The following is a 72,089-nucleotide window of genomic DNA, read 5'->3' on the forward strand; positions in this document are numbered from 1 at the left end:
ATAAGGGAGGAATGAAGGGCATGTTGTTTACACATATAGGTGCAGTTACTGTACATCTGCAAATAATCTCAAAATGAAATAATCCAAATACTGTCAAACAAAATACAGGCATTCACCACAGGAAATGCACAAAGGAGAGTATTGCATGCAAATATCATTTTAGTGCAACCACAATCACTTAAGACCATTCTCTTTTTGAGGAATATTCTTGACTTTATGTAGGAGTCAAAGATTTTTACCTGCATTTTAGATGATGTTAATGTATTCAGTCTTACTGCGCTCACTAAAAGTCTAGGGGAAACAATATTTTATTTTGTCATAGATGGATTGGCAGGCTTCCAAAACTGCCCATATGTCTGCATGGTGAGTGAGTGAGTGAGTGAGTGAGTGAGTGAGTGAGTGAGTGAGTGAGTGAGTGAGTGAGTGAGTGAGTGAGTGAGTGAGTGAGTGACCTAAGTAAAAAGAGAAAATATTTGTAAGTCACTGATGAACTATTCACAAAAATGAAGCTTTACTCAGAAGAGGATCCTTGGTGCCACTGGTGTGTTTCCAATAAGTCTGTTACAGAAGTGGGGGTGGGGGTGGTTAGATGAAGCTATTCAGAAGAGAATTAGATTTCAAGCCTGTCTTAGTTCTAGTGGTTATTTCCTGTAAACCATTACATGAGAGGACTGGCTGAATCAGTATGTTGATGGGGGAGGGTGAGCAAAAGTGTACGGAGATTTGCTGTCCCAAGAGTCTGAGAGCTGCAAAGGCTTTACGTTTTTTTTAAAGTGAAGTTGGGGGATGTGAGTGGCACTAAATAATAGGCATCAATGTTTTCACTTAGTGAAATTCAAGAGACAATTTTATGGAATGGTACTTGGTTCTGCTGCAGATTGTATTTGGTAAAAGACAGTAGTAAGTACCATTTGTGAAGCAATGAATTTTCCAGCATTTTTTCTAAAAGGTAGTGCATGTAGACTCTAATTAGAATGGGACAAATAAATGTCCTGCAAATTATTTAAATGAAATGAATCCTAGAGGAGACTGCAGTTATAGTAGTCCAAACATCGGCATGTAATTGAAAGGCCCTTCTTTCAGTAAAAGCTATAACACAGAGCATTATGGGTATTGGGATACGTGAGATGTAATCATTTATACAATAACTTCATTCAGGTATCATGGCCATAAACTAACATGAGTGAGTGCACCTGAAAATAAACTAAAAGAAATTACAAAATATGTTCATTGTTGATGTTTCACTTATAAAGAATAAAACAGCACAGCAGTGGTAAAGAAGGAGAGAGAGAAATAAATAAGAAGAGAGTCCTTGGGATAGCACAGGGATATGTAGGAACAATAAGAGCTGAGATCTCACAAAAGAGCTTGTTTCCAGAAGCTTTTTTCTTATTCTGTTGGAGCTTGTTACCTTCTGTCCCCTCCCAATACAAACACATAACACACACAGAACAGTGCTGTTCTAACACATTCAGGAATTACAGACTAAAAGTATGGACATAAGTAAAAGTCATCATTTGTTTTTCTCTAAGTGGGCAGCAAAGACATTTCTCATAATACTGATGTTCAGGTACACAGATCATACTTCTCAACCTTTTCAATCAAGAAATCTGGACAAAAACTAAAATAATGAGGGGCAGGGGAACAAAGGCCAACAAATGGGAACAGATTAAAAATACTGCTCTTATAAACTTAGAAAGTTGCTGGAATGACATAATTTGTGGTTGGCATGCATTTTTTGAAGGCTATGGAGTATGAAACTGAAATGTATTTCATTATTTGGTGACTTCAGTTTTCAGTGATTTGCAAGAAAATAGATTTTATGAGGAGCAGACTGAAAATATGAAACAAAAATCTGGACATTCTGTGAAAATCAGGACAGTTGAGAGGGTATGAGTCACAGACTCATACTCATGTAACTTCTGAAACAATTCAGCTATTTGTAGCAGTGTTTTAGGCACACAGCCACACACTGTGATAGTGCAGTACATTTATATATCATGTCACAGAACTGTAGATAGTGTACTGAATGAATTATATGTGATTTTCTGGGAAGAGGTGACTGCTTTATCCTTAGCCACCCTACACTGCTGCTTAGTATATATACTTAGTCAAAGGTCACAATATGTCGGAGTAAAGTCAGTGTTTAGCCATTAAATCTGAATTTGTCAATACCTCAAAGACAGTGCAATCCTGTCATTAATACCCTTTGTGTATGGAAATGATCCACACAGAACCAAGGGGTATTGTTAAAAAGTGGTTTATTAAATGCTATTTCAACCATAAGAAGGGGCAACAAAATGATGTTTCGCACATAATATGCAGGGAATGTTGATATCAATACTAATATTTTTGCTGTTTTCATACAGCGACTGTAGATCTCAGTGGGAGTCCCTACTCTCAAAATGCTCATTTTCTTCCACACACACACACGCACACATACACACGCACACACGCGCACACGCGCACGCGCACACACACACACACACACACACACACACACACACACACACACACACACACACACACACACACACACACACACACACATGCACCTCCTTTTCCCATAATCCACCAAACATCTTGGCTTTCAAAAAACAAACTTTCCTACAAGTCAGGTTTTAAAGCAGTTACACTACCTTTCCCTCCTACATGCTGAGGATTTAATGCATGCATGAAAAGTGTATGCAAGTTAAGGCTTAAAGCAGTGAAAATAGCTTACCGCTTAACCTTAACTAAGCTAGACCTCACCTGGACTCAAGGACCCTGTTTGGCTGCCTGAATAATCCACTGCTGAGCAACCTTTTGAGTGTGTGTGTGTGTGTGTGTGTGTGTGTGTGTGTGTGTGTGTGTGTGTGTGTGTGTGTGTGTGTGTGTGTGTGTGTGTGTGTGTGTGTGTGTGTGTGTGTGTGTGTGTGTGTGCACTGATGTGCATACATGCACGCATCTCTGCACATTTAAGTGTTTGTCATACAATGGTCTGGCATCCCATTAAAACTTTATTCCAATAGACCAAAGGTCAAGCAAAGTACTACTTCATCTGCTTTTAAGGCTAGTCTAAATGATTGAATAGGTAGATATATTTTCTCCACGATTGTCATATACAGCCATGCTTGACTTGGGAGATGGGCATTATTAAGTACTAGTAAAGGATGGCAAGAACTTTTCAGTATGTTTCCTGCAGGAATATACAGTTAGGCCTCTTATGGCCCCTGTAATCACTCACCTGGTATTATTCCCATGTTCCTATCTGTCTATATTACAGTGTCTTTATTTATTTATTTATATTTGTTTACTGGGGTAGTTCACTTAAGCAATAACCAACAATGTGGTGTGGTATATTGAAGATCTACCCATGGCTGGTGAGGTTTAATCACAAGGGCGAAGCCCGCATGATTAAATAAAGCCAACCGTGGATAAATTTCAATATACCACAACCATGGAGTCGATTATTGCTATTATACAATGACATTATTTAAGAAAAAAATACTTACTTTTCTTAAATAATGTCATTGTATAATGATGCATTACTGTTCTTCCGTGGCTGGTGGTATACTGCTGCCTTGTTTTGATGTACTGCGCATGCGTATGGGACTTGTGTTCCCATGCATACCCAGTACATCAATGCTTTGAAAAGGAAGCAACAGAGAAAAGAAAGTCTCCGTTGCTCCATTTTGGTTTTCTTTTTTTTTTATTATTATTAAAAAAAACGTTTGGGCTACTTTAGGGGTAGGCGATAGAGACAGAATGGAGGAAATGCAAAGAAAATCAGGTACGTGTCTTTAGTTTTAAATAAGGTACCTGATTTTCTTTGTATTTCCTCCATGCTGACTTTCAGGTATGTCCAGAGTACGGACTATAGGGTTTTTTTTAATTTTTGTATTTTTTGGAATATACAAACAGAAAGAAGTCCGGGTGACCGGATCTTTTTCCATTGGTATATTCTGGCATTTACAATGGGCACGCTGGTTGTGCTGGTTAATCAGCGTGCACGCTTTTGAATACTAATGGCTAGTCATTGTTTGTTTGTGTCTTTCAGCTTTTCCTGGTTAGGAAACTCCGGTCCGCTAATGATTGGTAGTTGATTTTTACGTGCCGAGTTACCAGCCCTGACGCACAACCTTCAACGAAGGTACACCCATTCATGCATATCTCCACGCAGAAGACGCTCTAGCTGAGAATCGAACCGGACAGCATCTTACTGTGAGGCAACAACGCTACCGCAGCATCACCATCGCGGGTAATGGCTAGTCATTGTATAATAATTAATACTGACCAATTTTAGGCTCACCCTGGGTGAATTGCAAAACATTTCACAAACAAAAAATAGTCCCTTAAATGCTGTGTGTCATTAATGACCTTGGTTTGGAATTAAGAGAGTTATCAGAGAATGAATGAAATAATGAATAAATGACCGATTGAGCATCTCTAATTATATAAAACTAAATGCATCTAAACAGTACTTTGTTCAGGTGACTGCCCACAACAGCCAAACTACCTACAGTAGCACTTGTGATGTGACTAAGGAAAACAATTGCTTGGTTGCTGTGCAACACTAACATGAAATATAGCATACTGTAGTACCATGACACCATAATGGGATTGCTAACGTTTTTCATCAGTAACTGGCAGACATGATTCATCATTTGTCATGTATGTGAAGTTCACAGTAGTTTATAGAGTTTTCTGTTTATAATAGCAGTCAGTATGACATGCATAGTAGAAAAGTACAGTAGTTTTAAAATCCATTTACCCTTGAATGCAGAACACATTAATGATGGCAGTCCATTCTGAGCATAAGCACACAAGTAGAATTATCAGCTGAATTTCTTTTGATGCATCATGGCATTCAGTCTGCATTGCCATAATCCTTAGGGAAATCCATTTGGTCTGCAAACTCCAAGTTGCTTTAACATTCACAGCCTCAGAGCAGTAACTTGCTCCTATCAACTCACCAGGCATGCCATGCTTTACTTACTTATTTCTGGTAATTACTCATACAAAAGACTTGATAAATAATTAATACTGTAGTCTCTGTTCAGTCATTTCAAATATAATTAGTTTTTTTCCCCAGAGTGAGTACTGGAGGCGCTTTAATTGATGAACAGTGTATGAATGCTTCTGAACTGCATTTACTCATTATGTGATGAAATCTTGATGTAAAGGTTATAAAAGACAAAATAAAGAAGCGTATCACTGACAATTAAGCATCTTGGTATCCAATCTTCTTACCTAATCCACCCACTTGACATTTTGTGTGTAGTGTTACTGGTTTGCCATCTGAAGCTTCAGACGCTATGCTCTGCTTGTTATTTGTTTTGGCCTACTCAATAACTATGATAATCCAACTGATGAAGAAGATTAGGATATATACTTCTGCTGCATTTATGAAACAGTTTTTTGCAGAGTTAAAGCTGCAGCGATACTAACACTTGCTGCAGTATTGATGCACTGAATGCATCTTATCACATTGTGTATTTCTAACACCAGTACCTAATGATTTATACTGTTAACTAATGATTTGTTATATGAACAGCTTAATTGTTTAAACTGTGCTAGAAACACTCCCAAACAAGGCCATGCATCTTATTATATTAGACCACAAATTATAATGCAGTGTATATCTTCAGTTTATAGTGCTTTCCATAGGCTAGCATTCACTGTAGGTTAGCGCAGTGGACAGCAAAAATTAGCATGAGGTGCGGCAATGCTCAATATGTGAGCGATTCAGAGCACAAATAAGCAAATGGGGCTCAAAAAAATGCAACATGCACTGCATGTGGAAATGAGAAACTCCATGCAGTGTACTCAAATGACAAAATCTATAATGTCAGACCATTTCAGTAACATAAAAAGGAGGTGAGATGCACTTAGGTGCTTTTTGCACTGAGAATTGTGCTGTAGGTGGTGAATGTGGGTAGGGGGGACAATGTTTACAGTAGCAGCAGCTACAGCTCAGAATTGTATGCTAGCACTGCCATCAGAGATAGCACTTGAACAAGTGCATGTAATAGGCCATCTGCACCAATGGAGGATATACAAACGGCACCTGATATACCACCACCTGAGTGACCAACAGATTGTCAACCATTTCCTTGTTAGCAGGGAGAATGTATGGGACCTTGTTGAGCTGTGTTACCCACAAGCAGTGTCAAGAAGGATACACAGCTTACTCGTTTTTGTGGTTGCTAAGGTATGTACATTAATCATCTTAGCTACAGGAACCTTTTAGCTACCTACTGGGGACAAAAAAAAGGGATATGACAGGCACTCATCAAGTTCTGAGCCAGTCCCTTGACATTATGAACCAGCATGTGGAAGAGCATATCTGGTTCTCCAGGTCTACAGATGACAAAACCACCATCATTTAGGCATTTTATGATATTGCCCATTTTCCTGATGTCTTAGGAGCCATTGTTTCCACATACATTGGCCTTCAAGTCCCCACCTGGACCAGAGAACTGAAGGGCTTTAACTCCCTTAACTGTCAGGTCATCTATAATGCTCGGGGCATTATTTATAGTGTGCCTATGTACCATGTGGGCAGTTCAAGTGATTTTTCACATCTGGTACACATCCAGTATATGCCAAAGGTCACTACAAGGGGATTTTCCACAGTGCCATCTAGACAGTAGGTATAGTTTATGCACACAAGTACAATTCAGGTAGAGAGCAGTCAGGTATAATACATGTTTTCTTGTATGTTACAGGTAATGCAAACATTGCATAGAATCCTGATTGATGACCCCCATCTGTAACCTCCCGGAGCATACAGTGAATGGTCTATAATGCAGCACATGCTGAAACACATATAGTGGAGCAGGTGTTTGGCTTACTTAAGGGATATTTCTATTGTCTAGATATGTCAGGAGGGGCTCACAGTCCTGAAAGTTACAGCAAGATTTTTGTTATGTGTGTGCAATACTCTACACCAGGAAATTGCGATGACAGTTGGAGCTGCAGCTTACCATTTATTTATTGCTTTTGTTTACTGGCAAAGTGCAACTGGACACAGGTCCCATTTTAAGTGGAGGCCAGGGTGAAATGCTGCATTTTACAGAATGAATAGAAGGAATTTACACAAGATTTATATAATAAATATACATACATACATAGACCAGTGATGATATGACAGTTAATAAAAAATAATAAATGCACATACATAGAATAGTAAATGTACATGCACAGAACAATAAAGAAGCATACACAGAATAGTAAATGAACATATATTCAATTGTAATGATATGACAGTTAATACAAAATAATAAATGTATATACATAGAGTAGTAAATGCAATGATATGACACTTGAAACCATGACTGTTAAAGCAAGAATACTACTAAAATGTTGGTTAATATCAAGTTTATAAGACTCTAGTTATTTCATATGGAATCAGCTGTAAAAAGATATTCAATAGGCAACAGCGAAGTAGTTATAGGATGAAGATGGTTACAAATTATGAAGGAGTGTTGAGGAGGTCCAGGTAAAAAGGAGATACAGATAGTAGAGGAGAGGGGTAGATGTTAGTTAGATAACTATAGATTGTGAAGAAGTAGCTGTATTATGGCCAGTTGCATAACACTGTTGTGACAGTTAGTAAGAGTTTGGAGATTATCCAGGAATATCACATGTCCAGAGCTGGTAAATGCGTAGGTAGTACCATCTTAGCAGGATCTTTTCATACCTCTCAACTGTCCAGATTTTTGCAGAAGATCCAGATTTTTGCCTCATACTTTTGGTCTATTCATAAGTTCATAGGTTCATAGGTGTGTACTAAGGTCTATATTATATTCTTGAAAGCCAACAATGTCAAATCTGCCATTGTCGGCATGAGAATATTGAATGCTCAGAATCTTGAGCGTGTAAACGGAAATCTCCGTAAGGGGAGATTTCCATTTACTGCAATGTAGTGCGGTCTCAGAGTTGGTGTATTTAAGTAGTGGGGGGTGTGGGGGGCACAGCCCCCCATGTGGGTGGTGCAGGGGGGCTTGCCACCCTGCTTAAACCCATTAGGGTACTTTTTCCTTTTTTTTTTTTTTTTTTTGTCTTTTTATAAGGTCGACGTTAGACGACATCAACCATATGGTATCAACCATATGTTGTTCGATGTTTTCAACAGTTGATCTTATAATATAGACCCGTGTACTAGGCTAATGGCTCTGGGGCCTTTACAAGCCTAGCCATAGGATTACCCTGGCATCATAACAGTCGAAATTAGTCCCCAGTGCCTCTGTCAAGTAGAGCCACTGGAGTTATCCCCGGGGTGAATTTTCTTTTTCCCATCCATTCATCAAGATTTCTCTTGAAGAGGGTCAGCGAGGTGCTCTGCTTGACATGTATGGGAAGTCTATTCCATATCATGGGCAGTCTCTAGGTTATGAACCTGTCCCTCCAGTATATTCTGTTGATTGTGGTAATGAGGTTGATGTTTCTGGAGCGTGTGGTGTGGAGGGATTGGGATTTCTTTAGATGTAGTATTTCTAACAGAGCTGGGTCAGACATAGTTTTGTAAGTCAAGCAGAGATTGCCTCTAAGTAGACGATATGAGACAGAGAATAGTTGGAGTTTTTTGAGTCTGTCCATATAGGCCAAGTTTTTAAGACCTAGGATCTTCTTTGTGAGGTACTTTTGTGGCCTCTCCAGTTGTTGCAGATGTCTAGTGAAGTACATACCAAATGGGGCATTGTACTCAATGACTGGCCTAATGAGAGAAGAGTAGAGGGAGACAATGACCTCTTTCTTCCTGGATGCAAAACCCTTAGTAATGAGATGTGCCACATAGAAGGACTTTCTGACCATAGTGGCAATGTGGTGATCAAAAGAGAGGTTGCTGTCAACTGTGTTCCCAGATCTCTTATAACGCCTTCTGTGCTCAGTGGACTACCATCAATGTGATAATTCATGGGAACCGGATTTTCCCAAAGGGGATGATGACACATTTTTTTGACATTGAGCTTAAGGCCATGGTTCTGACACCCATCAGTGGTCTCTGTGAGGCCATTCTGTAGGATGTTAACATCACTTGGGGAGTTAATAGCAGCCCCCAACTTGCAATCGTCTGTGAACTTTGTCAGCCAGAGTCCCTTTGTGTTGGCCTGGATTTCAGAGAAGTAGATACCAAACAGTAGTGGACCCAGGACCGAACCCTGTGGGACTCCACTCATGACTAGTCGGCAGTCTGACTTGGAGTCAGCTACTTTCACACTGTAGGTTCTATCTTTGAGCCAGTTTGCAACCCACCTAGTAATATAGGGGTTGATGCCTAGCTTAGTGAGTTTTTTCTATGATTTCTGAGTGGGGAATAGTATCAAAGGCCTTGTCCAGATCAAGGTAGGCTGTATTAACCACCTTGCCTTCATCCTCAGCTCTGGTGACTGACTCAAAGAAGTCAACCAAGTTGAGCAGGCATGATCTACCCTTCACAAAACCAAACTGTGTGAGATCCAGAGTTTGGAGATTCCCTACAGCCTTGTTTATTAGGTCCATGATGATGCATTCCATAGCTTTGCATATCAGACTCATCAGGCTAATGCTACAAAAGTTCCCAGGGTCTGTAGTCGCTTCTCTTTTGTGGAGAGGGATGACTGTAGAATTGCACCATTCAATAGGACAAATCCTCAGGTGAGGCTGTAATTGAACAGGACACAAGGGTGAGGTGCCAGTTCCCTCTGTAGTTCATGTAGAGCACAGCCAGGGAGATTGTCAAGTCCCACAGAAGCTGTATTTTTGGCCTTGGACAGTGCTGTTTTAACCTGTGCAGCAGTAATACTGGGTGCCTGGCAATCTACCGGTATTGTGATTGGTCCTTTGGGGGGGGTAAAGTTAGCACTGAATCTGTCGGCCAGTATATTGGCAATATCTGTTGGCTCAGTATAGGAGGTACCAATGTGCAGTAGCTCAGAGAAAATTTGGGTATTGCCAATTTAAGTGCAGTGCAAGTGGGCACACTTGCGTGTGTAGCAATATTAGAGCAAATACAGTTTAAATAAATGCAATTTATTCAAACTGAATTCTGAACTGAATTCAATTATTGTTTTATTCAACTCTGAATGTTAAAAAGTGACAAAAAAACTTATCAGCTGAGAAGCACACTCAGTCAGAACACAAGGAGATTATAGCAAAATTGTTTTTTTTTTTAGTAAAGTGGAAAGGGAGAAAGCAAGAGCAGAAGATAATTCAAGGTTAAAAACCTACGTGGGTTGGCCTTCTCAAATGTTCTCTCTGTATTAGGTACAATGAGCTAATGACACTAGACTGGGAGGAGTACCCCAGATCAAATTTACAGTATGGGTGGGCAACTGCAAAGCCACCAAGTATAACTGGGAACTATTACAGCCACTAGCTGTAGCCACTAAATGAAAGTTTTAAACAGATAAAGGAGCAAGCAGACTTTAGAGAATACCTGATTACATGATACCTGACTAGAACACAGAAACCTCACAAAAAATGTACAGAAAAGCACAGATAGAGCATTCACAAACAGAAAATATAACTCTCTTGTAAAAAAGCAGTTTACAGTTAAGTAATTCAGTAAAAATGCAATCAGAGTAATGAAACAGAATCTAGCAATGAAAATACAGTTAAAACAGTATAAAACAGTACATAAATGCAAGAAACAGTAAAAAAGCTTTATAACAGTGCAAAATGCAATAGATTAGCTGTATAGCACAATTATAACGTTAACGAAGTGCAATTCAATGAAATAAATGTAAAAACGTATTCTGCTCTTGGAATCTTAAGAAATGTCTGCTTTGTCTCAGTGATGAATCACCATTCCACAGCTTGGTAAATATTCTTCATAAAGTTTTGGTTTTCTGACAAATTATTTAGGATGGAAATAAGAAAATAATGACAGGTATTTGAGTTTCAGACTTCATATCCTTCAGAAAATTCATGCTAATGGAAAAATCTGTTATTCTATCACCTTTGTAAGTTTATAATAGCAATATTTAAAAATTGTCCCTATTTTTTTGGCCATTGCCCCCCATTATTTATGGCTTTGTTCAGATTTTTTGCTGTAAGAGGTTGAGAGATATGTCTTCCATACAGGTTGTTCCACCAGTGGAAGAGCAGTGTGGAGAGACAGGTGAGGAGCATGCAACACCAGTACCACAGCCACTGCAGAGTTGGGCACGTTGCATGGCAGCACTAGCCAAGAGATGACATTTGCTCCCCAGCTATGAGACATGACACAGTCAGGAAAGAATAAACTGATGTAGTCATAATCACTTTGCAGTGCAGTATGGTTCCTGGCCTAGCCATGCTCTTCATCAGACATTCTGTGTGCCCACAGGTGACAGGGAAGGGGTATAACTATATGAACATATGCACACTGTCTAATGAGGCCTCCCAAGTATTAAGTTAGATGACTGCCATCAGCCTTGACACAGCTAATGCTTACACCTGGAAATGGCATGTTGTGAGTCTACAACTGACAGTAAGGCTGTGTCTCCAACAGTCTTAACAGTCTGATTTGGGAGACTGCGTGTGTCCAATCTCTCTATTTCTAAACCTGCCCACATGCATGGAAGACATGGCATTTGGAGGCAAATTAGAGGGCAACTTCAATGTGTCTAATGAAGGCACTACATAGCTTTGCCACCAGTGACATCAGCATAATTGTTTGCTCCCTATCCCTATATTCTATGTCACAGTACCCTTGTTGCACATTGTTCCAGAACCCGTGGAGCACCATACCCATCCCTGGCTGATTGTGGATAGATCTCTAATCTGTATATCTACTGGATTTAATCTCAAGGGTCACAACCATATCAAGAAAAGATCTGGAGTCATTGTGGTGCCTCACTACCCCAGGTTTATAACGTTTTTTGTGAGCATGTGCACCTCAGAGGTGATGTTTATTTCAGATGTTGTGTGTACTGGTGCAGACTACGAAGATCTCTGTTGTAGAAGTTGGTCTTGCCCTGGTAAGACTGTGTATTCAGCCTGCCCATCTACAAAGGCCAATGTTATGGTGTACATAGGTTACCTCTACTCCAGCAGTGTTGCAGACAGTGCCAATGTACCATCAGACCATGCCATTTGCATGTTCCATCATTGTCAGCCACAGGTGCCCTGCTGATACCAGCCCATATATTGTCTTGCTGGGATGGACCCTACACCAGTGGAACATATGAAAGCATTAGCAGACATGACACCATTGTCTTCCTGCTCACATACCTCTCTATATCCCTTTTGCCTTGCATAGGATTACAAACTACGGTATAACACAATTCACATACATACCTTCACATGCAGGTTACTGACTTTGCAGACCAGATGTTCCTGGAAATAAATATATACAAGTGACCTTGGTCAATGATTTCTTTCAAGTGTATTGGAGTGCATGGTGTCTAGGTATGATGAATATGGGTTTTACTAACATGGTGCACCCCCAACTGACACACGAGTGTTTCTTGCTAGCCCATCTCCAACATCTAAGCCATCCTGTGTCTGTGAGGCAGTTCCCCTGGTCACCAAAAAGTCTTCAATCTCAGTGAAATGACTGTGTATTTGGTCTAGTATTGTAGTGGACCTGCTGCATTGTGTTATGCCAACCTTTTGTAGGAGTATCATATGAGTAACCCCATGTCAATCCTGCTGCAGAGATCTATTGTGGTCACCCACAGCCATAGCCATAACTAGGGTGGGGCAAAAATGGGTGGCTACCCTGAGTGCAAACTATTGGGGGGGGGTGCCATCAGTAGGTGCTAGTAGTGTGAGTGCAGCACTAGTATTTCTGTGTGAAGCTGTGAGGAGATCATTTCTTCATAAATGAATGCCAGTACTGTATTTGTAGTCATGTTTGAAGTGCTGAAGTGAGGTGAATGCATAGTAACTGTTGCAAATTTAGCAATCTGCTTGTTACAGTTTTTAGCAAGCAGCTTATTAAAGTGGCCTATCTTTGTCAGCTTTGCCCAGAAGGTACATACCATGTGTGTGGATGGCCTGTTGTAGCACTTCATTGCCCTGTGTAGTGTACTTTTCCAGGCATAGCTTCCCTTGTGTGGCTATGCCAGTGCATGCACACCCATGTGTAAAACATTTCAGTCAGTATATGTGATTGGTATTCTGTAGAATGATGACATTTTTGGACACCAAACCCAACTCCCTCCTTTATGCACCTGTTTAAGTGCCATAATCAATGCTTTGAGCAGCCTCCCCACCATTTGGTCTGTACTATGGCTGCAGGCTCCTCCACCCATTAATACACCTATTTATTCTCCACTGTTAGTGTTATACACAGATCTCCCCCATTGCACACTATAGCTATGCCTCAGCATGTGGTCCTAAAACCCAAACCTCCCTGTGGAATGACCTTCACAGTATTTCCATTGTATATAATTGTCATCAAAGAACACTGGCAGTGACTGGCACTGACAGTGTCCTAGATCTCCAATTATGTACACATCATGATGTCTGGTACAGTACGATGTCCACCATGGGATTTGTTATGTTCCCTAATGTACTTTACCAGTTGGGAGTCCTTCTAAACTCTGTATCTCCTTTCTTACCTCTGTAAAGCTACATGTTTATAGACCCTGTTTTGAAAGTCCTGTATTTTATTGTTGTGCAGTAGTGATTGAGGTTAGTCAAAATGGGGCTGACACCTTCTATTGTTCTAACAATGGACAGTTAGTATGGTGGCTATGCTAATAAAGCTATTTAGCACTGTTGTTTCTGCATTACTGCCATACCACATTGCATTATCCGGACTTGCTGATAGTAGCCATGCATACCACAGTGATGTTGAGACATTTGACCAGCATGTGCATGTACTTGGCCTGTAGGACCATGGTGCAACACCAGTGAGAAGCAGTAGTACCACAGTGCAGTGCCATGTTATGTAACTCATAACCTAAAATGTGTGGTTCATGTGCATGACTATCATTTTACTCCTTGAGATGAAATGACCGAGTGGCCATGGCTGCTTCAGGCACTGTGAAATGCAGAGCTCCATTATAGAGTGTCAGAGAGTCAGAGCAATATTTTCTCATTCTTCGTGTAGTGAGACTTCTAGGAGCACTTACTACGACAATATGATGGGCTATTGCAGAAGATGTATTCCTGGCATGAGTTTGCAAGAATGGTGACTGATGTCACTGGAATCACCTATTCTAGTTATGGCATCACTACAGTGACCTAATTTGTTGCTACCCTCCCTCTCAAGAAGAGGATGATGGTTCCCTTGCTGGATGTGGACCTGGAGTGTTCAACAGTGGCCACCTGTCATGGTAGGCAAAGGCTTCTCTTTTGAAAGTGGTCTAGAGATGTCTGCCCTGGTCTACAGGTGTTGGATGCAGAGTCTGTTGATGACTGAGATGCAGCAGCAACTGGATGCTCACCTCAACAGTTTGAAATGCATTCTGACATGGCCTGTGGAATCTTAGGAACAGTAGACCTCACACATCAGGTTACCAGAGGAGCAACCAGTTCCTAATATCAGCCATCCAAGTGAGTGATGTCAGAGTTGTTGCCCTCTGGGCCAGCATGGTATCCATCTGTGCCAAGACCCTAACTCTATCCCTGTACTGGTGTTTTATCTCCCTTATGTATTAGTTCCCACTACTTGCTCATTGTCTAGCCCTCCCCTTCACTACTTGGCCAATGTATGGCTGTCTCTGTCTGTCTGTCTGTCTGTCATCATCCGCAATCCTAAATTTTTGTCTGCCTCTCACCCTTGTCAGTCTGTGTCTGTGATTAATGTTTGTATGTTTGTCCCTGCTACCTATTCTGTCTCTATCCCACCTATAATTTTCAATATCTGCCTTCCTCGCCTACCTTTCTTTTCTTTATATGAGAAAGGGGTCTCTTCACCTGCAGAAAAAAAAAACCTTCATTGTTCCCCACCTTTTATACTTTATGACTGATTACTCCTGTGTGTTTCCCCCTTGACAGTTGTTTTCATCTTTCTTATTGATCTCATTTAGTTCCCTTTTATATGCTAAACAGGGTTGATACTGTTGGCATAATAGTTAAGGTCTTCGCCTCCCCGGTACAAGGTTTGATCCTGACCTCAGACCAGTCCCTGTTTGGACTTTGCACATTGTCTCTATGGGTTTTTCCCATGTCTGAAAATCATGCCGAGTGTTTCCATCTCAAATTTACCAATGAATGGAGCTGTAGGCAGCAGCACAGACTCTACATGGTGCCTACAGGGAGAAGAGTTTATTTTATTTGACATTTGGTTACCGGGCTGGTCTGACTGGGTCTACAGAACTCATTTTCAGCAGAAGCCCAGGGAGAAAAGCTCCACATACAGAACAAATACAGTATAATTCAATACAATACAAATGACATTAGAAATACTATACAAAAATAAGTTGAAAGAAACTATGTTACAAGATTATACATATAGACAATTCTATAGAGTTAATAGATAGTAATAGTCACTCTCACCATATACATAGCCTATGAGTAGATAGTGTCCAAAAGTAGTATGCAGGTAGTGCACTGTATGACATTAACTGTTCTAGTACATGAAAAGTAGGATGTGGGTTTCAATTAGGAAAATAATAGCCAGAAAGTTAGTGATGCAGAAAGACAGTGAGAGAGTTAAGAATAGAGACATTACAGCTTGAGCAGTAACTTAAGGATAAGGTATAGAATGAGATGGAGTTAGGAGAGCTTTAGGCCCTTGTAGACTGTGAGAGAGTGAAATGTGACAGAAGAGGAGGATGAGTCTAGTGTGGAAGAAGAGGAAAGAGCTGTGCATTGAGCAGACTTTATGCAGGAGCAGAGCCATGTATTTCTGAGATGATTTTTTAAAGAGGTTTTGAAATGGCTTAGGCCAGGCATAGGCTAGAGGTAGTGAATTCCATAGTATAGAGACAGAGTAAGAATACAGAGAGTGACCTGGTTTTCTATTGGGTTTTGAGATAGCTAAGAGATTTTTGTTTTCTGATTGTAGGGATCAGTTTGGTGTAAGGTGGGACTAGATTGGCTAGTGCAGGGAAGGCAGAAGGCTTGAAAATAAGGTTGTGCAAGGCGGATAACTGAATAAAGCCAAGTTGGTTAGGGAGTTCAAGCCAGTTTAGTTCTTTAGTGGTTTACAGTGGTGTGTGTGTGATATCTAGAGTTTGTGACAAACTTTGCAACTTTGTTGTAGCACTGTTCCATCTTGCTTAGGGTAGAAATGTGTAAGTTAGTTAGGAAAGCAGCACCGTAAAGAAGGGAGGGAAGTAAAAATGTTTTTGCAAGTGTAGTTTTGGTTGCTGCAGTAAAGAAATGTTTGTTTCTATATAAGAGTTTTCTTGTCGATAACTCCTAGAAGTTTGGTCCCTATGCTATTTCTATGACAGTATTGTCAGATGCAAGGATGTTGAAATGATTAGTGACAAGGGAGTTGCTTTGGGGTGAAACAGTACTAGTTTAGTCTTCTTTGGATTAAGAAAGAGTAGGGCATTTCTTAGCCAGGATTCAACTGCAGTAAAGGACTGTTGAGTTTTTGAAAGTATTTCTGGTAATAATTGAGCAGTATAAATTATGGTGGCCGTGGTGGTGCACCAATTAGCATTGTCGCCTCACAGCAAGAGGTTCTTCTGTTCGATTCTCAGCTGGAGCGCCTACTGTGTGGAGTCTGCATGTCCTCCCCACGGTCAAGTGACATTTAAAGACATGCAGGTAGGTGCGTGCATGAATGGCTGTGCCTTCTTTGAAGGTTGGGTGTTGGGCTGGCAACTCAGTGCCGTAAAAATCCACTGACAGTCATTAGCGGACCGGAGTTCAGCTGTGGCGACCCCTAACCGGGAAAAGCCAAAAGACAAGATTATGGTGGAACCATCAGCATTCTGAATGAGGGTTCCAGGGTGAGAGAGAGTGTGAAGGCTGTTTGTGAAAATGTTGAAGAGTAGGGGTCCAAGGATGGAGCCTTGAGGGACTCCAGTAGAGTTGTGGAGAAAGGGTGACAGTTCATAGGACCATTTCACTGCTTGTTTACGATCCTTGGAGTAGCTCTGAAGCCATTTTATTGTGTTATGTGAGAAGCCTAAGTTCAACAGTGTGTTCAGTAGTAAGGGGTGAGACACTGTGTCACAGGCCTTGGAGATATCACAGAATACAGAGACAATATAGCATCCTGCATCTCTGGCCTTGTTGACGGTGTCTGCAAAGGATAATAGGGCTGTAGTTGTGCTGTGGCTTGTTTGGAAGCCATGCTGGGGTTTGGTCAAAAGATTGTTTTGCAATAGATATTGCATTACCTGCTGAAAGATACCTCTTTTGAGAATTTTGGATACGGGTGACAAGGGTCTCTACTGAAAGCTCAAAAGCCCTAATATCTGAATACAAAAACACCGACACATATTCCATGAACCGCGAATACACCGAATGCCCAAAACTTCAAAATTCAAAAGCTTGAACCATCATACATGTCCCACCCAACCGCCCGCTACATACTGCCTACCCAAACAAACTAAATAAACACATACATACACTAACCAAAACCCTACCTCTAACCCTAAACTAAACCCTACTTCTAACCCTACACTACATCTTGCATATACAACCATCTATACACTTATCTTAACCCGCATCCTAACCCTAAGGTCTGTAACTATCGCACACTTACCTTAACAAGCTATACACAAACAAAATAAATAATTTACACACATACACATAACAAAACCCTACATCTAACCCTACACTAAATCTCACATACATTACCATCTATGCACTTACCTTAACCCGCACCCTAAACCTAAGGTCCGTAACTATTGCGCACTTACCTTATGGAGCTATACCACGGAAGGGCCAACCATGATGATTCGACATTTTGGATTTCACGCTTCAGGACGATCGATGTTTACGCAGTTCGATGGAGACATGTCGGTGTTTATGTATTCGAGTAAGTGCGTCTTCGAGCATGTAATAGGGAACCGGGAGACAAGATGGATAAAGACCTATTTATAAGGATACTGATTGGGTAGGCGATTGAGTTGGCAGCCAGTTTGAGGTAATGTGGTGGAAGATTATCAGCTGAGGTGGAGCAGAGTTTTAGTTTTTGTAGTACTTTCTTAATAGTGTTAGTGGGTATGGGCTAAAATGAGAATGTAGTTTGTAAGACACTTTGTTAAGTAGGAGGGTTATTAATGACAAGGTTAGAAGTAGTTGAAGGGTGGGTGGGGTCCGGCATAAGGGGTGCTTGTTAGTAGGTCTGATATTGATTTTATGAAGTGCTTGTTAAAGGTGTCAGCTATTTGTGATGGAGGGTCATCAGGTGATGGGTTGTGCTCATAAGTAGAGAAGATATGGAATGTCAAAATTTATTGGGGTTGATTTTATGCTGATGATGAAACTCGGAATAGTATGACTTCTTATCTCTGTTGATTAGTTCTGTAACTTTGTTACGTAGTGTTTTGAAATTGACATGATTTTGTTCATTTTTGTTTAATTTCCAGGTTATCAAGGCTAGGTCCCTTTGCTTCATCAGGTGTTTACATTCCTTAGAGAGCCATGGTGCTGAGTTCTTTTTGATTCTTTTCATACAAATGGGTACTAGGGTATTAGGTATGTGAAGGAAGGTTTTATTAAAGTATAGTACAGCATCATGAAGGGGTAGTTGTTTAAGGGATGTCCAGTCTATTTCGCTTAGGAGATAGTTGAATCTATGCTGACAAAAATTAGTTGAGTTCCTAACTGATTTTTCAGTGTGTACTCTTAGTTCTTGAGAGTATGTTCTAAGGGAATAAGCTAGCAGATGATCACTCGGGGAGCTAGGCAGTGTACCAGAAGACAGGTAATTGGCAGGGTGGGATACTAGGACCCAGTCAAGGGTAGACTGGCAGATACTATCTTTGCTGTATCCGTTTGGAGTATTGATAAGCTGAGAAAAAAACATACAGATTTATACTACTTGTGGAGGAGTTGGAAGCTATGGCTTGCCAATCAATATTTATGTCTCCTAAGATTATTTTTTCGAGGTTTATTGTTTGAGATGTCCAGGATAAAATATTTTCCAACACTAGTATATTTTGACCTGGTGGGATATATATATTACTATTATACAAATTATTTTTGATGTGTTGAGGTTCAAAAAAGAAATGAGTACCTCAACATTAGAAAATATGGGTATATTACTGGTGTAGGGTGTGATGTTGAGTGTAGAGGGATATAGAAGGACTATCACTCCCCCTTTTTTTAAGTCTATCTCTTCCGGTTATTGCACAGTTTGGAGATATTATTTCTAAGTCTTTTACATTGAGGTGTAGCCATGTTTCAGTAAGGGCTAGTATGTTAGGTTTATTTTGATAAATCCAGACATGCAATGGGGTTATTTTATTACATATACTTCTAAGGTTCGGTGTAAGTATGTTTAAATCTTTGGGGTTACTCTCATGTTAGGATTAGAGAGTGGGGCTGGGTTAGGATGTATGTCTCCACATTTGAGCAGATAGGTAATGAGGATTGAGTACCATGGGAAGTGTTTTTTATTCATAGTTGATGGTACTGGTGTCAAGTGTGGTTTCACAGATGGTGAGACGGCCAATGTGTGGTTTGAATAATATGGGAGGGTATGAGGGAAAAGCTGGGGGGAGATATGTGACAAACTGTGGAGATGGTTGGAGGAGGTTGTTGATGTGTATTGGTGTCTGGGGTTATGAGAGGATATTGTTGTAGTGAGGCTGAGAATTAAGAGTAAAGAGGTTAGGCAAGTTAGGAGGAGCATGTCAGCTGTGATGGTACGTTTAAAAAAATAATAAAAGTGGTATTTATGTGTTAGAATGTAATATCAGGTGAAAAGATATATGTATGTTATCTAGTGATATGTGAGCAGGTTAAGGTAAGGTTGGAAATGTTTTGACTTCAGGGTGGGATATGACAATATATTTAGGTGTTTTGCCTTATGGACTGTGGTAAGGAGGGGTGGGGGAGATGTGACTGGTCAGTAGTAAAACTATGGCGCAATGTTAGTTTGATGTGTCTATAACAGAAGAGAAGGTTGTAAGCCTGGAGTTAATGTAAGATAGTTTGAGGTGGTGATTGTACTGACGTGGAGAAGAGTAAGATGCAAATAATTATAGTAGGGGGATAAGAATTCAAGGTGATAGATGTAAGGGAAAGCAGATAAATGTGAATGACATGTGGGTGTGGACAAGGTAGAGTTGTATATAACCAGATCACAGGAATGAGGGGGAGTGGCTTGCTTGGGTTAAGAGAAGAGGTGCTGGGGGATTGTGGGATAGGGAGCAGGGCAGGGGAGCAGAGTGAGCAGAGCAAATGGAGCAAGAAGAGCACCCTCAGATGGTTTACCATCAAAAATAATCAGTGAGGTAGAACGTTCATGGATACAAAGACAAGGTCTCTGAACTCTAAATACCTGACTTGAGTCACAGCATTTAATTTTATGGTAATGGGCTTTTCATTGTCTTTCATGGGATATATTACACTGATAAGAGTAAAATATACTAAAGTGTTAATGTAGCTTCATCTTCAGCAGTAAAAGGCCTGTGAGTGTGGGTAAGTAAGTGGGGGTGAGGATATCCTTCCAGCGGACTCAGCACTACAAAACAGAACACACTAATGCATGACTTCACAAATTAAGTTATTAGTTTGAGGCTTGGAAATTGCCTTACATAGATTTAACTTAATGTATTGTTCCTTGTGAACTTTTCCAACTGCAGGTGAAACTCAGCTGTGCAAGTCCATTAGGTAGTGGGATATGATACATTTTGCAGCAGCAGTAGTCAGAATTACTATGCACTTGATTCAATAGATTTAACTTAATTTATTGTTCTTTGTGAACGTTTGCAACTGTAGGTGAAATTCAGCTGTGCAAGTTCTTTAAGTAGTGGGATATAACTTTTGCAGCAGCAGTAGTCAGACTTACTGTGCACTTGGTTCATGTAGAGTGAAGTAGCTGGATGGAGAGAACACTGGAGTAGGGAAGTGAAGAGTTGTACAGACCAACTGCTTTGGGCATCTACTGTGGTGTGTAGTATCCTCAAGATAGGAAAACATGGATCACAGATTGCGCTCTATGACAGGGTTAGCCACTCAGTGTAAAATTTGGCTCTAGGTGATTCGGTCATGCAAGGGTAGTTACTGGTGATAAGTGGGTTGAGGACCCAGCCTACTCTGGAACCCTTGCTAATGGTGGGAGGTGTATATGTGCCCCTATTGGCCAGTGTGTGCCCACCATAAAGCCCAGAAGCCCTGGGTCAGTAAGCTACTGGCTGGACAGTGTCTAGTTGCCCAGCCTGGATTACCTGGGATAGCTCTGTTGAGTGAAAGCTGGATGTAAAACCAACCAACCTGCCAAACATGAACTGAGAATTGCTAAACTTAATGTAGGTTCACTGACAGGATGCAGCTTGGAAGTGGATGACATGATGATACGGAGAAGGATGGACATCCTATGTATCCAAGAGATGAGATGGAAAGGCAGTGGTGCAAAGCCACTTGGCTTGGGATCCAGACTCTACTACTCAGGAGGGGGACAGGCTAGAAATGGTGTCGGAATTGTGGGGAGAGAGAGGCTTCAGAAGGCAGTCAGGGACATCATCAGAATTATCGACAGACTCATAGCTGTCAGACTCCAGTGTAATGCTAGTGTAGTCTTCATAATCTCAGCCTATGCCCCATAGCAGGGTTGGGATAGTGAGAAAAAGAGTGCATTCAGACAGCAGTTGCAGGACCCACTAGATAAAGTAGGACAACCTGAACTGTTGTTGATAATGGGTGACTTGAATGCACATATCAGGACAGACAGAACAGGATATGATGACTGCCTGGGTCCACATGGGTGGGGCAACAGGGATAAAGAAGGAGAAGTCATTCTAGGGTTCTGTCTGGCAAATGTCTTGATAGTAGCCAACACATGGTTCAGAAAGAGATGGAATTAGTATTTCCAGCAGCTTCTGAATGAAGAAAACCCCACAGAAGCTGTACTGTCCCAGAAACAGCCTACAATGAGAGAAGAAGAGGAGCCCACACTAGAAGTAAGAACAGCACTAAGGAAGATGAAGTCAGGGAAAGCAGCAGGTTCAGATGAGGTCACAGTAGATATGATAAAGATGCTGGGTGAGATATGGGAGAAATGGCTCCTGAGGGTACTATTAACAATGTGGAGAGAAAAGCATATCCCAGATGACTGGAGTATAAGCATACTCATGCCAGTGTGCAAGAACAAAGGGACATCCACAACTGTGGGCAATACAGGGGCATCAAACTCCTATCAAATTGCATGAAATTTCTGGAGAGGGTGATTGATAAATGGATACGCAGAATAGTTGAATGTAAGATGGGAGATGAGCAGTTTGGATTCAGATCAGGATGCAGCACAATTGACCGGATGTTTGCAGTGAGACAGATACTTGAGAAGAAGATAGAGATGAGGAGAGAGTCTAACTGGGCATTCCTAAACTTGGAGAAACCATATAACAAGGTCCCAAGAAAGCTGATCTGGGCAGTACTGCAGCGGTTTGAAGTCCCAGAAACATTGGTAGAATTAGTGCAGGCTCTGTACAAGGACCCAATAACTCAAGTATGAACAGTGTTTGGCCTCACAGAGGGGTTCTGAGTGAGAGCAGGTGTACACCAGGGTTCAGCTCTGAGCCCACTTTTGTTCATACTGGTGATGGACTACATTAGCAAACAGGTCAGAGGGCACAGATCAGTAAAGACTCTGAGCTAAAACTTCAGCAAAGGATAGGGGAATGGAATGTAAAACTGAAGGCTCACGGGATGAATCTAAGCACAGATAAGATGGTGGTAATGCAGCAAATTGGGAAATCAGAAGAAGCTGAGAATAGAGATAGAAGGGAAGATAGTGGAACAGGTAAACAGCTTCAAGTATCTGGGAGGGGTGGTTGAGGAGAAGGGAAGTCTGAATGAAGAGGTCAAAGCTAGAATCAGAGGGGCTGTAGCCAACTGGCATAGAGTGTCAGGTGTAGTCTATGACAGAAGAATACTAAAGAAGCTGAAAAGTAAGGTGTACAAGACAGTGGTGCGACCAGTACTACTGTATGGTACAGAACCTGGGCAGTAAAGGCAGAACAGCTGAAGAAGCTAGAGGTGATGGAAATGAAGTGCCTGAGAAGGGTGGTAGGATGCACACTGTGGAACAGATGAAGACATGAGGACATAAGAGCAGAAGTCAAAGTAGCACCAATTGCAGAAAAGATCAAAGAGAACAGATGACGGTGGTTTGGACACACATGCAGACAAGCAGAAGACAATCTGGTGAGGAAGATTAGGGACAGACAGATAGAAGGTAAGAGGAAGTGAGGACGTCCAGCAAAGAGGTAGATGGATTGTGTGAAAGAAGATCTGTGACAGTCAGGCATGAGTGTTGAAGAAGGCAGGAGTATGACACTGAATTGAGAATGTTGGTGACAGTTAACATGAAACCCCGACCCATGTAGAAAAAAATGGGAAAAGGGAGCTGATGATGATGATGATGAGGGTTGACACTTTGATGCACAGTCTCACAGTGGCCCATTTGATGGCCACTACACTGCCCTTCTTGTGGTAGATGAGCATGAGATGTGTTCACTTGGTACTCCCCTGCATGCATCTGCATGCATTTACTCAGCCCTGCCAGCTTGCCTTCATTGTAATGTCCATAACATCAGTCAGTCACGAGCCTCACTGTAGTGTTGCTGCAGCTATAAAGTGGGCCATCACTTCTTTTCCATTAGTACTACACTTCTATTTTGTCACGCAGTCCTTTTCTCAGACTGTTGTTGGTACCCAATGCCTAATATATGTCTAATAACTTATATACCTCATTGTACCTTGACCCCCACACTGATAACTATACAACTCATTGTAGAGTGCCCCCACCACCACCTAAAATAGTATAGTGTAAGACTTGTCTTTGAATCCCAGCCCTCATATTTTACTGGATTTCTGTTATAGGTATTCACTCATTCTATAAATCACATTTGTCTGGCTTTGCTATTATCAAATGAACTAGCAGTTAGAAACATTGATTAAAGTACTAAATTCTGAGTGAGTTACATCTGCTTAATCTGCATGTAATTCCATTTGCTTCATCTTGCAGATTGTGCAATTCTGACACTCAATTAACTTGAACAGAGTGTCCAAGGTGACCTTGAAAAATGTAGTCATGGTTTATCTAGTTAACAAAGGCTAAAAATGTCTTTGTGGAAAATTACAGCATCTTTTCATTTTTAACGCTGGGCCAGGGTTAAATCACCTCTCACTATAAAGTTACATCTGGACTGACTTGTATTTACATTAATTTTTCCATACTGAGTGATTCATCATTAAATGTAATCATGTGCCATTTGTCCATGATTGGCTGTTGCTTTAATATAATAATGCATCATCCTTCTCCCACTTCCACAGTTACTCCTTTCCTTGTTGATTATGAGCTAATTAATAAGCTTGAAAAAAAGAAACAATATTTATATTACTTCCAAAAGAACGAACAAAATGTTGAAGTTTCACTTGCAGTATTTTAACGTTTTACCCTATAAACTTTGAAAGGGTATTATATAGTTAAACATGCAGTTCTGTGAAAAAGTAGTTCAATGAAAGGCTATGCTGTACTTGGATATAGAGGGGTGAAAGCTAACAGCTCTTGATTGAAAGTATGTTCCTTTGGTAGCTGTAATCTGTATTTTATTAGAATTATTTATATTACTCCTATTTTGCATTTTTGTTTATTTACAAGAGCAACAGTAAAGTACATGATAAAAAGTATCATTTATGTGTGCCAGTTTGTGTTTGAGCATGCTCATATGTGTGTGTTTGTTTTGTGTGTATTTGTGTGTATATGTTTTGCATGTGTTTCTGTGTTTGGGGTGTGTGTGTGTGTGTGTGTGTGTGTGTGTGTGTGTGTGTGTGTGTGTGTGTGTGTGTGTGTTTGTGTGTGTGTGTGTGTATTAGCACGGAAGACTTTGTGGAATCGCATATTAATTTTGCATTATGAATACTTTTTATTGTAGGCAGATGTACACAGAAAATGCGAAGATCAAATTGTCAACATCGACTGGATAATAGGGATAGCAAGGGAATTCAAAAAATATATATATATCTGTCTCATTGGCTACTCTATAGTATTTGGATATGTGGATCCCGTGGCAGATGGTAACTTCAAATCAAAGAGAGGGCTGCAGAAAGCTACTAAATATGTTAAACTAATTGTGATGGAGTGGGGCTCATTAGAGCAGGGGAATGACCATTACATGTGATTTAACAACAGATGGGGTCTTCCACTTTCATATGCAGACTACCTCAGTATGTTCCTATGTATTATAGCTGCATGACTGACTATATACAACTCAAATATCTGACTGGAATAAACAAGACCAACCTTAGGTGAAGTGGAGCCCTAGACAAAGAACTCCATGAGCCCCCTGTTGCACATTAGTCTCGCTGTACATCCTGAGTTCACTTCACCTTTTTATCCCTTATCATGGCCTGGTGCTACCCAGATATATCACTTCTGTCTTGTTTTTTTACACTTTACCCACAATCTTTTTAACACAACTTAACTGGCCAAGACTCCACTGTAATAAGTTTGGAAGTTGTAACTGAACTAAGCCTGGGGTCTGGAATCATGTGGTTCTAGATGCCCTGAGGTGTATTTTACAGCTTTTTTTATTTACAATGATTTGATCTAATGATGGCCTGAACAAAAAAAATCACAAGTAAGGAAGGGCATTCAGTCTTATTTTAACTTTCAAGGAAAGTAAGCTAACAAAATAGAAGTTCCTCAATAAACTGAGAAGGCAAATGTTTGCAATGATAAGTAAATCCTATTTGGGAATAGTATCTGATTTCCTACCTCTTCAAAAAAGAGTCTCTTTCTGTGTGTTCTTCTGCTGTTAGAGTGGGATGAAAGTAAAGACACAAGTACAGAGGCATATATTATACATCTGAAGGTCTGGTAGGAGAAACCAATGCAGGTGAATAAAACCCACACAGAGATATGGGGTACATATAAATTTCCTATAGAAGGAATCTCAGCTAAAATAACAACAGAACCAAGTGTAATTAGATGGCAACAGACACATCCTGCCCACAAATGCCTTCTATGAACACCTCCAGGACTGCATGGATCAGGCAATCCCAAATAAAACCAAGACTCTTTCCACCAAGGGCAAACATCCAGTCTGGTGGACCCCAGCCATTAACAAATTTTACAATAAGAGGAGAAAGCTATTACATGATAGAACAAAATCCATAAAAGGGAAGTCACCCCTGATCATTATTAGTAAAAAAATACGAGCACTCATAAAATCAACTAAGGCCAATTTTGAGAGAAAAATTGCCATGGATTCAAAAGACAATCATAAGGCCTTTTTCAGCTATGTTAGGAACCTGGGTGGAAACTCCCAGATATGCTCAGAATTAGTCCAAAATGATACAAAAATCACTGAACCCACAGACATTGCTAACATACTGGCAGACAGGTTCAGTGCAAACTTCACCTCCCTCTCCCCCCCCTAAAGGAGAGATAACTATCCCAGCGGAGTGTAGCCTCCCAGACATCTCAAATGCGCAGGTGAAAGCTGCTCTCTCTAAAGCTAAAAACACAGCATCAATGGGACCGATGGTGTCCCCAGCTGTGTGCTACACGAGCTCAATGAGGAACTAAACCCGCACATAAGGCAGCTGTTTAATCTCAGCCTTACCACAGGATACGTGCCCAAGGAGTAGCATACGGCAACTGTGGTCCCACTCCACAAAGGCGGTGCCTCTACGGACCCTGGTAATTACCGCCCCATAAGCTTGACAAGTCTGGTCTGCAAAGCTATGGAGAGGATCATAATGGAGCTCATAAACAAAGATATAGGGGACTTGCAGACATTGGACCCGACCCAGTTTGGCTTTGTCAAGGGCAGATCATGCCTTTTGAACTTGGTCGACTTCGAAACAGTCACCAAGGCCATTGATGAGGGAAAGGCAGTCCATACAGCCTACCTTGACCTTGCAAGGCTTTCACACAATACCCCACTGGTATTGTAGAAAACTTACCAGCTTAAATATAAACCCATATGTCACAAGATGGGTTGCAAACTGGCTTAAGGACAGAACCCACAGGGTTAGAGTTGCTGGCGCTATGTCAGACTCCAAGCCGGTCACAAGTGGTGTCCCACAGGGCTTGGTCCTTGGCCCCCTATTGTTTGGCATCTACTTCTCAGAAGTACAGGCCAACATGGGAGGACTTTGGCTGACAAAGTTTGCAGACAACTGCAAACTGGGCACCATAGTGGAAAGTGCATCAGACACGGATATCCTTCAGAGGGGACTCACGGAAACTGATAGCTGGTGCCAGAGCCATGGCCTGAAGTTAAACGCCAAAAAATGTATAGTCATACCCTTCGGGAAAAACAAGGTAACCCCAAGCTACCATATAGGTGGCAATCCACTAAGCACAGAAGAGGTTATCAGGGACCTGGGGACCCAGGTTGACAGTGGCCTTTCTTTTGACACTCACGCTGCTAAAGTGGTTAGAAAGACCTTCTACATTGCCCACCTGATCATGAAGGGATTCACATCCAGATCTAGTGAGGTCATTGTTCCCCTGTACTCTTCACTTATCAGACCAATGATCAAGTACAATGCCCCATTCGGGATGTATCTCACCCGACATCTGCAGCAATTGGAGAGACCCCAAAAGTTCCTCACCAAAAGGATAAAGGGACTCCAAAATCTGTCATATGCTGCCAGATTGAAGAAACTCTGGCTCTATTCAGTCACATACCGTCTGCTCAGAGGTGACATGTGCCTGACATACAAGGCCATGTCCAACCCGGAATTAATGGACATGCTCCACCTCAAAAAATCCAAATCCACCAGAACCACTAGAGCAAGCGACTTAAACCTTAGCACAGATATAAATAGGATGTGCTGGAGGGATAGATTTATCACTCAGAGACTCCCTATGCTGTGGAATAAAATCCCGGTCCATGTGAGGCAGAGCACCTCGCTGGCTCTGTTCAAGAGAAATCTTGACCTGTGGATGGGAGATCATAGGTTTACCCCGGGAATCATCTCTGTGTCACTGCTGGACAGAGGCACAACAAACTAATGGGCACAGTATTTTTTCATATAAGGGGTGGCGTAAGCCACAAAACTTTGGGCTAGGCTTGTAAATGCCTTAGGGCAGATAGCCTAGTATAAACCTATGAACCTATGAACCTCCACAGCCAGCTACGAGTACAACAGTGATGTCTGACTGTGATGGAAAGTGAAGCCAATTATGGACAACTTGCTAGTTTTAGATACAATTCAACCACCCCCCCCAAAACAGCAGTAAAACAGTCAGTCCCCCCATACTCATCAATTACAGTCACTTTATTGATATTGCACACCTCAGATATCTGATTGTGTTAAAAAATAGCTGGAAGTGTATTCCAAAATGCTTCACACAAATCCACACTACTTCTGCAAAAACAAAATTATATGACTGCTTATCTTGAATAAATGACTGTATTAATCACTTTCATCCAGAAACAGACCCTGTACACAGCAATTAAGACAACATTGACTGTGTACACCTCAGACATCAGATTGTAATGAAACAATCACAATTGGCCGCAGTAATTTATTTTGACCACCCACACATACAAATACACAGATGTGACAATCACAGCCACTGACACGACTGTGACTGTAAACAGTTGTTTGATCATGATCAAATAAATAAATACATAAATAACAGCCATGCAGGAATTTACCTTCTAAGTTCACTGCTGTCAGAACATATTCAGGGATTGACAAAGAACCCCAGCACTGATGGTAAGCACTGTGGCCAAAAGGGACTGTTTCCACAATGATGGAAATTACAATTCAGACACACATTAGCTGCAATGAGGAGAGACCACACTATCAGCTAATTTTCATGTCTTTGAATTGCTGTAACTACTGCTTGTGCAAATAAGTGCTTTCATGTAATATGTAATAATCAACACTGGCAGCCTATGCATTGTGTTGACACAGGCACCTCCTCATTCAGTCTTCCATACACATGTTCAAACACACACACATGTACACAGACACTCACACACACATACACACACACACACACACACACACACACACACACACACACACACACACACACACACACACACACACACACACACACACACACCAGCATACCTCTTATCTGTGCCTGAATTAATGCAATATCCCTGGTATCTCTTCTTTTTGCCCCTGCCCTCAGAAAAAGTTACGGATTATTACTGTCAGTCAATAATCTCAAACATTAGAGTTTCATACTTCTCAATTATAAAGTGCATCATGATGCTAGACTGGCTGCTGTATTAACATTTTAAGTGAGTCCCAGTAAGAGTTTAAATATTCTGCCTGGTGTCATCCAGTGTTCTTCTGGCTTTGTACCAAGCTTCCCCGGACATGTACATGCATTCATCCCTCTCAACTGTCTGCCCCTGATTTTATAGGATGCTCCTACCATTGCCTTTTATGCATACCATGACCCTCATAACTCACCGTCTATCATTTCATGGAGTAATGGCAGGCATTAGAGTTTCATATTTATTATTTAAAAAAGCTCCTTTTATGCTAACTGATCAGTAATGGGTTAAGGCTGTTGCTCCCTGTGTCAAGGCTGCACCATTTGAATATTTCTCCTGCCCCCCACCCCCAATTTTACCTTACTTTTTTATTTTTAAATACTTGAGTAATACTTCAGTAGCTTCCCTAATGTCTAGTGGTGGTGCAGAGGACTAACAAGCTCTGTGTGCATGTTGAAAGTGCAGAGTTTGAGTTTTTTACATGCTTTTAAGGTATGCTATATATCTGGTGTCTTCCCACTGCCCCATTTTTTTGTGCTGCAAACCATTTGTATTATTATTTTAAGTGCCTTTAAGGCATGATATAAAGAATTATCCCTGGTGTCTAGTGCTCCACCACTCCGTGTCTGTCATACATCAACATTTTTGTTCTAATATTTTTAAAAGCCTTTCAGGCATGATATAGAGTTCTTTTTGGTGACTAATATTTCCCCTTCCATGTTGCAGGATTTGATTGTTTGTCTAGAAGAGTGTGGAAGTATGACTGTCCCCTTCCCCCCACATATTCACACCCTCCTGCATTCATCCACACACAGCACCCCCTTCATTCTATCACACTCACTCATTCACTTATACACCTACCCTATCTTCTAACTAACCCCAATACTGTGACCTCCCAGGCAGATACACACACACACACACACACACACACACACACACACACACACACACACACACACACACACACACACACACACACCTTACACCACTCATACTGCTACATATACTCACACATATAGCCACACACATATACACATACAGACACACCCAACACTACCTGTCCACCAAACTCTTTGGCACTTACCTCTAACTTGATTGACTGAACAGAAGCTTTTGGCCATGTTCATTAACATGGGTGGCCAGTGTAACTTACTCAGCTGGGAGATTTTTTTGAATCATTCAGCTGAGTAAATACCTTACCCTAAACATTTCAAAGGTATAGGCCACAGAGACAGCCCATCACAGTGCTACACCTTTTTGTGGTATAGTACTATGGTAGGGCTGTCCCTTAATCAGAAATGGTTACTACAAGGTGTACACCAGATTTACACACCACTGTAATCTTTCTGAATCCACCTTACAGTGTGCAACCCATTGGAGAACTCCACCCACACATATGTCTCAACCTCTTAGCTTAAGAATCAAGTAGACAGCCAAAGATAATGGTGCACAAAGGACCAGAATCAGGGGGAGCTATTGTATTTACATACTTAGCAACTTGCTAGAGTAACAAGTTTTGTATTGGCATGCTTTTTCTGAAGACTATTAAGTCTGAAGTTCAAATGTATGCCATCATTATTTAGTGACTGTAATCCTCATTGATTTGCAAGAAAAGCTGCAAATGTTATATGGAATAGACCAAAATATGATTCAGAAAATCAAGACATTCTGCACAGTCATGATAACTTGAAAAAACACACACACACACGTTACCATCAATTATAGACAGTTTTATGACTCTGACAGTGCACCTCAGAAATTTGCTTGCAGTGAAATAAATGAATAAATACTTAAAACAGCTGTCATACAAAAATTTAAACTCTCAACACACTGATGGCAGAATAGAGTGTACAATCCAGTGCAATTCCACCATCCCACATTTCACTTAGCCTCTTCATTCAAGAAACAAGGGTAAAGTCAGAAATAATGCTATACAAATGACCAAAATCAGGAACAGCCTTTATACACTTAGAAATTTGCTAGAATAACCAGCTTTGTATTTGCATACTTTTTCTGAAGATGTTTCAATACAAAACTCAAATGCCTGTCATCATTATTTAGTGACTACAATCTTAATTGATTTGCCAGGAAAGCCACAAACATTACAAAGAACAAATCAAAATATGAGGCAAAAAAAAAAAATCAAGGATATTCTACAAAATCAGGGACAGTTAAGAGCATTTATTATTTTCCATACCTACACACTCACACACACACACACACACACACACACACACACACACACACACACACACACACACACACACACACACACACACACACAGACACACACACACACACACACACACACACACACACACACACACACACACACACACACACATACACACACACACAATTAAATAAAGCAGTTACCTTCATACATGCTGGCAGTTGCATGCATTGCGCCTGTAAAAAAAATGCTCCCCGGTGTGTGCCTCTGTAGTCCTACAATACCTCCATTTTTGGTTTCAGTTACAGACCATCTTAGTCACCTGAAGCAGCCTGAGCTGGTAGGAAGGGCTCTCAAATTAAAATAGAAAACTGACTTGCTGCTCATCATCAAATAACTAAAATAATGCCATTGTGTCCAATCGGTTATTTGCCAATAAATGGGGAAGAAATGGCTTAAGTAAAATTTTATTTTATCTTTTTCAAAAATCTCTGCATAGGATCATAGGAAGTTACTAGACTAATGGCCCTCTTGTACGATGTTGACATTATTTTGAGATTCTATGACCGCTCCCAGTTTGTAGTCATCAGAAAACGTTGTCAACCGAAGACCTTTAGTTTTTGCTTCTACTTCGGAAAAATAGATTTCAAACAGTAGAGGTCCCTGAACTGTTCCCTGTGGAACACCACTGGTTACAGGTCTGCTGTTGGAGGTGGACTCCCCTATTTTCACTACATGTGTTCTATCAGTGAGCCAGTTAGCAGCCCATCTAATGATATAAGGGTTGATACCTAGTTGGGTGAGTTTCTCAATGATGCCTGAGTAGGAAATAGTGTCAAAAGCCTTGGCGAAGTCTTGGTAGGGTGTATACACAGATTTCCCCTCATCCAGGGCCTTGGTGACTGTCTTGAATAAGTCCACCAGGTTTAACAGCCATGATCTCCCTTTAACAAATCCAATCTGAGTAGAGTCAAGTGTTGATTACCTATACCTATGCTGATAAGGTCTCAATCTTTTAATTTCTCCAAGTTGTTTGGGTTTCTAATACCATGACGGGAATGGACCCCATTCTTAAGTCAAAGTATGATTAAAGTTTATGAAATTAGTATTGTTTCAATCTTTGATGTCAGCCAGAAGTGGTCTTCAGAGCACCTGCAATGTGCCCAGAAATGACTCCTTCTGCAATTCATACGGATTTATATGTATTGGTAACATATCTAAATAGGATTGCAGATTCTACATGTAATGGTAACATATCTAAATACGATTGCAGATTCTTTTTTGTAAGACCCATTGCTCCTACTACTATTAAAACTGCCTAGGTATCTTTCTTCCACATTGCTCTCATTTCTGCCTGCAAATTTTATGACTATTATTATTTATGATATTTTATGACTTTGTGTCTGTCTGTACACAAGACACTGTAGTCACTGGGTGTAACGATTTCAGTGACCAATGCTACCTTTGTCTTCTTTTCATGGACCACTATATCTTGTTTTCTCGCATCTATCTTTTGAACTGTTGATAATGGGTCCATGTGATGTAGACTTCATCATTTTCTATGACGCTTTGTGGTTCATGTTTTCAGTGTTTTTCAGCCACTTTAATACCATAGTGTTTGCACAATCCCCAGTGCAGCAGTCTTGCCACATTATTATGCCTTTCAGTATACAGTCTTTCTGCCATTAGTATAGCACAACCAGCAACAAGGTATGTGACTGTTTCCAATTGTGTTTTGCAAAACTAAATTTGTCTGTTTCTCCACATGTTCAGTGAACTTTGTAAACCAATGTGTACGTAGCGCACTATCTTGGGCCGCCAATATTAACCTTTCATCTTTTGGTTTGAATTTGCCTCTCCTTAAACATTCCTGCATTCAATTTTGATCAACATAGGTTCATAGGTTCATAGGTGTGCACTAGGCTAATGGCCCTGGAGCCTTTTACAAGCCTAGCCCATAGGATTACCCTGGCATAGTGCCACCCAGCCTTAGTTCCCAGTGCCTCTGTCAAGTAGAGCCACTGGAGTGATCCCTGGGGTGAATTTTCTATTTCCCATCCACTCATCAAGAATTCTCTTGAAGAAGGCCAGTGAGGTGCTCTGTTTGACATGTATGGGAAGTCTGTTCCATAGCATAGGGAGTCTCTGGGTTATGAACTTGTCCCTCCAGCACGTTTTGTTGATTGTGGTAATGAGGTTGAGGTCTCTGGATCATGTAGTGAACATGAGGTTCTTCCAGGAGTTTTCTATACTTGCAACTACATTTATGCATTTTCCACATTTCTTGCCTTCTCATCTGATCCTTCACCTTATATTTTTTCTTTTGTTTTTTGTCACATTAAGTTGCTGCCTGATTTTTATCTACTTCTGTTTTGATTTCCAGTTCCACTTGACGCTGATATGCTTCTGCTAGACTAAGAAGGAAAGTCATCTTATATTTATTCTCCTCATGTTTCAAAACTTTCACTATATTTGGATCTTGTGAGATCAGCTGATATGTATGCAGTCCCACGACTGCAGATCTATACATGTAATCAATTTCAAGGAGGCCCATACCTCCTTCTGAACGGGGAATGTATAATCTTGGTATGCACTGATTTTTTATAAATCATTTGATGAGCAGGATACATCCCTCTTGTTTCCTGTCTAACCTACCCAGCACCTTTTGGGGCCAGTCAATCACTCCAAAACTGTAAGTTAGGACAGGAAAAGCAAATTAATTTATAGCTTGAATTTTGTTCCTAGATGTCAATGCAGTTTTCAGGATTAATTTAAGTATTCTAAAATATTCCTTACTAAGTTTTATTCACATTTGTTTATGTTTTATTGTGGATCCTTCATCAATTCCCAAACATTTATACACTCCCTCTTGCTCAAGTTCTTTTATATCACAGTATTGTCCCAAACTGATGTTTTCTTGGTGATGCAGCTTTCCTGCTTTAAAGGTTGCTTTTGCACATTTATCAAGAGCAAATGACATTCTTATATCATCTGAAAATGTTTTGACTACTTGCAGTTGTGTTTTCAGTTCCTCATCTGATGAGCTATACAGTTTTAAATTATCGACAAAGAGAAGATGACACGTCTTTACATCTTGTTGCTTTCTGGGAGCAAAATTATAGCCATGACCTAATATGTTAAGCAGACAGCGTAATGGGTTAAGGGCAAGGCAAAAGACTCACCCTGGAATATCCCCCTTTGGGTTTTTATCCTTGGAATAATAATGTGTCCTTTATCATGATTTAACCGCAAAGTGGTTTGCCACTGTTTCCATGGTCGGTGTGATGTAGTTTATCAGTGTACCATGTATCTTATACATTTTTAAGCACTTATTTATCCATGAATATGGGATAATGTGAAATGCTTTTTTGTAGTCAATCCATGCCATACTTAGATTCTTCCTCTTTTTACAGTTCTCCAATATGACTTTATTTAATGACAAATGATCCTTTGTTCCATATGACTTTCTTTTATTGCCCTTTTGTTCTATTGCCATGATTGAGTTTTCTTCTAAATGACTATAAACTTTGTCGGCATCAATTCCAGTGTATAATTTATATGTCGTCTGAAGGCAAGTTACTGGTCTATAATTTTTAGGGTAGCTTGCAGGTTCACTCTTAAGTAGGAGCATTGTTTTTCCTGTTGTTAGCCAGGTTGGTGTCTGTTCAGGGTGCTCATATAAATAATTCTTACTCATGGCTAAATCTTTATGCAAATATGTTAATACTTTTAACCAGAAGTTAGGTATTGCATCTGGGCCTGGGGTTTTCCAATTGGAGGCTTTTCTTAATTTTGTTTCAATCTCTCTGTCTGTTACTTCATTCCATTTCATATCCTGTACCTTTGAACTTCTTATTCTTTCCTTTACGTCTTCTATCCATTTAGCATCTTTGTTATGTTCCACAGGATTTTTATAAATACTTCTCCAAAACGTATCTATTTCAATGTATCTATTTCAATATTTCAATTCCTTTTACCTTGTTTCCCAATTCTCTATAAAACTTTTTTGGGTCCTCAATGAATTGCTTATTTTTAATTTTCATTTATATTTATCTGTATATCTTCTAGGTTTTTCTGCCTGTGCTGATTTTTTTGTTTATTATTTACGATAGTGCATGATAAATCCTGATTCATTATAATACTGTGCATTTCCTTCATCATGTTTATCTTTCTGAGTATTTTTGTTGATCTGTTCCTTCTTCTATACTCTTTTAACAGTGACACTTCTTGTCTTAATTGCTTTATAGCTTTCTCTGTCTGATACTTCCATGAAGGTATTCAATTTTTCCCCTTCTTTTCCCTTTCTACCCTATGTTCTCGTGGTAGAATTTTATCTGTCATTAATTTAGCTGCACAGTAATATATTCTGTTTACTTCTGTTATATCGCATGGATCTCTATGGACAGTCCTAATTACTGTGTTCATTTGTTTTACCAGAGTTCTAACTTTTTGGGTTTTATTGACCTTCTATTTCTTTCATTGATCTTAATATGTCTATCTATCTCTGTTAAATCATGCATTTTCTTCTAAACTAAGGGCACATTTTTTGTTCTCCATTTCCAGCGGGCATTCTTTAGAAATCTCTATAGCATTTGCTGTGGCACATTCTCTTCAATTTCATCTTGCGCCATCTATTGCACTGTCATATGGGAACTCACTGGCCTATCACTCCTCAATATTAACTGCGTCAGAGTTGCCACAGTTTCCTGTTCCTTCCCTTGCTGTCCAACTTCAAGTGAATGTTTATACTGGTTTCCTGTGAAAGGCTCCAAAATATCTTCATATGGCAACTGACCTGTTGCTTCCCATTCCACTAGTTTCTCCTTAATTTGGGGATCCATTGCTCTATACTGCTGTGCTGCTTTCTGAGTTAGATTTTCTACACGGAATTCTTCACTTCGCAGGTACTCCATAACCTCAGTTTCTATTTCTTTAACTTCTCCATTACTAATCTCCTTTTCTACTTTTCCTCTTTGCCTTCTTATTTTTTGTATTGTAAAGCTTTCCATGTCTGGATTCCTTTTCCTCTTCAAATATCTTTGGTGCTGCTCTTTTTGTATTGATTAGTTTTGCTTTCTCCTTTGCATAGACATTACACCACATTAAATCTATTTTTCTTTCCCATGCCCATATTTATCTTTCAGATGTCTCCTGATCTTCCTGTTTCTCCTTACTTTGAGGACTTGTTCCATCATGCTGTGATGTAACTGTGTTAGATCTTCTACATCAAATCCTTCAATTCACAGGCACTCCATAACTTCAGCTTCTATTTTTTAACTTCTACTTTACGAATCTTCTTTTCTACACTCCCTCTTTGTGATATTATTTTTTATTGTGAATAAATAAAACAAAAAATATTTGGATGCCTTTGCCCATATTTCTCTTCGAACATCTTTGGAGCTGCCTCTTTTGTATTGATTAAGTTGGCTTTCAACTTTGCACAAATATTGCACCATATCAAATCTCTCTTTCTTTCCCAGGTCCATATTTCTTTTTTATACTTTTGAAAAATCTCTAGGTTTTGTTGTTTATATTTTTGTACTTCCTCAGATGCTTCTATTTTGAAGCAGATCAAAGTTTCTTGGTCTATATAATGCTTTTCACAAATTTGTTGTATTAAGGAACACAACTTTTTATTTGAGGCTTCTATCAGTTTTTGTTGTGGAAGTGTTTTTCTTTCCTCTAATTTCTTTCTTAATCTTTTTGTATATCTTGTGTCTGGAAATTCAGGCTTTTTGCATAATAGTAACAATACATAATGTCTTTCTTGTCCTCACTCTATCATCTTTAAGGGTCTTCTTTAGCCTATCAGTTTTTGTGATTTTTATGGACTGCTGCTTCCTTCTACAACAGGGAGGCCATCCACCTCCTGGGCCTGGCCTGGCCCCATTGTAGGAATGTTTCTGTATTTTGAGGCTTCTGCACTGTTATTTTCTCCAGTCCTGGCACCAGGCTGCCTGCCAGGATTGGGCACTTTTTTTATCCTGGGTCTTGTGCACCCAGCTATCTTTTTTAATTTTTAATCTACTTCTGTCCATGATATAAAATACATTCTCTATATCAATGTCATCTTGGTGAGCTTTTGTGAAAAACAGAGTCCACTTTGTGAAGGTACTCACCAGGACTTGAGCATGAATTCAGTTTCAGCAATACTACTCTCCTTTGCTTGCTGACTTATCATCTCTCCATTCAGATAAGGTCCATGATGATTCACTCCATGGCCTTGCAGAAAAGGCTAGTCAGGCTAATAGGTCTATAGTTCCCAGGGTCAGTGGAAGCTCCACCTTTGTGCAAGAGAATAACGGTGGCCATTTTCCATTCATCTGGGACGAAGCTGGTGCTTAGACTATGACTGAAAAGAGTACCCAATGGTGTTGCTAAATCTTATTGCAGCCCATGTAGGATGGAGCCTGGGATGTTATCATGTCCCATAGATGCTGTGGTTTTAGCCTTAGAGAAGGTGTTTACGATTTGCTCTTTAGAGATACAAAGTAGTGGACATGTGGTAGGGAAGTCCTGGGGTACATGTGACGGGGACAGGGGACTGAAGTTTTCACAGATCCTGTCGGCCAACAGGTTACCTATGTCCACATTCTCAGTATATGTGGTATCATTAACTACCAGCTCAGCGATTAGTATTCAGCACAAATCTGAGCCTTTCCTTTTAGGTTACGTATGTAAGTAAAGAACGTCTTATGGTTGCCCTTAGTTGAGGAAGTTAATTTGGATTCATAATTTGCTTTGGAGGACTTCACAAGAAGATTTATTTGCTTGTTTAAGCTGAGGAGGGAGGGTTTCCAGTTTAGGGTGTGTTCCCCTCGTACTCATAGACAACAATTTCTTCCTCTTATTGTAAAGCCTGTTAATGGCAGTTGTCCACCAGGCAAGTTTGCTCTTCCTTGAGGAGCTTGTTTTGGTCCTATCACGTACGGCTGAGTCAATGGAGTTATACAGGTGTTTGTATAAAACACTGGTGTAGAACTTTGCATAGTTGCCAGTTCCATCGGGGGCGTGCAGTGAAGCTATTTATACCATCCCATAAGAGAGTGGAGAGGTTTTTTAGTTTAGTTGTAGCTGGGGGGGGGGGGGGGGTCAGGTGTGATAGTTACTTTGCATAAGACTGATTTCTGGTCAGATCTCACCAGGGAAGACCTCATAATGGGGTGCTACAGTGGTCCCCCATATTGGTAAGCACCAAATCTAAGATGTTGGCACCCCTTGTAGGGGTGTCAACCAGCTGGTCCATGGCACTGGAGTTAACAAAGTCAAGGAACCTTTGGGCAAGTGACTTTGACCATGAGTAATTTACTCAGTCAATGGATGGGTAGTTAAAGTCACCCAAAACCATGTTTTTTGGCTGTATCTTGATAGACTCAAGTAGATCCAAATAGGCAGAGTGAGTGTCCTGATTCATGCAGGGGGGCCTGCAGCTGGCAATGACTTGAATAGGTGGCCTACCAACAGTTAATTGCACCGGAAGTATCTCCAGGGAATCATACTGTTTAACCAATCTGGAGGTATATTTATCTTTAATGAATATCGATAAACTGCCTCCTTTAGTTTCATGCCTTCAGTTTGTGGTCTGCACTTGTGGAATGAGGTATAACCAAGTATGGCTAAGGTACTCTCCACAGCCTCAAACTGCATAAATGTCTGCATCTTCCAAGGTGAGGACGGCTTCCAGTTAGTGCAGTTTCATGTGAAGATTCCTAGTGTTTAGCAGCATAACCGTGAGGTTGTTTTTAAATGAAGTTTTTACATCTGGAATTTTGTCCTTGAGACGCTGCCTAAAACGGCACTATGGGGGTGGCAAGAGCCTTAGCCAGTAGAAGAAATTCCAGGGGGTCAGGTGACAGATGAAGACCATTTCTGGCAAAACATCAAGGTCTGTCGATCATGTCATTCCCAGGCTGACAGATACTGGATCCCCTTAGAATGACAGACCACAATGCTTTGACAGAGATGGTCTGCACCTGTTGCCCCTGGGATTTAGGTTACTGGCAAAGGCTTTTGCCACCCCTACAGTGCCTTTTTTAGGCAAAGTTCAAAGGACAAAGCCACCACTGTAACAGGTACAAGCATGCAAAATCTGAAGGTAATGCTACTCAATGCTAGAAGTCTAAACCTCAAAATTCACTCTCTCGAGGCACTCCTAAAAATGGAGAACATCAATATCTGTGCAGTAACTGAGACCTGGTTCAAGGCTCCAGATAGCACCCCTGCAATACCAGGCTACAACTCTTACCACACTTTTCGGCCACCAAACCAGGATCGAAACACTAAAGGTGGAGGAGTGTCCATATTCACAAAGGATATTCACATCACCAGGTTAGTTGCTCAACACAATGCGTCTGAAATTCTCCAAGTGCAACTAACACTAGGTAAGACTGCAATCCAAATTGTAGCTTGCTACAAATCCCTCACCATGCCCCAGGATTCTCACTACACCTTTCTAAACATTCTGGAAAATATTAATATACAACCAAACATCCTAATACTGGGTGATTTCAACTACCCTGCCATTAACTGGGAAAACTACTCGTGTACCAACACCTCTGCCCAACGGTTCTTGGAATTCATAAATTCCAATGCCCTGGATCAACTAATCCATAGTCCCACCAAGCAGACCTCCCAGCCATCCTGAATAACTCATTTTTTACCGAGTTTTGGAGTCCCAGTAATGGGGTGCCACGATTCCCGAGTGGCAGCCCTTCATTTCCGATTTATTCATCTATTTATTTCAATTTTTGCACTTTCAGGGCTGACGTCATCGCGTGCGCAATGACGTCAGCTCTGTTGGACTGTGCGCATCTGTTTGAATGGTGTAAGGGCAGAACGGAATCTGTTTGAGCAGAATTTCCATTTGGGAGGACTTAGGACTGCTGCCAGCCTGCCATGGATGGATGAATTTCACAGCAGAACATGCCGTGCATCAGTGGATTTCTGTTTGGGAGGATGGATGCATTTCACAGCAGAACGTGCTGTTTGGGAGGATGGATTTCACAGCAGAATGACGGATTTCTCAGCAGACCGGTTCAACGTGCATAAGCAGATTTCTGTAAAGTCGGCCAGTCTGAGCAGAATGAGTCAGATACCTAATAAAGCTGTTGTGCTACCACTGGTCCTTTGATGAGTGTGTGTGTGTGTGTGTGTGTGTGTGTGTGTGTGTGTGTGTGTGTGTGTGTGTGTGTGTGTGTGTGTGTGTGAGTTGTCATGGAAATTTCTGAACAGGGCAGTTTTGTCATTATTGGTTCATGCATTTTGTTTCATTGCCTACCGGAAAAATGTTCAAACAAATTTAAAATGCAATTGTGTGTGGAAGTGGAAATGTTCTGAATAGGGCAGTTTTGTCATTATTGGTGGATGCATTTTGCATAATTGCTTACTGGAAAAATGTTCAAACATTTCATTTAAAATGCAATTGTGTGTAGAAATAGACTTTTGTGATGGAAATGTTCTGAATAGGGCAGTTTTGTCGTTATTGGTTCATGCATTTTGTTTCATTGCCTACTGGAAAATGTTCAAACAGTTCAAAATGCGATTATGTGTGGAAGTAGACTTTTTTATGATGGAAATGTTCTGAATAGGGCAGTTTTGTAATTATTGATTCATTCATTTTGTTTCATTGCCTACTGGAAAAATGTTTAAACAATAAATTTAAAATGCGCTCTAACTTAAGTCTAACAAGTTTGCTGTATTATACAAGGAATATAATTTAATAAAATCAGGAAGGTATATCGAAGAACGCATGTATGTTTCTTGCTTTGTGTGCAACTGCAAGGGGCTTCTGATTTGAAAACAGCCCAAAGGTAATATGTGGGTTTCAATGCTGTTTCAATGAATGTGAGTTTCAATGGCAGAGAAGATTTAATGTCAAGTCTATTTTCATTGTGAGACAGTATTGCTTTGTTTAGTAGCCAGATATCTATTACTGTTTGTGCATTGTGCTATAAAATGTAAAAAATAAAATACAAATAATCACTGTAGAAGTAAAAGTATGCACACATTAGTGTTTATGGTAAATGGTGTGAAATAGCCAGGTAATGGGACATTGGAATGGCTGCAGGGGGACTCTGGTGCTATATTTTGGTTCTGTTCTTCAGTTTGCGTTTGAAAGTTGGTATCCCACAATTCCATTGGAGTGGGCAGGGTTGTGTAATTATGTATGCAAATTTTACGTTAATCAGCGTACAGATTTGTACCTATTTTTCATGGGCCTTGTCTAGATTTCTGATGTTTCCAGGTTGAGAGGTATGCCAGCAAGGGCTCCAGAATCCTAGACCTGGTCATTACCAACATGGGAAATCGATGCTCCACACCTATGGTCACCCCCTCGTTGGTCAGATCAGACCATAAGCTAATCACCCTTAACATCCACATCCCAGCCCCACCCCCAAGTAAGGAAACCTCCATAAAAAACTTCTCCAAAGCCAACTTCATGCTACTCAAGTCAGAAATTACAAACTTCATGACACCCATGCAGATGGGACATGAAAGTTCGACTGCTGAGTCCTACACTAAGGCACTATACAAGCACATCCACTCATGCATGAATTGTGCCATCCCAAATAGAACCAACATGCTCTCCTCCAAAAAAAGGAAGCCAATCTGGTGGTCCCCTGCCATAAACAAACTTTACAACAAAAGGAAGAAACTGTTGCAGAAAAGAGGAAAATCCCAGGATGCAAAAAACTCCCTTACCAGCCTCAGTAAGAAGCTGAGATCCCTCATAACATCCTCCAAAGCTAGTTATGAAAATAAAATTGCCAAAATTCCCAGATTCACCAGCTGGACTGGAGAGTAACCTTGAAACTGACCCTTGGACATACCCTTGGACATACCAGATTAGTATAGGGAACTATTTTTTTACTGATCAGATTAGGGAAGGGAACTGATTTTTCATTTGATCAGGAAGGACCAATTGGGAGCCTAATACTTATGAGAAGTCAAGGAGGATGTAGTGCTTTAGTTAGTTAGTATTTCCTTATAAGAGCTGAGCAAAGGCAGGGCTTTAGAAAGAGAATAGAGTGATTACTTTGAGAGTTTGAACAGTTCTAAGGGAAAAAGTGAAGAGCAGACTTTGTGGAGCCTGGAATAGTTTAAACCTGTTTAGGCGGCGCTGCCCGACGCAGCTCAGTGCGCAAAACCGTGCAAAAAGAGAGTTGTAGGGTTTTAAGAGAGAGAGATCAAGGAGTTTAGAATTGACCCAAAATGGCCAATAAAACTACAGCTTCTAGGTAGTAACCACTCCTCCAGGGACAGGCAGGCTGTTCAGTGTTAACCATTCCCACTGGTGAACACAGAGACTTCCCTTTAGCCCAAGCAAGCACTGGCCTTCTAGAAACTTCCAAACAGTTCAGAACAGCAAATCTGTAACTGAACTTTCTTAACTTTCAGAAAGTGGGAAAATGCAAGATTTTTTTTGTTTTTTTTTCTTTTTGTTGTAGTTTAAAGGTAGCAGAGATACGCAAGCAGCAAAATAATCACAACAGTGCAATAAATGACCCCACGCTTGAGTGCTAGGTCAAAATCAGGTAAAATGCAGTTTTTAGAGAAAAAAACGATTTTAAATTAAGTGCAACTGTCACCCTTAGGCTTTCGTATACTGGCCAAGGCTCTTGCCACCCCTATAGTGGCTTTTTTAGGCAAGGCTCAAAGGACAAACCCACCTCCATAGACAACCCAAGAATGAAAAAACTAAAGGTAATGCTACTCAGTGCCAGAAGTCTAAACCTCAAGATGCACGCACTCGAGGCTCTCCTCAGTATGGAGAAAATCGATGTCTGTTCAGTAACAGAAACCTGGTTCAAGGCTCCTGAGAGCACCCCAGCACTAGAAGGTTATAACTCATACCATGCGTTTCGGCCCCAAAACTTGGACCGAAGCACAAAAGGAGGAGGAGTATCTATATTCATCAAAGATACCTACACCTCCAGGTTAGTGGCACTGCACGAAGCATCGGAAACCATCCATGTGCAACTAACAGCGGGAAAAACTGCCTTTCAGTTTGTAGCCTGCTACAGAACACCCTCCTTATTACAAGAGCCCCACTTGGCATTCCTGAGAACACTGGAGAATATGAAGGTCTCTCCAAACACTATGTTATTGGGTGACTTCAACTACCCAAGCATTGACTGGGAAAACTACTCAAGCCAAAACACCCTCGCCCAACGGTTCCTTGAATTTATAAACTCTAACGCAATGGAACAACTGGTCACCACTCCCACAAGAGGGAACAACATATTGGACCTGGTCATCACCAACATGGGGACTCTATGTTCCACACCAGAGGTAAACCCCTCATTGGTAAGATCAGACCATAAACAAATTTCCCTGGGCATCCATATCCCGTCCCCACCCCCAGCCAAGGAAATCACTGTAAAGAATTTCTCAAAAGCCAACTTTGCACTTCTCAAGACTGAGGTGGAATCCTTCAAAGCCCCTGGGCCAGAGGATAATACAGCCCAATCCACAGAATCCTTTACAAATGCATTCTATGAGCACCTGCAGGAATGCATGGATCGTGCTATCCCAAATAAAACCAAGACTCGCTCCTCCAAAAACAGGAGACCGGTCTGGTGAACCCCGGCCATAAATAAGCTATACAACAGAAGGAGGAAGCTACTACATGACAGAGCAAAATCCTAAAAAGGGAAGGCATCTCTGATCAGTATTAGCAAGAAACTTCGATCCCTCATAAAATCATCAAAGGCCAGCTTCGAAAGAAAAATTGCCCTAGGCACTAAAGATAATCATAAGGCCTTGTTTAGTTATGTCAGAAACATGGGTGAAAACTCCCAGATATGCTCTGAATTGTTGCATAACAGTACAAAATATACCGAACCTACAGACATAGCCAACATCCTGGCAGACAGATTCAATGCAAACTCCCCCGCAAATGCCTATCCCAACTGAATGTAACCTCCCTGACATCACAGATGCACAGGTGAAAGCTGCCCTCTCCAAAGCAAAAAACACAGCATCTGTGGGACCAGACGGTGTCCCAGGCTGTGTCTTACATGAGTTCCAAGAAGAACTGAACCCTCACATTAAGTCACTGTTCAAACTTAGCCTTACTGCAGGATATGAACCCAAAGAATGGCGTACAGCTACAGTGGACCCACTCCACAAAGGTGGTGCCACAACGGACCCTGGAAACTATCGCCCCATAAGCCTGACTAGTCTGTTCTTTAAAGCTATGGAGCATATTATCATGGAACTCATAAACAAAGACATTGAGAGCCTCCAGACACTGGACCCTACCCAATTCGGCTTTGTTAAGGGCAGATCTTGCCTCTTAAACCTAGTTGATTTCTTTGAAACAGTTACCAAAGCCATAGATGAGGGTAAAGTAGTCCACACAGCCTACCTGGACCTCGCAAAAGCCTTCGACACTTAAATATCAACCCCTATATCACAAGATGGGTTGCAAACTGGCTCAGAGATAGAACCCACATGGTCAGAATCGCAGGTGCCATGTCCGAATCCAAACCAGTTACAAGTGGCGTCCCACAGAGCTCAGTCCTGGGACCTCTCTTGTTCAATATATACTTCTCTGAGGTTCAAACTAACACGGGGGGATTATGGCTGACAAAAGTTCGCATATGACTGCAAACTGGGGGCCATAATTGAATCTCCAGCTGACACAAGCATCCTCCAAAAGGGTCTCACAGAGATGGATGCTTGGTGCCAGAGCCACGGCCTCAAGCTAAATGCTAAAAAGTGCATAGTCATCCCCTTTGGGAAAAACAAGGTGCCCACAAATTACCACACAGGTGGTAATCCATTAAGTACGGAAGAAGTAATTAGAGATTTGGGGACCAGCGTAGATAGTAATCTCTCCTTTGATAATCACGTTGCCAAAGTGGTTAGAAAGAACTTCTATATAGCCCACCTTATCACGAAAGGGTTCACATCTAGATCAAGAGAAGTCATTGTGCCCCTCTACTCGTCACTCATCAGGCCCATAATTGAATACAATGCCCCTTTTGGGATTTACCTTACCCGACACCTGCAGCAACTGGAGAGACCCCAAAAGTACCTCACCAAGAGGATCATGGGCTACAAACAGATGTCAAACCAAGAAATACCAGGCACTCGAAAGAAAACCAAAAAATGCAGAAATGAGTACAGTGGATGGAAGAAAAACGCCTTAGAAGTTAATTCCACAACGGTTTAATCCACAGCACGTACTTTCAAAACATGAACGCTCTTTACACACACTGCGTTTTCGTCCACTAAAACTGTTGCTAGTCCTATGCAGCTCGACTAAAGAAACTCCAGCTCTACTCAATTGCTTACCGCCTACTCAGAGGCGATCTATGCCTGACGTACAAAGCCATGTCAAACCCAGAATTAATGGACATGCTCCACCTCACAAAATCCAAGTCCCTTAGAGCTACACGCTCCAGGGACCTAAACCTCAACACAAAAATAAATAGGACATGCCGGAGGGACAGATTCATTTCCCAGAGGCTCCCCTCACTCTGGAATGGAATCCCAATTCATATTAGACATAGCCCCTCGCTGACCCTCTTCAAGCGAAATATGGACGTGTGGATGGGAAATCGCAAATTCACCCCTGGGATCTCTTCTGTGTCCCTGCTAGACAGAGGCACAGTAAACTAATCTTAAAAGGGTACCTTCTGTGACCTACTTTACAGAGGCACAGTAGGCTAATCTAATAGGGAGGCGGAAGCCAATACACTCTGGCTAGGCTTATAAATGCCCTAGGGCAGATAGCCTAGTATCTACCTATGAACCTATGAACCAAAGACAACCACAAGGCATTCTATAACTATGTCAAGAATTTAAATGGCAATGCTCAGATCTGCTCTGAGCTACAACAAAATGGCATTAAATATACTGATCCCAAGGATATTGCCAATATCCTGGCAGATCGATTCAGTGCCAACTTCACCCCCCTCTCACCCTCTAAATGGCCCATCTCAATACCGGAAGATTGCCAAATTCTGGTAATATCAGCCACACAGGTAAAAAAAACGCACTCTCCAAAGCTAAGTATACAGCATCCATGGGACCAGATGACATCCCAGGCTGTGTACTACATGAACTACAAAATGAACTGGCACCTCACCTAAGTGTCATGTTTAATCATACCCTCACCTCAGGCTTCATGCCCACTGAGTGGCACACAGCTAGAGTTATCCCACTCCACAAGGGGGGATCCACCTTGGGATCCCGGGACCTACCGCCCCATCAGTCTGATGAGCCTGATCTGCAAGGCCATTGAATGTATTATCATAGAACTTATAAACAAAGACACTGGCAATCTTAAAACACTGGACCCCACCCAGTTTGGGTTCGTGAAGGGCCGATCTTGTTTCCAGAACCTGACTGACTTCTTCGAATCAGTCTCCAGAGCTGTGGACGAGGGTAAGGCAGTCCACACAGCGTATCTGGACCTCTCCAAGGCCTTTGACACCATCCCCCACTCTGGAATCATAGATAAACATACTAAGATGGGCATTAATCCCTACGTCACTCGATGGGTTGCCAACTGGCTTACTGAAAGAACCCACACTGTAAAAGTAGCTGACTCCAAATCCTGCTCCAGACAAGTGACAAGTGGAGTACCTCAGGGTTCAGTCCTGGGACCTCTCTTGTTTGGCATCTACTTCTCTGAAGTACAGGCCAACACTAAGGGACTCTGGCTAGCAAAGTTCACAGATGACTGCAAACTGGGAGTCATTATTGAATCCCCAAATTATGTCGATACTCTACAAAAGGGCCTTACAGAAACAGATGCTTTGTGCCAGAGCCATGGGCTCAAGCTCAATGCCAAGAAATGTATAGTTATCCCCTTTGGAAAAAAACATGTACCCGTGAATTACCACATAGGTGGCAGTACACTAAACACCGAAAGTGTGATAAGAGACTTAGGGATACAGGTGGACAGTGGTCTCACCTTCAATAACCACATCGCCACAACAGCCCGGAAATCCTTCTATGTGGCACACCTCATCACTAAAGGCTTTTCATCCAGGAAAAAAGGAGGTCATTGTCCCACTGTACTCATCCCTCATTAGACCCATTATAGAATACAATGCCCCATTTGGTATGTACCTCTCAAGACATCTGCAACAACTGGAAAGGCTGCAGAAATACCTCACTAAAAGAATCACAGGCCTAAAGCAGATGACCTATGCTGACCGCCTTAAAAAACTTCAGCTATACTCTGTTGCATATCATCTACTCCAAGGCGATCTCTGCTTAACATACAAGGTCATGTCAAACTCAGAGCTGTTGGACATGCTACACTTAAAGAAATCCCAATCCCTCAGAGCCACACGCTCCAGGGATCTAAACCTTGTCATCACAATAAACAAAACATGCTGGAGGGATAGTTTCCTGATCCAGAGACTCCCCAGACTCTGGAATAGACTGCCCATACATGTCAAGCAGAGCACCTCTTTGGCCCTCTTCAAAAGGAACCTTGATGACTGGATGGGAGAAAGGAAATTCACCCAAGGGATCATGTCAGTCGCCCTGTTAGACAGGGGTCCAGGGAAGTAAATAGTGTGGGAAGAGATAGCCAGGGAATTTTTATGGCTAGGCTTGTATAGGCCTTAAGGCCGATAGCCTAGAACCAACCTATAAACCTATGAACCTATGACACCAGAAATTAAGCCAATTACTGATGTCAGTCATTTTCTGCTTGTATTGAGGCATCACCCTAGGTGAGGTAAAATGCTGCTTAAGGCTTGGGACATACGTGCCTGAGAAACATAGTATGAGAGCTCAGTCATGTCTCTCTTCATGTAGTCTAGGGAGGTACAGCTAAGGTCATTCACACCAACATGGACTATGACAGAGTCATAGCAGTATCTGTTGTTAAGAGACTTGAGTGCATGTGTGATATGAGGGATCCTGGCACCTGAGAGATAGCTGAGCTGACCATGACCTTTTCTTTATCCAGCCTGGTGAGAGGGACATCTGTGTGTCTCACTATGGAATCACCTGTGACAAATATGTTTGGTTTTGTGTTTTGCCTTAAGGGCTTGACAGGTGAGACAATGGTGCATGAGCTATTATGAGTAGTGTGTTCTGCAGAGGAACTATTATGTGTAGCATGTTATGTGTAAATGCTTGTGTTTTTACGTGTAGCATGCTTGTGTTTGTGTTTGGGAGGTTTCTGGTGTTTAGGAATGTTTCTGGTGAGGACCTCTGCATATGTAGGTATATCTGATGTAGGTTTGGGTGGAGTAGGAAGTGAGGTGTGCATGCTGACAACCTGTTCTTTGTCATATGTACTAATTGGTGTATGTGAAAGCATGGATGTAAGGTTCTTAATATAGTTGCATCTCTCACATGTTGAGTTTGTGTGGACTAGGAGAAGAGGGTTGTCAGTGAACATGAGGCAGTTGCTTTACTGCCTCAGGATGCCCATGTCGACCAAGCTGGCTGGAGAAACTGTGGGAAATTGTCTGTCCATAGTGTTAGGTAAATTTATATGGTCAGAAAAAGAGGTCGCACTTAGAAATGGCTTGTGGGTGAGAGGTGTGTTGGTACCTCTGAGGTTAGGCTTAGTGTTCCATCTGACAGTAGAGCAGAGCCACGAAAAACCTCTGCAGGACCACAAGCAAAGTGCTAAGGGAAAATTTAGCAAGCAAAACATTTGCATCTATAACCACCAACAGTAACCACCACTATGAGGCAGTGCACAATGGTGTGCTACATGCAACAGTCATGAAATTAAAGAAAGAAAAGAGAAAATAAACTGTTTTCTCTTGAAAGCAATGCTTTGGCAAATCTGGATAAAATTTTAATGAACAAAGAAATCACAATGTAAATAAAGTGTGGTACACATAAAGCTATAGTTTTCTCAGTAATAATATGTGGCAATAAGAGCTGTAGTGAAGTAAGGATGTGTATAGGAGAATCAATGCTTTTGAACTGTGATGCTGGAGAAAACTTAATGAGAATTCTGTGGATTGCAGGAAGATCAAATCAGTCAATCAATACTTTACGAAATAAGCCCACACTGTTAACTAAAACAGTTGACAGCAAAACTAAAACTCAAATAATTTGGCCAGAGGATTAACTAAAGCAGACAGTGATGATGGGAAAGACTTCATGGCAGAGGATGACAGACAGACAGCATTACTGAAATAATGATTAGGAATTTGCAAGAACTTAAATAAATAGCTGTTGACAGACAAGCCTGGTGTGCTTAAGTCATTGAGGTCACAAACAGTCAGACATGAGTAAATGACTGAACAGCAGCAAAGGAATCTGACTCATGGTCAACAGTTTTAGACATATTTTTTGTAGAATTAAGGTGTGTTAACCAAATGGTTAGGTCACTAGTTTAAGTCAGTTTGTTTTGCATAAATACTTGTGGTTTCAACTCAAGTTCAATTCAAGTATTTTATGACAGTCGAATGAAACAGACAACATAAACTCTACAAAAATATACCACTGACAATGAAGAATAGTTGCAGGTGGTAGCCAGATTATATATAAAACAAGGATATAGCCTATTCAGCTAACAAAATGGATTCAATATTATTACTTATAACTTTTTTTGTACTAGTATCCCTCAGATCATTATGTCTCACCCCACTCTAGCCATTCTGTTACCTAATTCATTCCACAAGAGGCAAAACCTTATGACCCATTTGTTTACCTAAGGGCAAAGGATGAATATGCGGGCAATGTTGCCATCATCCATGCAACAGATTTGAGGTATATGTCAATATGTTTCCTCTCTCATGTGTGCCCATAGACAGCCATTGGGTAGACATGTGATGGCATACTGTAAGAGGTGTGACCCACTTTCAGAAGCAAGGTAACCCCCAAATGCCTCACCTTCTTGCCATAGCTACATCTGTGCCTTCTTCAATCCGTAACAGGGAATGTAACATGTAGCATCCACTCCCGGCATGCATACCGAACCTTTCCCCTTAAGCAAGCAATAATGCCCTTCAAGATGTGTGTTGTTGTGTAAATAACACCCGCCCAGAGGTATTTCGAGGACAACACCAGAGGTGAAGGGCCTCTATACCCCTGGAAGGGTGTCATTTCCACAATAACACACACCCTGTAGGGCATTACTGAGCTTAGAGAATGGGCTATATGTTTAATTGTTTTGTATTTGTTTGTTTGTTTATTTATTTACTTTATTTATTTTACAATTTTGATGTAAAATAGTTCCTCCACCTACTGTTTCAAACTTGCAGACAAATCTTTGGGGGTTGAAGTCACTAAATAATGAGTTACATTTGAGTTTTAGACTTTATCATAGCTCTCAACTAATCAGGGACAAATCTCAACAGAATTAGGGACAAATCCAGAAGTAATCAGGGACACTTAAAATATTACTACCATTAATCTGAGACATTGACAGAATAAGAAAATGTGAATTAATATATATTTCCTCAAAAAAATCTGTAACTCTATTTCTTGTCATTATTTATTAAGTCTAAGTCACCACAATTTCTCCAAAAGTCCCCAGGTTTAGGAGGGAGTAAGGGAGGCAGAGCTAAAATTTGAGTCAAAATCAGGGGTGACCCTGAAAATCAAGGACAGGTGAGAGGTATGGACTTCATATCTATCAGAAAATGCATGTTAACATAAATCATGTTACTATAGCAACTTTCTAATTTTGTAAGAGCATTATTTAAAATCTGTCCCTATGTTTAAGCCTTTGTTTCCACATTATTTTAGGCTTCATCTGGATTTCTTGAGCAAAGAGGTTGAGAGGTATACATACCTTTTAAAAGAGTTACATCTACTGTTCCATCAATCTTTCTCTCTCTCTCTCTCACTCATTCACACACACATTTCTGTTTTCTGGCACACAAGTACTCATGTGCTTACACACACACACACACACACACACACACACACACACACACTCACACACACACACACACACACACACACACATATACACACACACACATGCACAAACATAAACACACAAACACACACACATATGCACACATGCTTTTTTATTTTTTTGTTATCCATTTGTTTTAATTTTACACTCGCTAAATAACAAAAGGGCTGCTTAGCGAGCATGAAAGAATGGCTCGATCACTGTCACTCTCACTTTCATGCATACATACACTCACACACACAGACATAAACACACACACACAGACATAAACACACACACACACACACACACACACACACACACACACACACACACACACACACACACACACACACACACACACATAAACACACAAACACACACACAGACACTTTAGTATTTTTTTTAATTTTACTCTCTCTAATCATCAAAAGCACTGCTTAGTGAGTGTAAAATAATGGTGGCCTTCAGCATTGTTTCAGTTCGAGCTCCATGGCAGCTTAATACACTGCCATGAAGTAGCAGACTCATTTTTCAGTGGGCATTACTTCTAATCACAGTGGTGATGTACAGGTCTCCCATCCTCTAAAAGACATGAACAGCTATAACCTTGTCATTCTTCTCCTGCTCTTTCCAGCTCTTCCAGTGCCTGGGCCATTATCTGAACCCGGGTCTCCATGGTTGTACTCAGGGGTTCATTCCTCTGTGTCACTGAACTGCCTTCCAACAGATTTTTAACACATACAGAGGTAGAGAATTATGTCATGATGACCCAGGCATACTGTTACATTTTGCATTTTTATTTGGAAAGAAAGTCTTTTGTAGTATGTGTGTACTAAAAAATTATATGCAACACATTTTCAAAGAATTGTTACTCTTTGGAATTAATTTTACACCATGACTTGCATATGTCTAGTACTTCATAAATCTTTGTTTGTCTGTTTATCTGTCTGTCTCCTTCTCCCTCCTTCCTACCATACTGCTGCAGTTCATCATCACTACAGCCAACATTTGGCATTGGCAAATCAGCCTTTGTAACAGATACAGCTTTACTATACTAAGCCTTGGTTGTATATTCTTCAGTACAGGATGCACCTTTTTACTACTGCATGTCCTTTTAGCAATCTATCATGGTATAGGAAAACAAGACAGTCTTAATTTTAATAAGGGAATGATGTGATGTAGTGTTGTAGGTGCCCCATTACAGGTGTCAGCTGTATAGGTTTCTTCTGGGGCCTGACCTGGAAATGTCATAGAGCTAGGCCACCAGTATGGCTGAACAAGACTTGAATAGGTAAGCCACATGTTGCACTCACTCTGCCATCTGTCTCATTTTCACATTTTTGAATAAAACTCACAAAACTAATTTGTTTTCCCTACACAGCCATTTCTAGATTTTCCTCTCTCAAAATTGTATCAAGTCTGAGCTTCACTAAGCCATCAATGAAGTTTCATTTTGTTTCATCAGTTTTGAATTTGATGCAACAATACTATAAACATCAATGACTCTGAAAATGCAGGCGAATCTCTCCCAAAATTGAAAATTCTACACTAATTATCTGACTTGCATCCTATTAGGGTATGATATTTTTGTAGAAAATCCAAAAAGAATACATTATGCCACACCTTTTTCAAGTAGCAGGTAAGGGAATCACCAAGGTATTTATTGCATTAGCTTTTAAAGAAGAAGATGAGAAAGATAAAATAACAGCATTAAAAATAAAGTCTTGGCAAATTGTGAGCCAAAGAAGAATTCCCCATATATAAGGCATTTTTTTATCAGAAAGGGGTGGGTTCAGGAGTCTTTGACTGTAGCTCTGCTATAGGAACTCAATCACCATCTGCTAAAGTCCCAATAAGTTGTTGCCAATTTTGCACAAATATTTGCACTTGCAATTGGTAAAAATTACAAAAGATTTTTTATTGCAGGGGGCAGGACCCCTTACATGTGCCTACCATGCAGATCTGGTCTCACACTCCTAATTTGTACATATACAACAATTAAAATCACACAAACTTAGAGAAAATATATATACACAGTAATAATAATACTTATTCGTTAATCAGATAGACAAGTTGGACACACAGTCCATTTTCAGGGGTGACCCGGGAGCAATGTCTGGTTACGTGACTTGCTCAAGGACATTCAGTAGGCAAACAAGGGCTGAGGAAATTAAACCCTGTATTGCAGGAGTTATAGCTCTCAAACTTAACTTCTACACCAACTGCCAGAATACAAACAGGACTGTGTATCTGAATTCACTCAAATTCAAATACAGAAATGAATGTTCAGCTGGGAACTGTTATCCTGAAACTTGCTTAAAGCTAAAAGACAAACCTATATATGCCTTTATCGTTGACTTAAAGCAGAGACTACAAAACTGAATTTAATGACTTCATATCCATGACATCTACAGTCATCGTGAAATACAGTGTTTAAAACTGTGAAGAACACCCTGAAAACAATGTGACTCTACAAACCAAATTGTTACTTATCCTGGTAAGAGTACCACAATTCACTTCTGTAACCCACGGGACTTTCAGTAGCATAGCTGTTAATAAGTAGAAGGTTAAAGCCAAAATTTCCTACTACATTTCCATGATTAGTTCCAACAAGTAGATAACCAGTGTTAGAGTTGTTACAGAGTAGACAATTAAAGCAGAGAATGTTCTACAACAAAACAAGATGGAAGTAATCTGATCTGAAAAATCAAGAATGACTAAGTGTCAGTTCTAGGGCATAAACTACCCAGTCCAAGCAACTGTTGAATTAACCAAGACTCCTACATTGCATGAGGTGATCACATGCAGTTGCAGAGAAGGAATTAGTATCTTTCCTCTACAGAAGTTGCCTGAAGTGGCTTTACATAAGGAAAAAGTTGCGAGTGATCAGGGCTTACCAGAATTGGTAGTAACGAGACTTCATCTACCATAGCTAGTCTCAAAACTAGTTCCATTACTTTATTCTCTTTGTCAAAGTTGCCACAATCTTTGGATGTTAATGCTGCTAATCAGAGTGGTGATAATTAAAGGAAAGACATTATCAAGGCAGTTAGTGACCACAAATATTCTAGACTTGAATGCCTCATCGAAAAACCTCTCAGATACTCAAACTAGTACTCAAACTATGAATAGCTTCAGCGTATAAACATGTCTTTTTTGTGGTACATGACTCATATAGACTTAATGCGAGATAAATTAATATTTTAAAATATTTCTATAAATGTACATGACTGTATAAAGGAATTCAAGCTTCAGTAAAAGGGTGATGTCACATACAGAGCAGACAAGTTAGTATATATTTAAAATATGCAGTAAGCTGGGGTGTGACCCATATGACTTGGGCTAGGTCCTTAATTTGCAGTAAATAGATGAACTGAAAACATCTCATATGTGTCTTATTGCATTTACCACTTTCAAATAAGCCAGACTATAATGCTAACTAACTTCTCATTTTGGATCTGAAACTAGAGTCCAACAAATTTAACTATACAGATTTTGTCATGATCCATTCCCATGATAAATTCACAATCAACGGTTTCAAGGTAGACAATAGTATCAATTACCGTGAACATAATTCTGTGTTAGTATAATCAAATGTACTTGTACTCTGTTCAGGGGCCAGGCTTCACAGTTGGCTTTGCGTAGATGGGCAGAGCCCTGACTATGACCCAGATAATCAAAGATAGATTAGTGGTTCCACTGCTGGAAGAGCTAAGAGTGGGAAATGACTAGCTAAGTCTGATTATTTCCACCAAGGTAGGAAGGAAAGAGCACATGCCCAGAGAAGTATGACCCACCGGGTTCCTTAGTGGGAAGCAGAAAATGAATGAAGACATTTGCTTACGGGGTGGGGGGACGGGCACAACAGCTGCAGACGTACATCATTTATTGAAGCAGGTGGCAGTCCTTTGCAATGTCTGTTGCATGTTCAGTCACAAAAAAGACATGTTCATGCACTGAACCCTGTTATGAACTATTCACTGAATACTCATCGGGAACAAGGGTACAGTTTAAGGAAAAATGCCAATAGGCCATACAGATTGTGATCACTCCAAGCACACTTATCTTTCACCCATGTGGGAGTGAATGGACCATAGGTTCTCACCCTTGGTAGAAATAAAACAAACCAATAAAGCAAATTTGGGGAAGGCCCAGGGGTCACAGGAGGAAAGAATTAAAAAATAATAATAACTGCTTGATTTCCTAGGGTTCTGGTAGGGTCCTGGTCTAAGACAGTTGAAAAAAAATGACTATAATTAAATAAAATGTATCCCTCCAGATAGACTCTAATGACTTTAGGAAAGTTAAACATTCCAGGCACTGACAGGAGAGAAGAAATTCTTAACCTCATTACATTAGTGAAATGAGTCTTCTGACATAATTCTCCAAGAGATTGCGTGTGTGTATATTGAGGAGTGTTGACATGGTAAAAGGCAACAAGGGTAAGGTCCATTTTAACTTCTTAATGTATACTGTTAAGAGCCAACAACAAGATAAAGAAAACCATGAGCAAAGCATCAATCCTGAAACATTCTCCAGAAATTTATACTTATTACCTCATATTTCTGACAGGTTTGTGCTACAGATGAAAGGGTAAGTTGTTAAATACAATGCCCTGACTATTTCCTTAGACTCTTCCTCCAATGCAGTTTAGCAACTGGTGAGAGGTATTTCTCTTAGCTTAACATCCTGCATATATCAGTGTGTCACATCATCAAGGGACTTCTTTTTAAGCAGATACACAACACAAGCAAGTTCATTTCTCACAGTAGCCCTGTAAAAGTACTCGCGTACAGTCTTTCTACAATCATTGTAAGACTATGGCTAATTAGGGCCAAAATCCACAGTTCACAATAGCATGTTTCTTGCCCATTTGTAAGATATAGATTTATTTCTTTTAAATTATAGTAGTAACATTAATAATTTCTAGAAATAAGGGTGAAAGAGGCTTTCTCAGATTCTGTTATTGTCTTTCTGTTGATAAATACTAAATGAGTAGTAAATGGTCTTTTCCCACGCAAAATGGAACAGAAACATTGAAAACTGCCAATCTTTCATTATTATTCAATTATGTTTTAATTTAAAGTGTACAAATTCTAAAAACTTTGCCCAGAAATTGTCACATTTATAAAAAAATATGTTGTCAGTCAGTTTTAATTGGCTTTTTGTATTTCCAGTATAAACTATTTCCCTTATTTGTTATTTTTCCAATTTTAAATGGTGTATAAAAAGATTGATGTAAAAAGGCCAAGTCAATATTTTCCAGAATATACATTTTCTTGCTGATTTTAGTATTAAATCTTTTTTCATGATGTGCCAAATTTGGATAATTTATCTCATTTAGATGAGTGCAAACTAACAGCTGAATTTATGTTTTATTAATACAATTGTATAAAGATACTATAATAATGATTTAGAAAATAACTGAAAAATATTTTGTAATCTCCCAGTCTCTAGCCTCAACATTAAATTTACGTAAATGCTTACTGTCAGATAATTTAATTGTAGCAACTTTGTATTTTCATTAATATTAAACCAAAACAAAAAGTATGTGTCTTTCCATTTAAATGCATTTACTATGTTTAGATCCTTTTATAAAGCCTATTTTAGAACAGAATGGGAATGTTGAAAATAAACATCACTTTAAATCAGGATGTTTTTCTGGTAACAGGGGAATTCCAAAAGGTACCAGGTTGGGGTAACTTTTTGGGATTCAGGAACAGCAATAACATAATGCAGCATAGCACTGTAGCATAAAGATGTGTAGCACTGCATAGGGCTGGCTGCACAGCCATTCCGAATGCTAATGAAGCAGTCCAGGGGAGAGGCTTATGCTTATGCTAATTAGTCATGTAGTCTCACCCAGAACCCTTCCACACCCTCTGGGAGTGGGGAGCACTGAGCAGCCTATTTGTCCCTAGAGCAGTGGTTCCAGCCAGAAACTTGTAGTCTATTGGCCATTTTGGGTCAATTCCTAGCTCTTTTCAACCCCCTGCTATAAAGCCCGCTTTAGCACGCTTTTTCGTGATTTAGCGCGGAGTTGCCCATAGAGCACCATCGGGCAGCGCCGGTTAAACAAGGTTAAAAGATTTCTGGCTCCGTAAAGTCTGCTCTTCAATTTTTCCCTTAGAACTTCTCTACTTGCAATCTAAACAGTCTATTCTCTATCTCAAAAGCTCAGCACTTGCTCCTAAAGCATTTTTATATAGGTAAAGTACTTATATACTAAACAAAGTACTACATTAGCCTAGAATCCCCTTGAGTACCCATTTCCCTATAGGTCCCTTCTGACTCAGTTACACAGCAAACTTTTTCACTTTTTCTAGCATGTGGAAGGGTCAATTGCTAGCGTCCTCTCCTGTTCAGCTGGTGAATCTGGGCATTTTGAGGCAATGTTACAATTGCCTCATGTACACAGACAACCCACTCCTTCTCCCACAAAACACAAATACATGTGAGAGATGCAACTATATAGCCAAACTGGAGGCTGAGCTCTCTCAACTCAGGACTGGCAAGACCAGACAGGAGGAGAAGGAAACCACGCACACCACAAACCCAGTTTCACATAGAACTATCACAACTGCAAAACAAACACATAAACACACAAAGACATACTCGGAGGCACTGATCAAAAATCTACCAAAACTACAGAGGCCTCCAAAGCAGACACCCAAGCAACTGCCACCTCAAGACATAGGACATGCAACACATAGTTCTCAAAGTCAGTGTGCTAAACAGTCACAGCCCTTAAGGCCAAACACAATGCCAGACACACTTGTTATAGGTGACTCCATAGTCAGACACACTGACGTCCCACTCACCAGACTGAACAAGGAAAAGATCACAGTAAGCTGCCTGTCGGGCGCTAGAATCCACCACATAACACAAGCACTCAGGTCACTCCACAGCAAGTACAAGTATGACTCAGTCATTGTCCATGCCGGTGTGAATGATCTGAGATGTACCTCCCTGGACTACATGAAAAGAGACATAGAGGAGCTCTCAGATTATGTAGCCCAGGCCGGTATGACCCTGACCCTGAGCAGTATCCTACCCTCACGAAGAATGATGCCACAATACAGAGACAAAATGATCAGCTTTAATAATTGGCTTAATTACTGGTGTCATTCTAAGGGGATCCAATGTCTGTCTGCCTGGGATGACATGCTTGACAAGCCACGCTGCTTCACAAGGGACGGCTTGCACCTGTCACCCCTGGGCTTCCGGATATTGGCAAAGGCTCTTGCCACCCCCATAGTGCCTTTTTTAGGCAAGGCTCAAATAATAAACCTACCACCCTAGAAAACAAAAATGGAAAAAAACTAAGGGTAATACTGCTCAATGCCAGAAGTCTAAACCTCAAGATGCATGCCCTCGAAGCCCTCCTCAGTAAGGAGAACATTGATGTCTGTGCTGTGACTGAAACCTGGTTCAAGGCTCCTGAGAGCACCCCAGCACTATCAGGTTATACCTCATATCATGCGTTCCGGCCCCAAAATCCAGACCGAACCACAAAAGGAGGGGGAGTATCCATATTCATAAAGGATACCCACACCTCCAGGTTAGTGGCAATGCATGAAGCATCGGAGAATATCCAGGTGCAATTAACCATAGGTAAAACTGCCCTACAGTTTGTAGCATGCTACAGACCACCCTCTCAAATTCAGGAAACCCACACAGCCTTCCTGAAGACACTGGAGAGTATGAATGTCTCTCCAAACACCATCATATTGGGTGACTTCAACTACCCAAACATAGAATGGGAACATTACTTAAGCCCCAACACCCTAGCCCAAAGGTTCCTGGAGTTCATAAACTCAAATGCTATGGAACAACTAGTCACCATTCCCGCAAGACGAGAAAATATACTAGACCTGATCATCACAAACATGGGGACAAAATGCTCCACACCGGAAGTATATCCCTCATTGGTGAGATCAGACCATAAATTAATCTCACTGGAGATCCACATCCCGCCCCCAACCCCAGCAAAAAAGACCACAGTGAAGAACTTCTCAAAAGCAAACTTCACACTTCTTAAGACTGGAGTGGTATCCTTCAAGGCCCCCGAGCCAGTGGAAACCACAACCCACGCTGCTGAAACCCTTACAAATGCCTTCTATGAGCACCTCCAGGAATGTATGGATCAAGCAATCCCTAATAAAATCAAGACCCTTTCCAACAAAGGCAGGTGCCCGGTCTGGTGGACCCCAGCCATAAACAAACTCTACAACAAGAGGAGAAAGCTACTACATGACAGAGCAAAATCCCTAAAAGGGAAGGCATCCCTGATCAATACTAGCAAAAAACTACGATCACTCATAAAATCATCCAAGGCCAATTTTGAGAGAAAAATCGCTAAAGACACAAAAGACAATCATAAGGCCTTCTTTAGCTATGTTAGAAACCTGGGTGGAAACTCCCAGATATGCTCAGAATTAGTCCAAAATTATACAAAAATCACTGATCCCACAGACATTGCCAACATACTGGCAGACAGGTTCAGTGCAAATTTCTCCCCTCCCTCCCCCCTAAAAGGAGAAATATCTATCCCACCAGAGTCTAGCCTCCCAAACATCTCAGATGCCCAGGTGAGAGCTGCTCTCTCTAAAGCAAAAAACACAGCATCAATGGGACCGGACGGTGTCCCCGGCTGTGTGCTACACAAACTCAATGAGGAACTAAACCCACACATAAGGCTGCTGTTTAATCTTAGCCTTACTACAGGATACGTACCCAAAGAATGGCGTACGGCAACTGTGGTCCCACTCCACAAAGGCGGTGCTTCTACGGACCGTGGAAATTACCACCCCATAAGCTTGACGAGCCTTGTCTGCAAGGCTATGGAGAGGATCATAATGGAACTCATAAATAAAGACATTGGGGACCTACAGACACTGGATCCTACCCAATTTGGCTTTGTCAAGGGCAGATCCTGCCTCTTGAACTTGGTCAACTTTTTCGAAACAGTCACTAAGGCCATTGATGACGGTAAGGCAGTTCACACAGCCTACCTTGACCTAGCAAAAGCGTTCGACACAATACCCCACTCGGGCATCATAGAAAAGCTCACCAGCTTAGATGTAAACCCATATGTCACAAGATGGGTTGCAAACTGGCTCAAGGACAGAACCCACAGGGTTAGAGTTGCTGGTGCCATGTCAGACTCTAAGCCGGTCATGAGCGGTGTCCCACAGGGCTCAGTCCTGGGCCCCCTCTTGTTCGGCATTTATTTTTCTGAACTGCAGGCAAACATAGGGGGATTGTGGCTGACAAAATTTGCAGATGACTGCAAACTGGGCACCATAATTGACACTCCATCAGACACAGACATCCTCCAGAGAGGTCTCATAGAAATGGATAACTGGTGCCAGAGCCATGGCCTTAAGCTAAATGCCAAAAAATGTATAGTCATACCCTTTGGGAAAAACAAGGTAACCCCTAATTACCACATAGGTGGTAATCCATTAAACACGGAAGAAGTTATCAGGGACCTGGGGACCCAAGTTGACAGTAACCACTCTTTTGACACTCACATTGCCAAAGTGGTTAGGAAGACTTTCTACATTGCCCACCTGATCATGAAGGGATTCACATCCAGATCAGGAGAGGTCATTGTACCCCTGTACTCTTCACTTATCAGACCAATGATTGAGTACAACGCCCCATTCGGAATGTACCTTACCCGACACCTGCAGCAGTTGGAAAGACCCCAAAAGTTCCTCACCAAAAGGATAAAGGGGCTCAAACATATGTCATACGCTGCCCGACTGAAGAAACTTCAGCTCTATTCAGTCACATACCATCTGCTCAGAGGTGATCTGTGCCTGACATACAAGGCCATGTCCAACCCGGAATTAATGGACATGCTCCACCTCAAAAAATCCAAATCCACCAGAGCCACGAGAGCAAGAGACTTAAACCTCAACACGGATATAAATAGAATGTGCTGGAGGGACAGATTCATCACCCAGAGCCTCCCTACACTATGGAACAGAATCCCAGTCCATGTGAGGCAGAGCCCCTCACTGACTCTGTTCAAGAGAAATCTTGACGAGTGGATGGGAGATCGTAGGTTTACCCCGGGAATCATCTCTGTGTCACTGCTGGACAGAGGCACAGCAAACTAATGGGTATAGTATTCTCATCCTAAGGGGTGGTGAAAGCCACACACACTCTGGCTTATAAATGCCCTAGGGCAGATAGCCTAGTATGAACCTATGAAAACCTATGAAACCTATGAAATCCCACAGGATGACATCTACACACTGATTAATTCAAGAAATCATTCAGCTGTGTAGATCACCTTGGCTGGCAGTGCCATGTCTCAGTTTTGGCCATGTTCAATTACTGTACATGGAAACAATTCAGGTATCAAGAGTGGAGAGCGCCCCTAGGCACTAGGAATTACTCTGAATGTAAGAATTGTAATGGCAATGACAGCAGTACAGGGATCAGGGACGGGGAGAGCTACTAGACAACTGGGATTACTCTACACATAAGTGCCATAATCACATCAACAGCAGTATGATGCTCATGGTGTGGGAAAACACTATCCACCAGGTGAAACTATAATGGCTGGGATTACTCTAACATAAGTGCTATAATCACACCAACAGCAGTATGGAGATAAGGGTGGGGTGAAACACTATCCACAAGGGGAAACTATAACAACTGTGATTACTCTACACATAAGTACCATAATCACACCATCAGCAGTATGGAGATCAAGTGTGGGGAAACACTACCCACCAGGGGAAACTATCATGGCAGGAGATTCTGACAGCCACGCCAGAAGTAAGGCAGTGGCTGTATGACTTGTGGCAACACAGCTAGCTGGAATTTTGTAAATAATTATATGTTATTTGTGTATCAAATTGATTTTTACAGATGCTTATGCTGAAAATGTATTTGTGAGGTTTGCTTTTGTTAAAATGTATCAACAGTGTACCCTGCTGGAATGAAAAGAAATGTACATGTATTATTTTAACTGTACTACATGTATATGTTTTAATAGTGGACACTGAGACAGCAAAGGTTAACCAGACCAGCTGGCTTATTTTAAGAAAAATAAGGGAAATGTAAATGAGCTGTTAAACCATTAAACTGGTACCCCACAGTGCTAAATAGGACTGGAGACATTAAGTCTGGAAGAAGCCTTTGCTCATTAGCCCAGTAATAGAGGGAAATCCCCAGGCACTGCCACAAACATTTAAAATGTGTATCATAGCCGTGTATGCTAAATTCCTGTCTTAGCTTCAAGGGGCTTACTGTGAGAATCTAAAGTCAGGTGATCAGATGAAGTCATTCTGCAAGCCATCTTGGATATTATATTTTAAAGGGAGTGATCTCTGAGGATGGAATATTTTTTTTTAGGGAACCTGACTAGAAAGACTGCTTATATATTTCATTGTGTTCTATCAAGTAAGTTATTAGGGAATACAAATTATCCTAGATTCAGTCAGCAATATGGTGAAGCTTAGTTTAGAGATTGTTTTTCTTTATTTGTATGAGTCTGCCCATCAATGTTCTTTTCCATATTTCCTGTGATTTGAACTCTGTACTTTACTGTGAATATATATTTAGCATTTTCATACTCTTTTATTATTTATTATTAAATATATTTAAAACTTTATTGTGGCTGGTCCTTCGATAAAGTAACCTTTGAGAGTCCTTATATTTATTTGCTGACACTGTGTGGGCCACTCCAGAATGCCTAGCAGGCTTGATCAGCTACTACCATTGGTTCATAGGTTCATAGGTAGGTACTAGCTATTGGCCCTAGGGCCTATATAAGCCTAGCCAAATGGTACCCTGGCTTTTGCCACCCAAGAAAATTATTTTCCTGTGCCCCTGTCAAGCAGAGCCACAAAAGTGATCCCCCAGGGTGAATTTCCTATCTCCCATCCAATCATCAAGATTTTTCTTGAAGAGTGATAATGAGGAGCTTTGTTTGATATAGATAGGTAGTTTGTTCCAGAGTATGGGAAGTCTCTGGGACAGAAATCTATCCCTCCAGTATGTTCTGTTTATTGTGGTGACAAGGTTTAGGTCCCTAGAGTGTGTAGCTTGGAGGGATTGGGATTTCTTTAAGTGGAGCATGTCCAACAGCTCTGGGTTTGACATAGCTTTGTATGTTAGGCAGAGATCGCCTCTGAGTAGATGATATGTGACAGAGTAAAGCTGGAGTTTTTTGAGATGGTCTGCATAGGGAATCTGTTTGAGGCTGGTAATCCTCTTTGTGAAGTATTTCTGTGGCCTTTCCAGTTGTTGTAGATGTCTTGTGAGGTACATAACAAAAGGGGTGTTGTACTCTATAATGGGTCTAATGAGTGATGAGTAGAGGTGAACAATGTCCTCTTTTTTCCTGGATGAGAAACCTTTTGTGATGAGGTGTGCCACGTAGAAGGATTTCCTGACTACTGTGGTGATGTGATTATCAAAGGAAAGACTACTGTCCACCTGTGTCTCAACGTCTCTTATCACACTTTCGGTGTTAAGTAGACTACCGCCTATGTGGTAGTTCATGGGTACAGAGTTTTTACCAAAAGGGATGACAATGCACTTTTTGGCATTGAGCTTGAGGCCATGGCTTTAACACCAAGCATCTGTCTCAGTGAGGCCCTTTTGTAGGATGTCCACGTCATTAGGAGTTTTGATTATGGTTCCTAGTTTGCAGTCATCTGTGAACTTTGTTAACCAAAGACCTTTTGTGTTTAGTGTGTACTTCAGAGAAGTAGATACCAAACAGGAGAGGACTGAACCCTGTGGTACTCCACTTGTCACTGGTCTGAAGTTGAATTTAGAGTCTGCTACTTTCACAGTGTGCATTCTGTCAGTGAGCCAGTTGACAACCCATCTTGTGACATAGGGATTTATACCTAGTTTAGTGAGTTTATCTATAATTCCAGAGTGGGAGATGGTGTCGAAAGCCTTGGCGAGATCTAGATAGGCTGTGTGAACCATTTTACCCTCATCTACGGCTTTGGTGACCGTTCAAAGAAGTCTATTAGGTTTAGGAGACATGATCTGCCTTTTACAAACCTGAACTGGGTAGGGTCTAGAGTTTGGAGATTACCAATATCATTGTTTATATGTTCCATAATGATACGTTCCATAGCCTTGCAGACCAGGCTCATCAGGCTAATGGGGTGATAGTTCCTGGGGTCCATGGTGGCTCCCCCTTGTGGAGTGGGATAACCGTTGCTGTGCACCATTCAGTGGGCACAAAGCCTGAGGTGAGGCTATGATTGAACATGGTACTTAGGTGGGGTGCCAGTTCATTCTGTAGTTCATGTAGAACGCAGCCCGGGATGTTGTCAGGTCCCATGGATTCTGTGTTCTTGGCTTTGGAGAGTGTGTTTTTTTACCTGTGCATTCATGATTACAGGAACTTTGCATTCTTCCGGTATAGAGATGGGCCCTTTAGGGGGTGAGAGAGGGGTAATTCTAACACTGAACCTATCTGCCAGGATGTTGGCAATATCAGTTGGTTCTGTATATTTAGTGCCATTGTACTGTAACTCAGAGCAGATCTGAATGTTGCCACTGAGATTCTTGACATAGCTATAAAATGCTTTGTGGTTGTCTTTAGAATCAGTGGTGATTTTGTTTTCATAACTAGCTTTGGAGGATTTTATGAGGGATCTCAGCTTCTTAATGAAGCTGACCATGGAGTTCCTCCAATCATGGGATTTTATGCTTTTTAGCAACAGTTTCTTTCTTCTGTTGTAGTTTGTTTATGGCAGGGGACCACCAGATTGGCTTCCTTTTTTTGGAGACTAACATCTTGGTTCTGTTAGGGATTGCACGATCCATGCACTTGTGTAAGTGCTTATAAAGTGCATTTGTATAGAATTCAGCAGTCGTACCTCTATTGTCAGTCAGCATGGGTGTCATGATGTTTGCCACTTCTGTTTAAGAAGCATGAAGTTGGCTTTGGAGAAATTTTTACGGTGGTTTCCCTAATGGGGGGTGGGGGTGGGATGTGGATGTCTAGGGTGATTTGCTTGTGGTTGGATCTGACCAACTAGAATTGACCTCTGGTGTGGAACACTGGTGGCTCATGTTGGTAATGACCAGGTCTAGAATATTGCTGCCCCTGGTAGGGGTGTGGATAAGCTGATCCAAGGCATTGGAATTTATGAATTCCAGAAAACATTGAGCACAAGAGTTGGTACATGAGTAGTTTTCCCAGTTAATGGTGGGGTAGTTGAAATTGCCCATTATTAGGGTGTTAGGTTGTACTCTAATATTTTCCAGTGTATCAAGAAATGAGGAGTCGCGGTGGTGGTGCTGCGGTAGCGTTGTCACCTCAGAGTAAGACGCTGTCCGGTTCGATTCTCAGCTAGAGCATCTTCTGCGTGGAAACCTGCGTGAATGGGCGTACCTTCATTGAAGGTTGTGCATCAGGCCCGGCAAGCCGGCGGTATGTAAAAATCAACTGCCAATCATTAGTGGACCGGAGTTCCACTGTGCGACCCCTAACCGGGAAAAGCCGAAAGACACAAACAAATCAAGAAATGAGGAGTGGGAATCCTGGGGCATGGTGGGGTATCTGTAGCAAGCTACAATTTAGATTGTGGTCTTGCCCAGAGTTAGTTGCACTTGGATAATCTCGGATGCATTATGCTGAGCAACTAACCTGGAGGTGTGGATATCCTTAATGAATATGGACACACCTCCGCCTTTAGTGCTTTGGTCCAGGTTAGGTGGCCGAAAGGTGTGGTATGAATTATAGCCTGGTAATGCAGGGGTGCTCTCTGGGGCCTTGAACCAGGTCTCTGTCACTGCACAGATGTCGATGTTCTCCATTTTAAGGAGTGCCTCAAGTGAGTGCATTTTGAGATTTAGACTTCTAACATTAAGTAGCATTACCCTCAGATTTGGCTTGCTTGTAGCTGTTATGGTGGTGAATTTGTCATTTGAATCTTGCCTAGAAAAGGCACTATAGGGGTGGCAAGAGCCTTAACTAGTATCCGGAATCCTAAGGGCGACAGGTGCAGGCCATCTCTGGCAAAGTATTGTGGTTTGTCGATCATGTCATCCCAGGCAAACAGATACTGGAGCCCCTTAGAATGACACCAGAAGCTTAGCCAATTGTTGAAGTCAATCATTTTGTCCTTGTACTGTGGTATCATTCTGGGTGATGGCAGGATGCTACTCAGGGCTAGGGTCATACCTGCCTCGGTTACAAGATCAGACAGCTCCTCCACTAATTGGTATTAGTATTAATATTCGACAGCATAATTGGACATCCTTTGTTAAGGGCATTAGAGTAGCTGATTGTGGAGTGTCTGGTGGTGATAACTACCTTATACTCTGGGCAGAAGGGGGCACAGCAGGTAAATCTGTGCCAGCCTTTCCCAGGTGTGTGTGTGTGTGTGTGTGTGTGTGTGTGTGTGTGTGTGTGTGTGTGTGTGTGTGTGTGTGTGTGTGTGTGTGTATGTGTGTGTGTGTGTGTGTGTGTGTGTGTAATCAAATCTTTCAGTGTGTGTGTGTGTGTATGTGTGTGTGTGTGTGTGTGTGTGTGTGTGTGTGTGTGTGTGTGTGTGTGTGTGTGTGTGTGTGTGTGTGTGTGAAGTACTTGGACAGAGACATGGAGCACTGGGTTTACAGACAGGGTGCTGGAGGACTTGGCTTGGACGCTTTGCTGAGGACCTAACTCTACAGCTGTACCAGTGGGGAGACTTATTGGTGACCTGGAGGGAGACAGACATAGAGAAATCCAGACACTGGGCTGTGTGTTCCCTGTGTGTTTTTAAGTTAAACCGTGCTTGATGCAGGGAGGTCTGCATCTGAAAATACTGAATGTAGCCATTTGTATTCCAAGTGCACATCCCTCTCCAGTGTCAGTGGTGAGGATTCAGGCTCCTTGATTACTGGCCTGGAGAGAGGTCATCACATATTGGTTAGCAGTGGAGAGGCCATCACTAATCACAGGGGGAAACACTATCCACAAGGGGAAACTATAATGGCTGGGATTAGTCTAAACATGAGTGCCATAATCACACCAACGGCAGTATGGAGATCAGGGTGGCAGGAATCAATATTCACCAGTGGAAACTATAATGGCTGGGATTATTCTACACATAAGTGCCATAATCACACCAACAGCAGTATGGAGATCAGAGTGGGGTGAAACACTATCCACCAGGGGAAACTATAATGTTTGGGATTACTCTACACATAAGTGCCACAATCACAGCAACAGCGGTATGGAGATCAGGGTGGGAGGAAACACTACCCACCTGGGGAAACTATAAGGCAAGAGATACTGTCAGCCATGCCAGAAGCAGGGTAGTAGATGAATGACTTGTGCCAACAAAACTAGCTGAAATTTTGTAAATAATTATGTCATTTCTATATGAAACTGATTTGTACAGATGCTTATGCTGAAAATGTATTTGTAAGTTTAAAATGCATCAACAGTGCACCCTGCTGGAATGAAAAGAAATGTGCATGTATTATTGTAACTGCATTACATGTATATGTTTTAATGGTGGACACTGGGACAGCAAAGGATAACCAGACCAGCTGGTTTATTTTAAGAAAAATAAGGAAAATGTAAATGAGCTATTAAAACATTAAAATGACACCCCACAATGCTGAATAGGACCAGATATGTTAAGTCTGGAAAAATCCTTTGTTCATTACACCAGTAAAAGAGGGGAATCCCCAGGCACTGCCATAAACATTTAAGCTGTGTATTGTAGCTATCTATGCTAAATTCCTGTCTTAGCTTCAAAGGGGGTTACTATGAGAACCTAGAGATAGGTGACCAGATGAGGTCATTCTGCAAGCCATCTTGGATATTATATTTTACAGGGAGTATTGTCTGAGGGTGGAGTATTCTGTTTTGGGGAACCTGACTAGAAAGACTGCTCACGTATTTCAGTGTGCCTTGCTCTATGAAGTAAGTTATTAAGGAATAGTAATTCTACTACATTCAGTTAGACATATAATGAAGCTTAGTTTAGAGATTTTTTTCTTTGTATGAGTCTGTCCATCAATGTTATTTTCAATAGCTCCTGTGATTTGAACTCTGTGGTTTACTGTAAATATATATTTAGTATTTTCTGGTTCTATTATTATTTATTATTAAATATATTTAAACTTTTCATTGTGACTGGTCCTTTTTAGAAAATATTTAAACTTTGAGAGTATTTGCACATATTTATTTGGCGATAACTCTGGCTACTCCTGAAAGTCTTGCTGTTTGGTCAGCATTACTATTTGTGTTAACTTTACTCAGCATAACTGGATACCCTTTTAAGAGCCTTATAGTAACTAACTGGTGGGTAATCTGTGCCAGCTTTTCCCAGGTGTGTGTGTGTGTGTGTGTGTGTGTGTGTGTGTGTGTGTGTGTGTGTGTGTGTGTGTGTGTGTGTGAAAATTAAATCTCAAAGAGTATGTGTGTCAGCTACTTGGGGAAGGAACAAGAAGCACTGGTGTCACAGTGCCAGTGGAGAGCTTTATTGGGGACCTGGGGAGAGGCAGATAGAGACACCCAGACCCCAGGCTGAGTTTTTGCCCTGTGTGCTCTTAAGGGAAATAGTGCTTGATGCAGAGAGGTCTGTATCTGGAAATACTGAGTGCATCAATTTGTATTGTCTTCTAGTATGCAAATTTGTATAGAACTTCACAAGTATTTGTTTTCCTCATGTTTTTCACTTTTCATGTACTGCTATAGCCCATATCCTGCTATCCTGCTTAAACACAGATTTCAGAATGCAATGCAAAATTTTCAACCATTATATCTCAAGCTTATATGCATTAATGCAGCAGAAATAGGTAAAAGAAATGCTTGTCTCAATGGCACAGAGGCAGGGCTGTCTCTCTGTGCCACTAGTGACCTTGTTTAATGGCACTCACTGGTATGGATGGGCAGAGGCAAGAAGATGAAGTGGCTGATGGCCAGTACTACTATCCTAATCAATTGTTCAGGGTGCATCAGTGCCAGTGTGGTCTCTGACTGAGAGCAGGAGCCTCACAAGCAGCTTACATCAGGGAGTGGCAGGACATTGTGATGTCATTACACACATACCACTTCCCAAGTTAGTATTTATGACCGACTGCACATACATGATGGCATCAGCTGCCATGTCCCATATATCTCTATCAGATCCCTCATCTTTTAGACACTACAAATGTATCCATAAGGTGGACTCCCTGAGTAGTTCGGGTGTGGGGGCTACCTAATAATAGCCTGGTAAGGAGTGATTGGGGATCCAGAATGTTCAGATATAGTAAATGGGAAACAGTCAGAGGGCTAAGTGGACCATGAAAGGAGAAGTATTAAAAAAGAATCAGCAGATTCAACTGATAAATTGTTTTACTGTACATCTCATCACTTTAATAACAAACATTCAAGAAAAATATGCCCTTCATAACAATTAATGCTAGCTGCTTTTGTATTTAAATACGTGGTGCAATCCAGAAGGAGTCAGCGGTTAATTAAATATTAGACTCAGCTAAGTCCATGTGCAACGCTTCTAAATAGAATCAGGTATTACTTCTTGTATCCACTTGGCCACAATCATGCAGAATGACTCATTTTCAACACATAACTATAAGTCTTTGCTAGCTCCAACTTAATATTACAAACAGTCATTAATCCTTCTCAATGTCAACTGTATTCTCAGTTTCAAGAAAAAGCCATGTAAAAAGTTTCCTTTTTAAAGAAAGCTATCTGTCATCTATTACATCAAAATTTCCTGTCCACAATTAAAAATATTCATAGTTGAATTATTATTTCTTTTTCTCTTTCTTTCTTTCTTTCTTTCTTTCTTTCTTTCTTTCTTTCCTGAGAAAGGAAATTGCTTTATCCAAGGTGTTTGTATCATAGTGTTGAAAGTCTTCAGCTTTTTTCTTGCAGAATGTACGTGAACATCAACATTATTCTGTTTTAAAGCTTTAATAAATGGCCAGTACAATTTCTAGGTTTTTGAAGCCTGCTCATTACAAAACCTTATTATTACCCATCTTCACGTTTGTTTGACCTTGCAGTTTTGCAGTTTTCAGAATAATTTCTTTGTACAAATATGAAAGAAACTCCCATATTATAGATTGTGATGAGGAGTTTGATTTTGTTGATGGTTTTGCCAAGGATCTGTGTTCCCTTTCAATCCCATTAGATAAACAATCTTGTAGTTTTAAACTTGTGGTATCCACGTTGTTATAAAGTTCACCATATTGTCTCTTTCTGTTCCTTCAGGTACACATATGTTTTTAAATCACTTTTTTCTACCTATAATATCCAAATTTTCAAGCTTGTTAATTACCTAGGTGTTTTGGTTCATTATTTATTTATTTATTTAAATTTGTTTACCAGGGTAGAACACTGATCAAACAATCAAAGCACAAAACAAACACAAACTGAACTGCAAATCCCCAAATGAAGAAAACAAACAACTCCAAGCCACAAGTGAGGTAAAGTTAGCACTTTCGTTTACTTAATTTAGCAAACTTCTTCAGATAAACAAGTTAAAAGAGCAAATCACTTAAATAGGCAACCATCAATGACATCATCAAATATGAGTCTACAATCCATCCACATTTAAAGCTAAATATCAACATTTGTATAAAAAGTTAAATACATTTATATATAAAAACATAATATGCAAAAAACACAAAATACATTGCCAAAGCACGATCGATATGAAAAATTTGTAAAAAAACCAACATAGGAAAAAAATATATATGGTATCCAGGGCAGCAGCTCCATCTGCCCTGCCCTTCCCATGGCCCATGACTCTGATTAATCCTAACAGGAAAAAGAGATGTCTATGGCTGTTGGTAGGATACATAACTCCTTCTGGAATGCAAGTGCTCAGGTTACAAAAACTCGACAAGAGTATTGTAGGCATTCTGCTTTTTAGTTCAGAAGTCACAAGGAAAGGAGAAAAAAAGAAGGGGAACTTCTTCACTTTTGTGGGGAAATGGACTTTTTCTCCAAATAATGGTGAGCATGGATATAATTATAATAAGAAGCAAAAGGAGAGGTGGAGGGGGCTTGCCCCTGCCTAAATCACAAATTTCAGAAAAAATGTCCACTTGCAGTCTTCTGACACCTATTACCTGCATTCACAGCAAAATGTTCACTGTTTCTTAGAATACCCATTTGTTGAAGGGTATGGTAATCTGAGATCTAGAAAGCATAAATGATTCATAAAATATAAGAACCTTTGGAGAAAGATACACAAGATAACTTTGAATGTGTAAAAGGATACATAATTTAGTTAAAATATGTGACAAAAGCAGTTTAAGGGTAAATAGTGACTTAATAAATGTAAATGAATGTACATCTAACTCAAAAATGTACAATCACATTGCAAAGGTATGTATGGTGATGGAACAAATATTTTTAATCAATAGGTTTTGGTCAGTTATCTAAGAACATGGGAAAAGAAATGCAAATGCTAGCAAAAGGAATAATTTCAGAAACCCGATGCTAGTTCTTTTACAAAAGATAAGCTTTGAAAGAATGCCAAAGATATTACACTGAATAACAACTGGAACCTGACATCATTCCTCCTAGAATTATGAAAGGGCTACTGTGGGAACTCCTTGAAGACAAATTAATAAAATTATGTGTGGTACAATATTTACGCTACTCCTTGTCAAGAAAAGGAGAGATATACAAATGAAACTGTTTTAGTGTAATATATTGCAATGAACATGTTTCAGCCCAATATAATAAAGAAACATAAGACATAGGTTTTATTAAACTTAAATAGTTACCTAATAACTAATTCTCTGCCTTATTTGCAATATATTAAATGCGCGGTGGTGGTGCTGCGGTAGCATTGTCGCCTCACAGTAAGATGCTGTCCGG

The sequence above is a fragment of the Protopterus annectens genome, chromosome 5.part1, assembly GCF_019279795.1.
Source record: "Protopterus annectens isolate FY-2018-M chromosome 5.part1, PAN1.0, whole genome shotgun sequence".
Lineage (NCBI taxonomy): Eukaryota > Metazoa > Chordata > Ceratodontiformes > Protopteridae > Protopterus > Protopterus annectens.